The sequence below is a fragment of the Lithobates pipiens genome, unplaced genomic scaffold, assembly GCF_037356315.1.
Source record: "Lithobates pipiens isolate NorthernLeopardFrog02 unplaced genomic scaffold, aLitPip1_a1.2 Scaffold_13, whole genome shotgun sequence".
Classification (NCBI taxonomy): Eukaryota; Metazoa; Chordata; class Amphibia; order Anura; family Ranidae; genus Lithobates; species Lithobates pipiens.
In genome coordinates, this window is record NW_027507718.1 from 478,642,145 (window position 1) to 478,714,233 (window position 72,089).

Below are 72,089 nucleotides of genomic sequence, written 5' to 3' on the forward strand. Positions count from 1 at the left end.
TGTTTCGAAAAAGGTAAAGGAATTTGGGGAGATAGACCATCTTAACTAAGTTTACCCTACCTACTGGTGATAGAGGGAGGGTCTTCCAGGCTGTACATTTCTGTGAAAAGTTTTTAAGTAAAGGTTGAAAGTTCAACTCATAGTATGAGGACAATGGAGTCCCAACACTTACTCCTAGGTATTTCAATTCAGATGTCCAGTTTAGGGGGGTGTCTGTTGGTGGGTGGTGACCTAACGCCTTTAGTGAGAAAAGGAGTGACTTCCCCCAATTAACCTTGATGCCTGAAAATGAGCCAAATTCATCTATTATGTGAAGCGCTGGCAGGAGGAAGGAGAGGTCTTGAAGGAAGAGGAGGGTATCATTTGCGTATAAGGTTACTTTATCTGTCATTACACTGACTTGGATTCCTTTTTCTGAAGGGGTGGATCTAATACGAGCCTCCGTGGGTTCCATGGCTAGCGCAAATAGTCCCGGGGATAGTGGGCAACCCTGTCTGGTGCCCCAGGACAGGGGAAATGGCAAGGATAGTGAATTATTTGTATGTTGGGGCTGTGGTATAGCATCTGGACCCATCTGATAAAGCGAGGGCCAATCCCAAATTTGCGAAGGACCGCCCAGAGGTAGCACCACTCAACAGAGTCAAAGGCCTTCTAGGCTTCTAGGCATCTAGAGAGGCGACGACCTCCGGGCCGTCCCTGCTTGCCCTAGAAAGATGTGTGAGGAGGTATCAGATGTTTATGTCAGTCCCCCTGCCCGGCATAAATCCGGAATGGTCTGCGTGGACCAATGCCGTAATCACAGTGTTCAGTCGACCGGCCAACACCTTAGCCAATAGCTTGGCATTCACATTAAAGCGGGAGTCCGCCGGGACTCCGCGTTTTTTTTTTTTTTTTAAAAGCCAGCAGCTACAAATACTGCAGCTGCTGACTTTTAAAATAGTGACACTTACCTGTCCAGCGCGCCCGCGATGTCGGCACCCGAAGCCAATCTGTAGATCGTTTCTCGGGTGCTGCCGCCGCCATCTTGGTATGGGAATCAGGAAATGGAGCCTTTCGGCTTCATTTCCCGGTTCCCTACTGCGCATGCGCGAGCCGCGCTGCGCAATAAGGACGGTCCCCGCTGCCTCTGGGATCTGTGTGTTTTCCCAGCAGGCAGCGGGGCACTTGCGGAAAGGGGCGTAATATACGCCTCTTTCCGCAGAGAGCTATCCCGGAAGTGGGTGCAGATACCTGTACTGTACAGGTATCTGCACCCCCCTCCCCCCTGAAAGGTGCCAATTGTGGCGCCGGAGGGGGGGAGGGTTCCGATGAGCGGAAGGTCCACTTTAGGGTGGACCTCCGCTTTAAGGAGGGAGATTGGGCGGTACGAAGAACATTGTTCAGGGGGTTTTCCCGGTTTAAGGATGACCACTATAACTGCCTCAGCCATTGTTGGGGGCAATGAGTCCCCTTCCATGGCTTCTTGTAGCATTAATTTGAACGGTGGCAGTATTTCATCTGCATAAGTTTTAAAGAATTCGGCAGGTATTCCATCCGGGCCTGGCGTTTTGCTATTTTGCAAAGAGGCTACTGCCCTCTGCAACTCCTTCAATTGGATAAGGCCATCTAAAGCTTCTCTAAATGTGGATGTTGGGCAAGGGAGATCCACCCTGTCGAGGTATGTCATCAGTTCTTTGTCTGTGCATTGCATTTGAGAACCATATAGGCCCCGATAGAACGCTGCAAATCTGTCATTAATGGAAGAGGGATCTGTTAGAGTTGTCCCATCCAAATCGCATATGGTCACCGGGGAGGAGCTTTCTCTCACCAGCCATGCCAGCATACTATCAGTCTTTTCCCCATGTTCAAAGATTCTTTGGAACTGATGTAGGAATTTAGTTTTGGTGGCTGATGTTCGTAACAGGAGAACATCCCTTAACACTGCCTGAAATTTAGAATATGCTCTTGGGGTCCCTGACTGAGTATTCCTCCTCAAGTTCCGCCATTCTTTCCTCAGCCTTTTGAGTCTCCTCCCTCAGATCCTTATGGATCTTGCGGATATGAGACTGCAAGCTACACCTGGTGAAGGCCTTGAATGTGTCCCAAGATGTGATCAGAGACACTGATTGATCCAGTTCCCGCCAATACTGCATCGCCTCAGACCTATATGGTTCATATATTCTGGAATCAGACAGCCAGAACCTGGACAGTTTCCACAGACTCTCCCCTGGTGTACAGGACACGCTCAGCTTCAAGGCAAGCGGGACGTGATCGGATATGCCGCGGGGGAGAATGGTGATATCCTTGACCTTGGGCAAGACAGACCCCCCGCGTAGGCAAGCTCTATACGTGAGAGGGTTTTGTGTGAGGCTGAGTGGCATGTGTAGGCCCTCCGAGAGGGGTTACGCCAACTCCAGACATCAGTGAGATTAGAGGCTTCTGCCCAAGCGAGCTGCAAGAGACTAGATGTAACAGCTAGAGACCAGATGTAACATCAACTGCTGAACTGCGGATGCCCTTTTGCACACATTCCCCCATAACAGGCGAGTTTGCCTAGGTTCTAAGTTGGGATCCTGAGCCTCCCCAAGGTTGGGGCTGGGTTGGCGGGGTGGGGGGTGGGGAGGTGGGTTGAGAATGTTTTGATATGTTTGATTCTTTTACTGTTTTTTCACAGCGATATAAACATGTATGTCACTAGATATTTGGGATGCCACGTCCTGACTCATACAGTGGTCAGAACCTTGCATCTAAATTTGAGTGGAGGTTCACAGTTTGAAAATGTACCATTAGATGAAAACTGTACTATTGTTTCATGGAACACCAGGGGTTTGAACTCCTCTGTGAAGAGGTCGTTGGTGTTCCAGTTTCTCAAAACCTATCATCCCAAAATATGTATACTGCAGGAAATTGCAGTGAGGCCTGTGGAGGCTGCAGCATTTGTAACTATCTGCAGTAATAGGGGTGATACCGATAGTATGAACATGGGCATTCCATTGCCACCAGTAAGGGACTCCTCCCACATAGACAGCCCCCTACTGCCGCAGTATATAAGCTAAGGATTTGGTCGGGGGTTCTGTGTCTGAGAGAGGAAGGCCAGGGGGCTGTTTCTTAGTACTCCCCTGTGCATGGATAAAGTCTTGAAGGGCTGACCAGATGTGGGTCAGTTTGCCAAGGGGGAGGCTGGCCAACAGCAGAGGGATGGTTGGATGAGTAGAAGTTTAAAAGCTTAGGATATATCAGTTTCAGAGAGCCAGGCACCTGTGCCTACTTTGAAAATGGCCTGAATCGCCATGTCTACTGAAGCATATTTTGGGGAGAGTTCCTCTGGAGGAATTTAGGGAATTCAACACGTGATGTGGGAAGAATGAGGTGCAGACAGGTCATACACCTAGCGAATGTTATTTGAAAATTTTCCCTGACAAACCTAATAGGGCTAACGTTCCAGATGTTAAAAAGGCGGTTGAGCGAAGGCATCGATGACGAAGCCTCAGTCAAGTTCAACCTGTAATAGCTGATCTACAGCCTGTGTGTCGGTGGCCGCTGGGCGGAGGTTCCTGTATTCATGAGTCGTGTGGGGCAGTGTGATGAGGCCGGTATGGAATCCTGCTTAAAAATATTTGGACAAGGAAGGTGGCTAGTGAGGAAGGGGTGTGAGGCGAGGTAAAGCCCCAGCCATGGAATGTCTACTCGGGCTAGTCAATAAAATTTTCTTTTCTGCCAGGTCGCGGGCCAAAATGAGGAGGGGAGCAAGGTTGAGGTCCTTGCTATCCAAAATGTCTTTCCTGATGCTGGATTGGACCAGGTGGTCTGGGAAAATAGTGGAACTCTTCCCTGTCGTACCTGCAGGGGGGGTGTCAGAACCTGGAGCCCAGTCAGGTCAGGGATGGCACCCTGGTGTGAGGCTGAAAGATGACCGAAGACATGGATCATGGAGACACCTGCTGGGTGCCGGACCCAGCGTGGGGGTCCCCCCCAAAGTCCATAGCAGACCCTTATCCGAGCATGCAGCCTAGCCGGTCAGGAAAGGGGGTGGGGACGAGCGAGCCCCCCTTCCTAAGCAATGCCGCATGCCCTCAACATGGGGGGGGGGGTGCTTTGTTGATGAGGACAAGGGCCTCTTCCCAACAACCCTGGGCGTTGGCTGTCGAGGTCTGCGGGTGGGGGCCTTATCAGAATCCGGGAGCCCCCTTTAATAAGGGGGCCCCCAGATTCTGACCCCCCCCACCCTATGTGAGGGGGGTGGGGGGAATGTTGGGGCTGGTTGGGGCTGGGTTGGCGGGGTGGGGGGTGGGGAGGTGGGTTGAGAATGTTTTGTTATGTTTGGTTCTTTTACTGTTTTTTCACAGCGATATAAACATGTATGTCACTAGATATTTGGGATGCCACGTCTCGACTCATACAGTGGTCCGAACCTTGCATCTAAATTTGAGTGGAGGTTCACAGTTTGAAAATGTACCATTAGATGACAACTGTACTATTGTTTCATGGAACACCAGGGGTTTGAACTCCTCTGTGAAGAGGTTGTTGGTGTTCCGGTTTCTCAAAACCTATCATCCCAAAATATGTATACTGCAGGAAATTGCAGTGAGGCCTGTGGAGGCTGCAGCATTTGTAACTATCTTGCCCAAGGTCAGGGATATCACCATTCTCCCCCACGGCATATCCGATCACGTCCCGCTTGCCTTGAAGCTGAGCGTGTCCTGTACACCAGGTTGTCGGGGTCTGCGGGCGGGGGCCTTATCAGAATCCGGGTGCCCCCTTTAATAAGGGGGCCCCCAGATTCCGACCCCCCACCCTATGTGAATGAGTATGGGGTACATGAGAAGAAAAAGTCCGCCGGAGCAGACACACGGGTGGATTGTCCGCCGGATAATCCGATCGCATGTACGCGGCATGAAACACACCAATTCAGATCTGCCACTAAACTCCAAGAACCCTTTCCTTTGTAACCCTTAGCAACCACAGCTGCTCCAACAGTTCCATTACTCATGACAACCGCTCACATATTTTCCTCGGCTTCTGCTACCTTTCCTCTATGCTCCTCAATACTCTTTCCCCACCAGAAGCACAATCTGGTCAGCACTATGTAACCATTTGCAGGACTCCTGCATCTAAACCAAAACATTAAGTCTTTTCCCACCCACACAGATCTTTCACTGTCCACACCTGCCCCAACCATTACCCACCCTGATGGTTCTATGCCAGCTGCCCAGCTTAATGTTCTGGCCTGATGCCCAACCTACATCTGATGGTCTGGTGTCTACTGCCCAGCCTACCTCTGATGAATCACTACCTTCTGCCCAGCCTGCTTCTGATGATCTATTGCCTATTGCCCAGCGAGCCTCTGATATTCTGGTCCCCAAAGTCCAGCCTGCCCCTGATGGCCTGATGCCCAATGCCCATGATGATGATGATGATTGGCTGCCCAGCCTGCCTCTAATGATTAGCTGCTGGATGTCATGCCTGCCTCTGTTGATCCACTGATCCACTGCCCAGGCGGCTACCGATGATCCGCTGCTTGCTGCGAAGCCTGCCTCTGATGCTATGCCACCTTTTGCCCAGTTGGACTGGCCTTAAATTCTTCCAGTAGTCACCTAATTCAGGTCCCTTTGGTAGTGTATTATTCCTGTAGCATCAAAGCCTGGTGGTCCAAACATTTTCTCTGTAACTGGTAGCTGCCTTTGCCATAACAGCTCTGATAGTAACGATCTTCTGGGAAGTGGCAGATTACCATTTGTGCCTTGCCTCGACCCAGATGAAATTGCTGCAACTTTAGGTGCACTAGGGCCCCCAGGTCAAGTAACCTGTGCCTTGGAATTACCCAGATGGTAGCTGATATACAGAACAAGTCCTAGAAACCAGACAAGTTACTTGGATATAACAAGACCTTCTGGTGTCAGGGTTCCGGTGCTGTCAAATTACCTCAGTGATAAGTCTTTGGGTAACCCAATCTCCTCCACGGTGTTTATAATGGTAATCACTGCCAATGGAGGGAGTACAGTCTTAGCTGTATGGAGAAACCCCCTTTGGGGAAGCCAAGCCATATAAGGAGGAATTGAGAGGAGGACCAATACCTGGTGTATGAGATTGATTCTTTTCATGCTTAGTTGGCCCATTTGTGGGTCTCGTATTAAGGTGAGCGTGTATTTCACCAGGTGATGGTACACCGTGTATGATGTGGTGGAGCACACTAATGCCTCGTACACACGATCAAAAAATCCGGTGGAAAAGTCCGGCGGACTCAAGTCCGCCGGACAATCCCCCCATGTGTAGGCTCCAGCTGCCTTTTTTTACCCAAGCGTCTGGCGGACTTAGAAAGGAGTTTTGCACTCCAATCTGTCCGCCGGACTCGCATTTCAGTGGACAATCCGGGTGTGTGTGTGCCAGTCCGCCGTACTTTTGAAATGAACGGACTTTTCCCACCCGGAGAAAAGTCCGCTCATTTTGAGCGCGTCTCCAGGTAGCTGGGGCCAGCGAAGGAGACGTCGCTGGCCCCGTCAACTGGTATGGACTTAAAGGGGAACCCCTACGCCGAAAAATCAGCGTGGGGGTCCCCCCCAGGTCCACATCAGACCCTTATCCGAGCACGCTACCCAGCCGACGAGGCAACATCTGAAGAGAAGAAGAGAGGAACAGAAGACTGCGACAGACAGCCTATAAAAGAGCTAGAAGAAGGCGCGGTGGCCCAGCAAGAAGAACGGAAGAGGGGGACAAGACCCCCGAAGAGGGGCACAAGACCCCCGAAGTCGGAAGAAGAGGGCGGCGGCAGCGAAGAAGAAAGCTGGGCTCCTCCGCTAGTAAAAAGGCACCCCCTTCCCCAAGGCACCCCCTCATGTTGAGGGCACGCAGTCTGGTACGGCTCAGGGGGGGGTGCTCGCTCGTCCCCACCCCCTTTCCTGGCCGGCCGGGTAGCTTGCTCGGATAAGGATCTGATGTGGACCTGGGGGGGGGGACCTCCACGCCGATTTTTCGGCTATGGGGTTCCACTTTAAGTCCATACCAGGTGACGGGGCCAGCGACGCCTCCTTCGCTGGCCCCGGCTACCTGGAGACGCGCTTAAAGTGAACGGATTTTCCTCCGCGTGTGTGGGCGAGTCCGTTCATTTCAAAAGTACGGCGGATAGTCCGGTGGACTTAGTACGCCGTATTAGTCCGCTGCCGTGTGTGGGCAAGTAGCTCGTTCGGAAAGTCCACCGGACAGTCCGGCGGGAAGTCCGCCAGACTAAGTCCGCCGGATAGTTCGCTACTTGTGTACGCAGCATAAGAAGCAATATGCACTGTTTTCTTTTATGAAGATGCACTAATAGAGCACTTGGTGTGTGATCGGTTGGGACTCTTTTTAACTTACATATTTATTTATTATTGTTTTAATTGAATATCATCAATATTTTTACTGTTTACACTAATTTGACGGTACTTTAATATGGTAGGCTTAATATGATATATATATTACTTGAATTTTTATCATTTGGGCAGCGCTATCACACACTGTTTACATTTTTAACATACAGTATGTGACTGTGATATAAATAAGCACAATGGTTAAGTGAGGCAACTGATATTAAGTAGTCCCCCTCTAAATCATTGGCCACTGAATGGAACAGCAGGTCTCTGGCACACCATATCTCTGGAACAGCGGGTCTATGGAACAGCAGAGCACAGTCCTTGGTGGGTCCAAATTACAGGCTTTTTTCCAGTAGGAGTTCACTTCAGCACTTGGCCTCTTTTAAAATGGCTTCTGCTCCCCCTGTACCTATGACACTTTCCAGCACTGTTCACACTGCAGAAGGAGAATAATAAACTGCAACAAGTGGAAACATTCTGCAGGTAAGTTAAAGGAGCCACAGGCCAGGCTAAGCTGAGATACTGCAAATTCTGATTGCTAGATCTTTGAGCAATCTACCCCTTTGCTGATTTTTTATTGAAAGCTTTATCTGTCTTTTATTTTATTTTGTTGTTCATTTGAGGTCAGCAGCCACTCTTAAAGGGGTTGTAAAGCTTCACGTTTTTTCACCTTAATGCATCCTATGCATTAAGGTTAAAAAACACCTTGCAGTCACCGCCCCCCCCCCCCCCCCCGAGCCCCCGTTATACTTACCTGAGACCCGAATATCCTTGGGCGCGATCCCACGTTGCTTTCACCGAGCTCTAGTTGGCTCTTCATTGGATGATTGATAGCAGTGCAACCATTGGCGCTGGAGGGTTTGGGCCGAGTCATACACTTTGACGGCTATGGCCACCAAGTGTATCACATTTGAGTGTGCCCACAAGATAATCCCCTTGGCATAGAGCTTCCCAGAGGGGGTTATCTCATGCGGGGAGGAGCCCGAGAGCTGCCTTGAGAGCCCAGAAGAGGATGTTCGGGGCCACTCTGTGCAAAACGAACTGCACAGTGGAGGTAAGTATGACATGGTTGTTTAAAAAAAAAACAAAAAAAAACAAACCCATACAACCCCTTTAATCTGCAAGGCTTTACTTTAAAAAAGGGCTTTTTTTCAAGGATGGTATTTTGGGGTTTTCATTTCTTTTGCGTTTTTTTTTATTTTGATAGGGCCTTTTGGGGAGCTCACAGTGCAGCATTTACATATTAATAACATATAACCCTCTGTTCTTGGCGCTGCCTTTTGTTTGCATCATGCCTCTGTATCGTTTAAAATAAAAAAAAGTTGTGCCAAAAAAAGTGCAAGAACAGTATGCGCCTAATCCACCTCACATTATATAATTTACTGCAGCCCCCTATCCCCATAGAACATAAAAAGTTATAAGTATATACCAGTTACGCCTATTATCCCTGAATAAAACTGTTCTGCTGCTGGCCAATTTCACTCAATACTGCTGTAGAATGCATCCTATTTATATCCTAATTCTATTAGTAAAACCGCAGTCTGTGATCTTTGGGGTTGGTTTAACAAAAACAAATTTTGCTGTTCTCTTTGCATGGGATGTTGCACTTTGCAAGGGAATTTTCCTTAGAGCTTAGTGAAAGGCAAAAATACAGTTTTTCTATTTTTCTTGCATGTTATTGGATATTCTTTGCAAAGGGAAATTTCACCACAATCACTAAATTGTGGGGAAAATGTCCTTACTAAGTAAATAGCCTTTTATAAATCAATCTCTTTGTCTCTATTAAATTTGGGCTTAGCCTTGCTCGTTACAATTGTCCTGCTGCTTGTAGGCAGGGGCAGTCCAATTTTTCCATTGCAGGTGGCGCTCACCCGCAGCAGCATTGAAGAGGGAACATGGTTCCTCTATGGCAGGGATCTTCAAACTACGACCCTTCAGCTGTTGTGGAACTACACATCCCATGAGGCATTGTAAAACTCTGACATTCACAGACATGACATGGCATGACAAGGCATAGTGGGAGTTGTAGTTCCTGAACAACTGGAGGGCCATAGTTTGAAGACCCCTGCTCTATGGTTTCCTGGGCCACTAGGGGAGCAATCCAGTTGGCTGTTGGGCACCCATGTCACTCTGGTGGCCATCTTAGGTGTGGCAAATTCTATTTAAGACCCTGGCTCTGGCATGTATTCATGCACGTGGGTAGTGTAGGGTCAGGATACCCCACTGTCAGAGACAGTATTAGCGTATAGGAAAGGTTCCAGACAAGGATAGAAAGCATAGGGATTCATCTTTTTCCTAAAAACCTTCCTTGCTTGGGCTCAGACCGGCCAGGCCACATTTCACCCCTTGAGATAGATGCTGTGAGCTCAGCTGAGACCTGCTCCACTACACACTGCTTTCATCCCTGAGCATTTCCCAGTTGGGCCTCCTTCCATCGGCTTGTTGTGAACTGTTCTAGTTTGACTTCAATACACGTTTTTCAAATGTATCTGGACTGAGTGTGTGTTACTGCCACTACACCACACTGCACCGCCCACATGCTGGCCAAATTTACACTAATGTATCATGTGCAGGCACTTATTTTTTTTAAGTAAAACATGCAGCTGTACTTTTCTTTTCTCAAATTTATTTCACTAATTTCTTGTTAAAAATGTCCTGCTGTTGGCCAGATTTACATTGCTGTATCATTTGCAGTCTCTTAAAGCACAGCTCCAAGAATTTGAATAATGTACCTTTCCATTGCCCCACAACCATACTTCTAGGCTTTAATGTATAGGGTTATGTATATGGGGGCCAGCGTGAGGCAAAATCCCCCCCCCCCCCGCAATGGACTGTGTGATTCACCTCTAAGTTGGGGTTTGCCAAATCTGTAACCATTGGCATATTGAACACAGGTAGATTCAGCCATCACTAAATCCCACCTGTTGGTCTTCAGTATGGCATCAGAAACAGATTATGCAGTCTATCCCCTCATAAAACAATGTATACAATTTATAAAAAAATCAAAGCACGGATATTGCATAAAAGCTCTTCGCACCTGACCCAGATTAGGGAAACTGTTTGATATGGCATCACAGACTAATCTTGCTTGGAGTGAAGAATCTGTTATTAGACCTCACTATTTTTTACCTGCTGCCTATAACATTTAGGATTTCAGAAAACATGCTATGCGTCAGGCATGCTACATATACGTATATTTAAAAAAAAAAACTCTAATTCTTTTTATAATAAATGCATTGTGTCGCCTGTGTAATGAACTTGCCTTGCCACTAAAAATGTGCTTTCTCGTCTATCTAATTTCTATTAACTGGAAAAATAGAATTCCTTTGTGGTGTGAGCTATGTCACATCACCTGGCCCTGATCCTATTGATTTAATTACTCTTCTCTGAATAAATGTTGTCCAAACTAAAACAGATACTTAAAATGTAAATCAATTCAGTGATGCAGAAAAATACCTCACTGATCGCAACTAACTCTCTGAGTAATAAATTGGAAGTTTCTTAAAATTAATCACAGCTGTGGTAAAACAAAGAGAAATGTTTAAATAAAGCTGATATTGGGAATTTTGATTACAGATGTTGAAAAAATTGATGTAAAACAAAATAATTGTATTTAGTTAAAGCTGTGGTTGTAAGCTTACTTTATTTAGTGTCTAGTGCAGCCCCTGACCTCACCAAAGGGCCACACATAATATTCTGTAAATGGAATGCTACAGAAAACTGTCAAAGACTACAGACATGAAACAGGTGATGGTCAGAGACTGCAGATATGATACCAAACATGCTATAGCAGTTACTAGAGAGTGAGGATATGCTTCAGGAGAATACAGAAATACCTTTAGTGAGTTGCCATTGGACATAAATCCCAGGTCACTTTAAGAGTAGAAGAGGTGGGATCTAGCCCTGATTTAACCCAGAGAGAGCTCATGGCCTTGTATGTCCTGACGAAGTTCCAGTGGGCGGAACAAAACATGTAGACGTAGGGACAGGCCCCCACCTCCCTGTGTTGCTGCACACGTGTTTGACTTCCATCCTATCTGGACATGCCTGGATTGCCCAAAGCCGACCAATACCTAGTGGAATTAGCTACCACTGCTTACTGCTACCTTTACCACTTTGTTATACAGCCTGGAACCGGCATCAGAGGCTGCATACCGCCCAGGAGAGCAGCTGAGACACCGACCATAGCTGTGATTGGCTAGTCAGATGGATCAAGGACCGTGAGTACTATAGATGCTACAGACCCTAGGTGTTTCTGTCAATGGCCATATCGGCTGAGTGTAGGGGATAGGTTACCCATAATTTGGAACCATCCCAGTAGTGCAGGCCAGACCCCATACACATTAGAGAGTCTATATCACATTATACATTATAGCTGGGTTGGATGGACAGCTCCTGCTGTTTACATCAAAGTTTTCATCCTGGTCCCTACAGCTTTGACTGCAATAGCTAGTTACACTAGCAGCAGACTTCCACCTTTTAACACGGAAACAGCAACAGACCCTCACATGGTCACAAAGTAGCCTATGGGCACATCAGATCATCTCAGGATATAAACATCTAGTTATGTTCTTTCATATCAGTACATTATCTTCAGCTCATTTTGCCACATATGGTGTTATATGTTAAGGACACTTTTTTGTTTTGTATTGTTTTTCACACTGTGGATTATATGGAACTAGATTCATCATTCATGGACTTGATGCTTACCAGAATACTCCCGAGTTATAGGTGCTCCTAGTATATTAGGCTGTCCCGGGATTCTAGCTTAGTCTTTGTAGAGCTTCAGCACCTTATTCGCCCATCATGGTTCTTAGGAGGGGTGCTGGCTCTTCACGGTACAGGCAGGTCTTTCTTCTTTTTTGATTTTTGTGCAGGTAGATAGGCAGGGAGTAGGGGGCCTTGGAGGAGGGATACACCAGCTCTCACTGGAGGTTATCTCCATTCAGTATCAGGCAGGGTGAACTATAGGGAGGGAACTAGAAGGTTAGGGTTGAATTGCTTGGTGGGGAGAATATGGGAGGGTGGGGGATCTCTGGGTTATGATGCTGGTTTTTCTCTGCATTATATATGCTATTAAACTTTTTGTAGAGGTAACTCATTGGGGTGTGTTGATCATTTCTTTTTTTTGTTTTTTTCTTTTTCTTGAGATTTGTATTTTTGATTAGACCCTCCTTACATCACTACACTATATATATAGGTACCTCTCTCTCTCTTTTGTTTGATTGTGCAGGATTCCCAGGACCAGCCTCCTTTTTGCAATATATGCTTCAGGAGGCAGTCAAATACTGGAGAAACATTACATGAGACTACAAAAAAATAGATCACTGTTTCAGCCCCTTAAAAATGTAATACTTCCACATTTGTGCTTCACAGATCCCCATTAATGCCCCGTACACACGGTCGGATTTTCCAATAGAAAATGTTCGACGGGAGCTTTTTGTCGGAAATTCTGACCATGTGTAGGCTCCATTCAACATTTTCCATCGGAATTTCCGTCACACAAAATTTGAGATCTGGATCTCAAATTTTCCAACAACAAAATCCGTTGGTCGTAAATTCCGATCATGTGTACACAATTCCGATGCACAAAGTTCCACGAAGAGTCGCACTGGCTTTTGAACTTCATTTTTCTCGGCTCGTCATGCATGTTGTACGTCACCATGTTCTTGACGTTCGGAATTTCCTACAAGATTTGTGTGACTGTGTGTATGCAAGACAAGTTTGAGCCAACATCTGTCGGAAAAATTTTACATTTCTTTAAACAAGATTCATTATAAAAACATAAAAAGTTAAAAGAATTGGGCAGAACGGAAAGAGGTAGGATGGTGTCAATTAAATATACCAAACCAATAAATTACTTGAATCCAGCATATTTTCCTTCACTGGTTTGAATAAGATCTTGGTAAGGAAAACAGAAACCCTGAGGGGCACATAATAAGGACTAAAGGACCACATGTGGCTCCTGGGGTCAAAATTTTGGGCACCAGAGAAATATTTATATCCATTTTTTACATTTTGTAGGTAGGTAATGGTTAATAATGGTTAATACCCCCAACAGCTTATGTTCTATGTTCTAATGGGGGATTTACCTAGTAGACAGAACAGGAAGTAAGAGAAATTCTTTAAAAGTGAGGTATATAGTTCGAACAAATACTCTCTATTGGAGGATTTCCACTCTTTCTAGCAAGCCTGAATCTCTGCAGCATGGAGACTGATAGTAATACAAATCTGGTAAGGTTGCTAGCCATTCCCAACTATATTCAAATACTTTACTGTAAAGCAGTTTACAGCAGGCTTCTATAGATTTAAGGAACAAAAAATATTTGCAAAGATGAAAATCAATACAAAGATAGTAGCTATGATGAGGAAAATCTCTTCTTCTGCAGGATAGTCATCTATGGAAAATATTGTAGGCATGGCAAATGCACAGCACACATTTTAGGATTACAAGGGGCTAAGAGGGAGCATACAATGGTTAGATGGTTAGTTTTAGCTTCCTGCAGAATCGTCATGTTACCACAGAGCACCATTTTTTTTAGCCTTTTTATTTGAGTATAAATCTATGTTTGTCCCAAGCATGTTTAAATTCACTTACTGTGAATTGACTCACTACCTCTGCTGGAAGTCTATTCCAAGCATCAACCACTTACTCGGTAAGATAATACTTTCTAAGGTTAGTTTTGAACTTCCTTTCTGCTAGATTGAGGTCATGCCCCCATGTTCTTGGTCTTAGTTTCTTAGATATTGAAGATACTGCCCGCCTGAACCTTATTTACATCCTTAACCACTTCAGCCCTGGAAGATTAGGCTGCTCAATGACCAGAGCACATTTTACAATTTGGCACTGCGCTGCTTTACCTGGTAATTGTGCGGTCATACAATGTTTTACCCAAACTAAATTTGCGTCTTTTTTTCCCCACAAATAGAGCTTTCTTTTGATGGTATTTGATTGCCTCTGCGATTTCCATTTTGTTGCGATATAAACGGAAAGTTCAGAGAATTTAAGAAAAAATTATATTTTCTTCTTTTTATTAAAAGAACACTAAATTATATATTGCTCAAACATGCCATGGGCATATGTGGAATTACACCCCAAAATACATTTTGCTGCTTTTCTTGAGTACTGGGACACCACATGTGTGAGACTTTTTTGGAGCCTAGCCATGTATAGGACCCCGAAAACCAATCACCGCCTTCAACATTTCTAAGGGCGTAAATTTTTGATTTCACTCCTCACTACCTATCACAGTTTTAAAGGCCATAAAATGCCAAAATAGCACAAAACCCCCCAAATGACCCCATTTTGGAAAGTAGACACCCCAAACTATTTGTTGAGAGGTATGTTGAGTCCATGGAATATTTTATGTCTTTCCACAAGTTGCGGGAAAATTACAAACTTTTGTTTTTTTTTTGCACAAAGTTGTCACTAAATGATATATAGCTCAAACATGCCATGGTTATATGTGGAATTACACCCCAAAATACATTCTGCTGCTTATCCTGAGTACGGGGATACCACATGTGTGAGCCTTTTTTTAGCATAGCTGTGTACAGGACCCCGAAAACCAATCACCGCATTCAGGCTTTCTAAGGGAGTAAAATGGTTACTTTTTCACTTTAATAAAAACTGTAAACTGAAACTTGCAGATTAGGGTCTCTCAAAATGTGATGGCCATCACATCTTTTGAGACCCTGTGTTAGTGTGCCCTAGGACTGTGTAGTGCTGTACCCTATGCTAATACTCAACTAGTGTGTGGTAGCGTTTGAAACAGTCACCGATGAAGAGACCAGGTTGGTCAGGACAGGAGGGACAATAAAAGTGGGTTTCATGCTTACATCCGCATTTTCTGCAGACATGACATCTTCTTTGGGGTGTTCTTTGGATAGGGGTACCAGGGAGGACATACGGAAAATGCCTTTCATACAGCCGGCTCACTGCATTTGCATTGGGAAGGTGGGCCATAGCACCGTCTGGAAACAGAAGGGCTGTGACAATCTCTTCTTGGAATCTGAGAAAGGATTCAGTCCGTCCTGAAGCTTTGTATAGCACAAAAGCATTCAGCGGAGCCAATTAAAATAGGTATACAGACACTTATTTGTACCAGAATCTGGCCTTACTGCAATTAGGTATGGCGCCAACAACTCATGAGGTACATCTATCCCATATTAAGGTTGTATTCGTGGACACAGAGGGGTTTCTCTGCAACACCAGTCACCATAGAAATTTGGACTGTCGCATCTGCGTGAAGGGAGGACAGAACTAAAACATTCCGTGAATCCCTATACTTTACTGCTAACAAATTATTACACTTCAAGCAAGCTCCCCCCCCCCCCCCCCCCCCGTCTAAGTTGGGATTCTACAAGCCGTTGGGGGAAGCCCCAGTGATTAGATCGCACTGTGTCACATGCACCAATTCCATAATCAAAAAAGTGACTAAAAAGTGTCATGCTCGTGTATTATTTGTCCACGTACAAGTGGTACCCCTTTCCGAATAAGGGTGACACCAAGTCCCACACAAACTTATTAGCGCTCCCTATGTAGTCTGGGCAGTTCTCTGGCTCTACGTGACTATCTTTTCCCTCGTAAAACATAAAACTATATGTATAGTCTGTTGCCCTGTTATAGAGCTTATACATCTTGACCCCATATCTGGCACGCTTGCTGGGAAGATACTTTTCGATAGACAAGAGGCCACCCCGAGGACGTCAGAGTACATTATCAGTGAAGTGCAAGAACCGCAAGATCTGCTCGTATCGTGCCCTGGTCATGGAGCGAGAGAACATGGGCATATGGTGAATTGGGTCAGTGGACCAATATGACTGCAACTCACTCTTTTTAGTTATGCCTATGAAGGGGGATAGGCCCAGGAAGGTCTTAAATTTGGAGACCATAATAGGTCTCCAAATCTCTGGCAAGGGTCAGCTGGGGATTAGCGATAATGAATTGACCAGCATACAAATTGCTTTGGTCCACAATTGATCTATAGAGATCTTCAGGGAAAAACAGCGAATACAAATTAAGTGACGTAAAATCATCTGCTTCCACCTGAATTCCAGGTTGGCCAGTGAATGGGGGAAGTACGGGCGCTGTAAAAGTGGTGGTTAGGATTGGCGAATGCAGCAGGAAGGGCACTATGGGCGCAACAAGCCTGTGTTTGTCTTCTTGGTAGCAGCGGGACACTACTCGTGCTAGCCACCTCACCAGCTTGAACTGCACTTATGGGACTCGCCACGGCAAGTGTTACTGCAGTGCTGGATGTACGACCAGGATTTACTAGACCGCTGGTGCTTGCCAGTTCACCAGAAGGATGAGCGGCACTAGTACTGGCTCTCTGCTCCATATGAGAGCCCTGCGGTTTTTGCACCTGCAGCAGAAGAACAGAGCCAGATGCCCCAGACCTTGGCAGGGACCACAACTCCATCGTCAGAGCTATTTGTCAGGGTGCCTCTACTGTCTATTGGTTCGTATTCTGAGCCTGAATCTGACAGATGAGTGACTTCCTGTCATGCTCAAAAACGTGTAGGCCTCTTCACTACTGTACCTTCGATTGGTCATTTTGGTCTCTAAATTTACTGGTACTGTAGTGAGATTCACAGGAAAAAGAGCTCCTGACTGTCAGCATTCGCAGGGATCAGGCCTGACTATGCGAACACTGCAGTTATGTGTTTTGTGTTTTGTAAGTGACAGTGATCAATTGATACTGCACTTGGGTGGGCTGAGCTGGGTGGAGGGGCTAAATGCAGGTACTAGCAGGTATCTGGGCTGATCCCGCTAACACTGCGTTTTGGACTCCTAAATTGCTGGGAACGCTAGTATAGATCTGATCAGATATCGATTCATTCAGACACTATACCACTAAGGGAGAAGTATGGTGCGTACATGGGTGTTATCGCTGCTGGCACTAATCTGATGCTGTCTGGGGCGACGGAGACCCTATCTGACACTAAAACCTAACTGATATCAACCTAACTGACTCCCCTGTGACCGATGTCTTTTTTCGGGGATGTTCCCTGGGTGTTTCCGGCAGGCAGAGTGTTCCTTATGTCCATCTCCACTGTGTCCAGTCAGCATTGGACTCCTTTGGTTCCCTCTCTTTGGGACCATCATATTCACCAGGTAACCTGTTTTCACCCCACATTATCACTTTGATTCTCCAATATCCACTGTGCACCAATTTTTATCACTTTTTTCTCCTTTTTCTTTTCCTTGCAGTTTCACATCCGTATGATTTTCACTCCCCCCTTTTTTTTCACACCACTTCTTTCTATTCACTTCTCATATTTTTCATTCCCCCTTCTTCCCTCCCCCCCCTTTTCTACCCCTCCTCTCCTTCCCCCCTTTTTCCTCCCTTCCTCCCCCCTCCTTTCCTGGCTCCCTTCTCTTTTCTCTCCTTTTGTTTTCCACTTTTATTCTTTTTTAAGTCCCCATCCTTCATATCTTTGTACATATTTATGTAATTTTCCCGCTCAGGCTTTCCTCAATCTCTCCCCCTTCCCTTCCCTTCCTTTCCCCTCCTGGCCCCTTTTCCTCCCCTCCCCCCTCTTTTTTCTTCTTATCCTCACTTCCTTTTCTTTTTCTTTAGAATGTCCCTGCGAGTCGCCCACCCTGGGTATCGTCCATATCGGTGCTGGGTGTTTGTCCACCTCAGCTCCCGGTTGGAGCTATTTTTTTTTTCAGTCCCACTTCCGCAGCAGCTACACAGCGAACTCCAGTAAGTTAGTTTTGGTTGGGGTGATTACTTGCTTCTCTCCCTAATCTTACTTCCTTAGCCATATATATATATTTTTTCTTTACATTCAATCAATTTTTCTATCTTTACAATTTATAACTTTTTCTAAACAGATTCCATACGTGCTTGCTCCTGATGAGTGGCGGTTGAGCCACGAAACGCGTAGAGCTACCGGTTTCCATGTATTTACCAAATCATATTAAGACCTTTATGTCTTTATGTCATTATAGAATCCTTATTCCCCTTTCAGGTTTAGTGAGGTCATAGGTCCTGCGGATATTACCTCTTAAGTACTGTCATATACCATGTCCTTTTGAGGCGAATGAGGAAATGTTTTATTGTTTACACCATATGAATTTATTATTTTTATTTATATTTATATTGTTTTGCTTATTTTATACTATTAATACATCAAATTGGAGTGTATTTAGTGAATTTATTATCATATGTATTATTATATGTATGTTACTTTGTATTACTATTCTATATTTATTTATTTATACTATTACTATGCATTTTTATATGATTATTGATGTATCAATAAAACTCCTTTACATTCGCCCTTTTACTGTTTTGCTTCCATGTGCTGCATTTAAAGTCCCATCTCCCCTGTAATTTATTTCCCCTCCCCTTTTGTTTAGTTTGATATCACCTGCCGGGTGATTAGAGGGATAAACCTTCATTTAGGTAAAATACGATGGGTGCCCTGACGCTATAAAAAATAAACTAGCTAACCAGCGTCACCCATGACACTAATACAGTGCTCACAGGTGACAGGGGGTGGTCAAGGGGTTAAACTATATTAGGTGGGGTTAGGGGGGGGGGGGGTCCCTAGACCTATCTGTGCCTACACTAAGTATCTTAATGCTGATTTTTGTCACTAATGACACCAGTACAGTGATCAAAAAAAATATGAATACTGCACTGGTTGGCACAGTGAGAGGGGGTGAAGAGATTAACTGGGGGGGGGGGGGGGGTGATCAGGGGGTGGCAAGTGTACCTATATGAACTGGTGTCAGTGTAGTGTTGGTGCACTTACTCTGAGATGTCTTCTCTCCTCTCTCTCTCCTCTCTCTGGAACGAAAAAACAGAGAGAGCTGTGTTTACACTTACACATGCAGGGGAGGGATCTTATTTGCCAGGAGCTATCAACAGGCCCAGGCCAGATACTATTGGCCTGGGCTTGGGGATTGATCGGTTCTGGGTTGAATCCGATCGTCACGGTCGCCAAAGGGCTAGGATGGAGGTTCACCTTCCAGCAGGACAATGACCCCAAACACACTGCTAAATTAATACTTGAATGGTTTAAGGGTCAAAGCCCAGACCTCAATCCAATAGAAAATCTGTGGTCAGACTTAAAGATTGCTGTTCACAAGCGCAAACCACCCAACTTTAAGGTTATACAAGGAGGAATGGGTAAAAATCTTAGTGGTAAGATGTGGCAAATTTATAGAGATTTACCCAAAGCAACTTGGAGCTGTGATAACCGCAAAAGGTGGCTCTACAAAGTATTGACTTTAGGGGGGTGAATAGTTATGCACATTGACTTTTGCCAAGTTTAACAAGACTTGTGGCCACTCATTAAAATTAGAAGAAAAGAGGTTTAACCTTAAACTACCTAGAGGGTTCTTTGCTGTAGTGGTCATCAACCCTGTCCTCTGGGCCCACTAACAGGCCATATTTGCAAGATAACTTTAATACATCACAGGTGATATAATTTGCTGCTCAATGATTGCAGTATTCTAGTCTGCATCTCCCCAAGGTAATACATAAAACCTGGCCTGTTAGTGGGCCCTGAGGACAGGGTTGATGACCACTGCTTTACTGTAAGAGCGGCAAGGATGTGGAATTCGCTTCCACGGGTGGTGGTCTCAGTGGGGGGCATCGATCGTTTCAAGAAACTATTAGATAAGCACCTGAACAACCACAACATACAGTGATATACAATGTAATACTGACATATAATCACACACATAGATTGGACTTGATGGACTTGTGTCTTTTTTTCAACCTCACCTACTATGTAACTATGTAAGTATGTAACAACTGCTCTACTGATTACAGAGGAGACAAAAATAACTACATTTGCCTAACATCCTAGCAACCTAATTAGGAAAGTGCCACACAGATCTAACTAAAGATCTATATATAGGTGAATCAGGCCTTCTACTGCTAATTCCTCTAGCGATAATTAAAGATCTGTATAGAGGAATCATGACCTTCTTCCTCCTGTTGGTCTTCCCTCTAGCAATAATTAAACATCTATATAGGGAAATCAGGACCTCCTTCCTTCTATATAGGGAAATCAGGACCTCCTTCCTCCTGCTGATGATCCCTCTAGTCATAGCTAAAGAACTATAGAGGAGGAATCAGGTCCTCCTTCTTCCTGCTGGTAACCCCTCTAGTGATAATTAAAGATCTATAAAGAAGAATCAGAACCTCCTTCCTTCTGCTAGTGATCCCTCTAGTAATAACAAATGATCTGTATAGCGGATCAGGACCTCCTTCCTTCCGTTGGTGATCCCTGTAGTGATGCACATCAGAATTGCTTTTGCTTTCGCCATTTTACAGTCAAGTGAAGTAAGAACCTTTAAATGTTTTACCTCTATAGTTTTGTACCCCAAATATTGTACTCTATTAAAGGATTCCTTTCCCTGAGCAATTATTTTGTATATATATGCTTATCCCTTCAGGATAGTTAAGGGATACATAGAGCTGTATTGGAAGTGAGCCTGCACAAGTGCCCCCATAGCAAGCTGTTTGCTATGGTGGGCACTCGGCGAGGGAGTAGCCAGGAGAGCCAGTGAGGAAGAGGAAAATAAGGGCTGTTCTGGGCAAAACCATTGCACAGAGCAAGTAAATATACAGTATGTTATAAAAAAAACGAAAAAAAAAAAATAACTGACACAAATGACCACGCTTCATTCTTCTGGGACACCTTAGCAGAACTCTTATAATGCATTAGTTGTCCTTACTAATACTGTACATATACTCATTCTGGGGCTGTGTGTTGTCATGTAAGATGTACAGACTGATAAATCTGCAGCATGGGGCATCACAGCAACTATGAGCAGAGGAGTCTAGAGGGGTGGCCAGTATTTAGAGTTAGCCCGCCTTTTCATTTTTCGTGAAAAGGTTAACTTAGTCTTTAAAGTGATTGTAAAGTCAAATTATTTGTATCAAAATAACAAACATGTTATACTTACCTGCCCTGTGCAGTGGTTTTGCCCAGAGCAGCCCAGATCCTCCTCTTCTCGGGGTCCCTGGCTGGAGCTCTTGGCCCCTCCCTCTTGTTGACTGTCCTCAGTACCAGCTCCAGGGCACACCGACAAAACTCAGACTTAGTCTAGGGGTGTCTTTTTGAAGAATTATTGCAGTACTTGAATACAGGTAGGTAGAGGGATGAGGGTGCAGGATGCTCCAAAACACACACAGGTATCAGAGGACAGATTCCCAAGCAAAGTTCTTCAGTAGCATCTTCAAGTAATGCTGGGAGTAGAAGGGACAAACTCTCAAGGTACTTTCACACCCGAAGCTCTAGGTGAAAGATTATACTCATAATGTCCAGAGTCAGCTCCCAACCAGCTCCCCTGCAACACTCTTTAGTGAAAGGGTTCCTTCTCCAGTCCAGTTTCTATAGGTAGTTCCTTCTAGCAAGTTTGCTTAAGTTCAGATTTCTTCAGACCCTCAACCACAGCACCTCCTGAAGCCTAACAACAATAATTCTTCTGCATCACACATATGCTGCCTCCCAAGAGGGAAGACCCCAGGAGAGAGACAGCACTGATCTATCCTTCCAAGAGGCCACACCTTAAGTGCCTCCCTTCCAGGGATTTGAAAGGGTCCAATAAATATTCAGAGCCCAAGGATTGATTCTCCTATTTATGAAATATTCTTCCAGAGGTAGGCAGGAGCAAGAAATCCCCAGGCTTATAGATAGACCCGACCAGACCTGGAAAATAAATTGCAGCTACATATATAAATAAAATTATAAATGCTAATAAGTCTCCCATTATTTATCCAAAAGTTTATTCTTTCATAGAGGAGAAAATAGTTCCATTGTGTAGGCAGGTACAAGCACAATATTCCCAACGCTGAAACTGGCTGTAAGTGTTAATGGGTGCCGCAGTGACCCCCTGGCTGGAAACCAAAGACATTTAAAGTAAGTCACCAGCCCACCAAAAATCTCCAGAATACAAAGATTATTCAGCGATCACATCATGGTTACAAAGGCTACATTTCTGAGCCTAGCAGGACATACACTATGCATGCCTGATGAGGGGTCCTGCGAGGCTCCAAATATCACTATTGTGTAGACAGGTCCCCACACACATCCCTTGGTATTGGCCCACAGCTCTAATATTGTGACAAAGCATTATTAGTACTGCCCCCATGAATGGCTTGACACCCTTAAATGAGTCTGTAGCGGCATTAGAACTGGCCACGTCAACAAAGTACAGCATAACACTAATTTCCAGTTTTGTGATTGATATTTCTTTCATGATGTTAGATTGTGTCCTTGAGCTGCCTATAGGACCATCTTGGAACACCTGAGAACTACAAAGTATAGAAAGAAAATACATGTAGATCCAAAACATCTGGGGTGCCAAGGTTCCCCATCACTGCCCTAGACTGTTATTGAAGCTGGAGTGAAAAGACTGATGCTTGCGGTGGTGGGCAGCATTGTACATTTGGGGAAAAAAATGATATTACCATCAGTCCCTTTGGGGGTAGTGCTGCATATATTATGGTATTATCCAGTAACATGAAGGGAAAAATATGTAGATACTGCAAATATGGTGTTGGTAAAACATGAGCAGGGAGGTGTATTGTGAAAACTTTTATTTATGACAATATGTTTTATTTAAACATTGAACAATATATATTGTTTCTTTTATTGGTATATGTGTTCTAAGGCAATCCTTGAGTATCTCAAAAGTCCTGTACAATTACCTCAAAAAGGTATATACTAATCAATAAGGATGTTGGTACTGACATTAAAATACTTTGAATTAAAGTGGTCCATGTATATCTCAATTATTTCATTTGATTGATAGAAGTGCACATATCCTTCACCACCATCCTACACATGACAAAAGAGTTTTTGATCCCCACCACGATAATAAGCAACCAGGAATAAAGGTATCAGTACCGCAAATAGTGGTCTGTGGACAATGTGAACAATCACTCCATATGCTGCACTGTACTTTGCATGCTATGGACCACCGCATTCAGTTTGGTGCTCTGTATGTTCCATAATCTGAACCATCAAGCCCCAGTACTTGTTCTTTATGTTAAATACTCTGGACCATCAGACTCTTATTTGCTGATGTTTATGTTAGATGCTCTCTATGCCATTATGCATCATATGCTGTGTTATACATTACATACTCAGGACTCTCACATGCAATATGCTATATTGTATTTTACATACCGTGGACCACCATATGCTGTACTGTATGTTACATGATGTGCATTATAACACTTCATACATTGCACTGTGTGTGTTGCATATTGAAAACATTATATACTGCAGGCTATATACTCTGCTTTGGTATGTTTCATAGCACTCCATTCTGTACACTACACTATACATATTTTACTGTATAGTGCACGTATTGAAAAAATTTCAAATTTTTTTGCATCTACTATTTAAATGATGCTTAGGAAAAAAAAGATCTAATATTGTGTCATGTGCCTGTGACAGCTCCTCTGTAAGGTTAGGCTGCAGTCCATGTAATGTTAATAGATATATCAAGGTAACACCGCAAGGGGGGGGGACCATTTGGTTAGATTGCAGCCTGCCGATTATGAAATGGGTTTATTCTAAGTTAATCACGGAGTCCAATTTTTGCTATGCACCCTCTTGGCCCATTATTAACCTCCTGGCTAAAACAATACATGAAAAAAAATAAATCTAGAACAAACAGAGGAGATGTGATCCTGTTCCTTCATTCAGCAGGCAGCCTTTAAGTAAGCTATTACTCTCAACAAACCCCCATCACTTACATTTGTAATAGAAAGACAATTCCGAAGCACGATTGTATTTTCTACTTCAGATAGCTTTGCCATCTTGGGGTCAAGAGTTATCCTGCCTAGTCTTTTGTGTTCTAAATTTAATTGTTCCACTCCTTTTTTTTCTGTTTAAGAGATCGGTAAAAACTGTTAATTTGATCAATACTTAATTTTTTCACCCTCGGCTCTTTTCTTCTGCTCGGCTCCGATAAGCAGTCAAAAGGGCAGTGGGACAAGTAAATTGTCAGAATTTTTTTCGTTCTCTTCAGGCCATTCCACCACTTAGAGTGATGTAATTTATACCACAGTAGTGGCTCTGCAATTACCCTGTCTATTGCTGTCGACAGTATCTCACTATCTTTTAAATGGATCCTGCTTCAGTCGTCCAGCAGAGCAAACACTACAAATGATGCCATTTCTCATGCTGCAAGTCCTTAAGAGATAAGTTCCTTAAAGAGGGGGCCATTTATCAGCTGATACAAGCAGGATACTTACAAGTGCGCTTCTTTGTTTAGGTTCTTTGGCAGCCTTTTCACATTTCCAAAAGCTATTGATCTGCTTGGAACAGGAAGGAAGAGGGTGCAAAATACATAGGTAAGGCCATTGTGAACGCAGTCACGTAGGCAAACTCTTTGCAAGGTGTATACTGTAGTTGCGGTTGTCTCAGAGGGAGATAAAAACATAACACAAGGGGAAGCGTAATTTAATTCTTATTTGAAGTGAGCCCAGTGTCTGTTTTTTGTAACTTCCTTCAGGAAACATGGAGTCATCATACATGATGAAAATGAAAAAAAAGCAGTTGATGTTCTTTGAGTAGGACAAGTAAGAATGTAATGTAGAAGGAATAGACCAAATGGTCCTTCTGCACCAATCAATGGCTTGAAAGGAATACTGTTTATGGCAGATCTATGATCAAAAATTTTCAGAACTTGTGTCAGCTACTCAAACAATCACCAAGCACTGTGAAAGGCACTTATTTACATAGTCCCAATAATTAAAGTGACCCTGTTGCTATACCAGAATTTCAGAAAAAAAAGACACACTTGAGTTTACACATTTACCTTTTCTGTTGTCTGTACTTCTGAGTGCCTTTCCCATCCTGAGAAATTGGCCCTCAAAAGTCTGCTTGATTTCCGGGTTCCTCTGGAGCTCTCATGGTTTCCTCCCACATCACTACCTGACAAGTGTAGACCAGCAGGAGGAACTAGTAAGAGACTTGAGGGACCATAAAAGTCACCACTCCATAGTGCACAAGAGAATTATAAATACTTCCCTGGTGGAGGCGAATTATAAGGTACTGTCACAATGGTATCTAGTTCTGATGAGATTAGCCAAAATTTACCTGGATGCATCACCTTTCTGCTTCAGGGTGTGTGGTCAGGAGGGTACCATTCTCCACATCTGGTGGACGTGCCTGAAAGTCAAACTATTTTGGATAAGAATTTTCAATTCTGTTTATTTGGTGACTAGACTGAATATACGCAAAAACGTCAAGATGGCCTTATTTTCTGATGTATCTCAGGATCCTCACCTTTTTTATCTTCCTGGCAGAAAAGACCACCATAGCGTGAGCACAGAAAACTAGACATGTGCATTCGTTTTCATCCGAATTTCAGTCATTTTCGTTTTTGTTTTGACAAACGATAATGAAAGCGCACAATCTGGAAAACGAAAGATCCGACATAAATAAATGCTTTATTTTCATTTTCGTTGTTACAAAAGTTCGATATAGAATAGGAGATTTGACGTGACTCTGACAATAACAATCTGTGTCTATTGAACCTGTGGTCGAATGTGCCTAACCTTACCTCTATTAGTCCAAGATTATATAGAGAAAAGATTCAACAGAGAGAAAATATTCGACATAGAGAGAAAAGATTCGACAGAGAGAAAAGATTCTGGAATTGGGTGGGGGAAGTAAAATAAAAATAATGATGATGATGAATGTTATTGACTGATTATAACCAAAGAGGAGGAGCAGTAAAATAGCTAGAACTAAGTACACACGTACAGCCAACTTACTTTCACTTACGATTGCTAGCAGAGAGAGACGCATACACACTGAATCATTTCAGAAGAGAGTCCATCTTAGCTGGTCCGTTTGAACTGTCACTTGTCAGAGAAGCCGAATTATTATTAAGCATACGCACAGCGGCAGAACAATAGTTAGGCAAGCTACAGTTCAACTTAGCTTTTTCCTAATAATCTGCTGCTATTGTGTTAGTGTGAGAACCTTATAGGGATACTAGTGTTGCTGCTAGTGTTGTTGTGATAGCCTGAGAGGCTGCCTGTGTTGTGGGGGGGATTTATTATTATAGAATTTTGTTGCTCAGTGATCGCTATCACCAGTCCACCAGTTTCTGTTTGAACGAGTATATAATATATATACAGAGACACTTGTAGATGGCCCAGCAATGTCCTCCAATGCCTCCATGTCGCTCTCACAATGGGTTGCCGCCATATTCGTTATTATCAGTCACTCATTATCTGACACCTGACACTGTGAGACTTAGCCCTTGTACACACGGTCGGAGATTCCGACAACCAAATCCGTCGGAGTAATTCCGACAGATTAATTCTGGAAGAGGTCCGGAAGTGATGTTGCATACACACGGTCGGACTAAGTTGTCAGAAAATCCGATTGTACATAACGTGATGATGTTATTTCATTACGGAAATGGACGACGTTCAGGCTAGTAGCCAATAGCTTTGGCCTAGGAATTTTATCTGAGCATGCGTGGCACTTTGTCCGTTGGAGTAGGCTACACATGATCTGAGTATGTCCGATGCAGACCACACACACAGTTGGAATATCCGACAAAACGGTCCGATAGGAAACATTCCGATGGAATCTCCGACCGTGTGTACAAGGGCTTAGACCATTCATTCAATATGAAGGACGGAGATTCAACAAAGCAACGAAAAACACACATGTTTATAATAATATTCGACTGAGCATTGAAACTGTACAACGCTGCAATCGTACATTTCAGAAGTAAAATGCTCTGCCTATAGGCTATATAGAGTTTAGCAGCTCCGTCAAATCTTCTTTATACATTCGACAGACACCATAAGCCTTCAAAGACAAATTCGACCTTAATTCATGATTTTCGGACAAATGCAATTTTTGAACGAAAAACAAAATAAATAAAAACAAATTTAGGGAGTAACTAAATAAATGTCTTTTTCGGACGAAAACGAAATTCCGAAACAAAATATTTCACTGTGCACATGTCTACAGAAAACCCCCTGTGATAAATTTAGCATTAGTGAAAAATAACATTTCCTGAATCATGATAAATGAAAAATTGACTAGTATACTTCACGAGCAAGAACATTGTTTGGAACCCCTGGATTAGATATCTTCAGTCACCATGAGGGGTGGGACAGAGGGAGGGTCTCTTATTTCTTCCACTGACTGCTGGGAAATTGAGTGTTCCGCCTATCACAGACAGGGAAGCGCGGCTTTTGAATAGTTGAATGGCCGCCGTCTGTCTGCCTGACACGCTGATCGGGTAGACAGACGGCGGTGACTCGAGTATAAGCCGAGGGGGGCACTTTCAGCCTCAAAAAAGAGGCTGAAAATCTCGGCTTATACTCGAGTATATACCGTATATAGTATACATAAAATAACTGGATACATGAGTTGAAAAAATATTCTTATGACAATAAAGAAAGCACAAGCCTATACATGATCAATGTAGGTACGCGTTTTGGAGCTGTGAAAAGTCTCCTTCTTCAGGGGTGTAGATATAATATAGATACAAGGAATCTATTAAATAACAGATGGCAAAATGTTAGGACATAAAGGCGATCAAACAGGCATATAATAAAGCATAACAAGTCGATTGCAAGAAAGATAATACTCACAGAGCTTGTGACAACAATTAGATGTATCCCATAGTTCTTTTTTTTTTTTTTTTTTGCACCGGTCCTGGAGGTACTGCAATACCAGGTCGATGCGTGGAGTGGACAGAGCAAGCTCTTCTTCCATCTCCCTGTTCTAAAAATCCATTTAATATATGGTCCCCAGATAGGGGACGTATCAGATATTAAACTGATAAGAACAGATACTACACTTGATCTTAGCCAAAAGGCCGAGAAGCGATCCATAGTTCTTATTTTTTTAAAACAAAGGCAGTGGATGATCTCAAATAAATAGCTTATTTTGCCAGTATTCAGGGCTTCTCAAGGGGGGGGAAGAGAAAAGTGGGGAACGTAGTACAACTCAGCTGTACCATTAATCTTCTATGGTTGTTTAGACCGGGAGGGATCCCAAATAATCTCCCTGGAAAACCCCTGTAAAGGAGAATAAGGGGAAAGATAGTAATTGGGCAGAATCGCAGGGAAACACTGGGGCTGAATATAAAGTGCTGGGTGGAGATTTGGGTGGAGAGGCATGGGAAATGTGCCTGCAATCCAGCCCCCTTAGCTCAGTTTCACCTTCATGCAAACTGTCAAAGATGCTTCTGTTACAGAGAGCTTACCGAATGCCAGTGCAGCGATTTAGATGGGGCAGAAATGAGTTTCCCAACTGCCCTAATTGTAGAAGACAGGAGGGTGACCTAATTCACTTGCCATGAAGATGCCCAAAACTCTTTCAGTATTGAAAAGAGGCTACTGTTACCATATCTGCTGTGTTTTCACTTACAGTTCTAGTGGATCCTAAAGTTTTGGGAGCAGTTGATGAAGAATGTTTCCCATCACGGATTCACATAACCATAATCCAATTATTGTGTATAGCCGTAAACAAATTTCTCGATTTTGGTTGTCTCCTTACGTCCCTACGGCAAAACTTTGGATTGATCAGGTTAACTCTATTCTGATACTGGGAAAACAAATGTATTAACATATGAATGCACATTGTAACTTTTATTCTCTATGGCAAGCTTGGCTTGAAACCCCAGGACTGACCCCTCCCCAATTGGTTCTAGAGCGATTGTTACAAATGTGATGAATAGATATCTCATTTATGTACTTATTTCTTGTTTTTCAAGATGATAAGAAGCAAACAGCATACATTTTTTTATCATTTTATACTGTGCCTTAAATTAGGATTGCTAACTCTATATAAATATGGTATAAAAGGTGGATGGGCTGTGACCCTAATGCCCGTACTTTCAAGGTCTCTGGTTTTCTTTCTGCTTTCTTTTTTTGCTTTTTATTGTTCCATTATATATCTTATTAGTCAATGTTTCATGTCAGTGCTACCTTGAGGAACCAAAATACTTTACTGTACTTTGATATTTCGCTCATCTTTCTGCATTTGCATTTGTATTTCTATTATACAATTTGAGAAGTCTTCATAGAATGTCTTTCTTTCTTTCTTTCTTTATTGTATAATGCTATTTCACTTTAAGTTTTTTAGTAATTTTTTAAGATTTTTTTTTCTGATTAAAAGAAACCTAAAAAATAACGAGGAACCTTTTTATTTTCATGTTGGATAACCATTGTAAGGTTTATTTTTTGCCATCTTTGCCCCATTGGGGAGATTTCCTTTCACTTCCTGCCACATAGTCAGAACAGGAAGTCAGAGGAAATCTCTTAAAAGTGAGGGAATCCCTGGTTGTCATCAGAGTCACCAGAACGGGTATCCCCATTGGAAGATTTCCCACTATTGCCGGTCTGGGGACAATCCAAAATTTGGACTTTTGCTTTATGGTAAACATAATAAATAGAGAGGAAGCAATAAAAACCTGACAGGTGGTCGAATCCCTCTCCACTACATCCAAAACTTAAAAAAAAAGGTTTTATACTTTAATATGACAAAATAAACTGAAGACATTTATCTTTGATGATCTTAGTAGCTACATCTTACCTTGAATTTTCTGAGGTGCCTACATCACATACCATACAGATGTCGGCTATATACCAATATTTTTCTAGTTTTGTTTTACTAGTAAATACCCCAGATTCCAGAGTTTATTTACCTGCAGACATATGTTATATATATATATATATATATACGTGTCACTCCTTGAGGGGAAGCACATTTTTTGGGGGTTTTTTCGGTATACAAAATGTAGTTTTAACCACTTTCTTACTGGGCACTTAAACCCCCCCCTCCTGACTAGACCAATTTTCAGCTTTCAGAGCTGTCGCAATTTGAATGACAATTGCGTGGTCATACAACACTGTACCCAAATGAAATTTTTATCACTTTTTTCACACAAATGGAGATTTCTTTTGGTGGTATTGAATCACAGCTGGGGTTTTTATTTTTTGCTAAACAAACAAAAATAGGCAAAAATGTAAAAAAACAAAACAAAAAAAAACATGTTTAATAGTTTGTTATAAAAAATTTTAAATGGATAATTTTTCTCCTTCATTGTTATTCACTGATGAAGCTGCACTGATGGCCACTGATGGGCTGCACTGATGGGCACAGATAAGGCGACACTGATAGGCACAGATAAAATTACACTGATGGGCACTGATAAGATGGCACTGATAGGCACAGATAAGATGACACTGATGGGCACTGATAAGAAGGCACTGGGTGCCACTGGTGGGCGGCACTGGTGGGTGGCACTGTTAGATGCCACTCATGGGCACTTGTAGGTGGCACTGATGGGCACTGGTAGGTGGCACTGATGGGCACTGGTGAGTGCCACTGTGGACACTGGCAGGTGATAGTGATAGGCAGCACTGGTGATGACACACTGTGGGCACTGATAGGTGGCACTGATGGGTGGCACTGTGGGCACTGATAGGTGGCACTGTGGGCACTGATGGGTGGCACTGGTAGGAAGTGGTAGGTGGCACTGGTGGGCACTGGTATGTGAGGCTAGTGGGCACAAAAGCCTCTCCACAATCAGGACCGATGTCCCTCTCGCAGCCGCCGGCGATCTGATTTTTTTTTTACTCATGCTATCAGTGTGAGGAGAAAAAATAGCTGATTAACTGCTCTGTTTAGGTCACATGATCAGCTGTCATTGGCTGACAGTTGATCATGTGGTAAGGGTTTGGGATCAACCCCTTACTCAGATCTGTGATCAGGCATAGACAGGCCGCTCATGCACGGGAGGACGTCCATGGATGCCCTCCTGGCAAACTAACTCCGGCCATAGCGTGGACGGCAAGTAGTTAAAAGGAAAGTATACTGGTGTTGTTATGTACCTGGTCAGAGGCCGAAGTGCTGAGAGGGCTCCCCTTGTGGCAAAGTGCAGTACACCCCTGAAAATGGTACAGGAGGTGCAGTGCCCAAAGAAGCACAGGTTGCCAGAAGGGTACTAAAGAGTTGGACCAGTAATCACCTGATGAATACTGGGACAGGCCAGATACACAGTAAGGCAGATGTCTCTCAGGAACTTCAGAGGTACTTGGCAACAGTGCACACAGGAAATGGTAGTGGAAGCCAGGCCAGGGGTCATACACAGTGGATCAGTCAGTAGCGGAGGCAGGAACAGGAACAAGCCAAGATCATACACAGGAAGGCAGGTAAGTAGTAGGTAAGTAGTAGCAATGTCTGTAATGCAACCAGGGTCATACACGACTGATCATACAGCAGCACAGTCAGTAAAACAAGCTAGGGGTCAAAGCCAGGATTGGAGATCAGACAGGTCAAGGGCAAGCCGAGTCAATAACAGGAAATCCAAGGAAACATGCACAAAGGCTCAGGAACACAGGAAGGCTGATGACAATCCAGCAATCTGGTGAACACAGCAGCAGTCTTTTATAGGCCAGTGAGGGACCGCATTTGTCATGTAGTGTGTGCACCATTGCACACGAACATTCACCAACTTGCGCCGTCATGCACTTGCGTGCACCAATATGTTATTCTTGCGCCAGAGAGGCATGGGAATGCGCTGGATGGACCTATTTCTTGTATTGGCAACATTGCCAGTTCTCCTTCGGCCATTTCCCTGGCAGGTGTTGTATATCATTTCTTTCATTATTTGTTATGGTCAGAACTAAATAGTAAAAGGGGAGATTTACTAAAACTGGAGCGTGCAAAATCTGGTGCAGCTCTGCATAGAATCAGCTTCCGGGTTTTATTTTCAGCTTGATTGAACAAGTTAGAAGCTGATTGGCTACCATGCACAGCTGCACCAGATTCTGAGTACTCCAGTTTTAGTAAATCTCCCCCAAAGTGTTTAAAAAGTTGAGATAATGAAATATTGCTTATTTAAGTGAAAGTTTATTTTTTATATCGAAAAATTAATGTTACATGCAGCACTGCATGCCCAACCAATAAGTATTCATACTCCTTGAAAGTTTCCAAATTTTATCATGTTACAGCCAAAAACATATATGCATTTTATTGGGATTTTATGTGATAGACCAACACAAAGTGGCACATAATTGTGAAGTGGAAGGAAAATGATAAATGATTTTCACTTTTTTTTTTTACAAATAAATATGTGAAAAGTGTGGCGTGCATTTGTATTCAGCCACCCCCCCCCGGGACAATACTTTGTAGAACCACCTTTCTCTGCAATTACAGCTGCAAGTCTTTTTGGGTATGTATCTACCAGCTTTGCACATCTTTTTGCCCATTCTGCTTTGCAAAATACCTCAAGCTCTGTCAGATTGAATGGACAGCTTCTGTGAACAGCAATTTTCAAGTCTTGCCACAGATTCTCAATTGGATTTAAGTCTGGACTTTGACTGGGACATTTTTAACACATGAATATGCTTTGAACTAAACAGGTTTTCTTCTAAGATTGCCCTGTATTTGACTACATCCATCTTCCCATCAAATCTGACCAGCATCCCTGTCCCTGCTGAAGAAATAAACAGGCAGGCAGGTCTTCTTAAATGTGTTTATTTATATACGCTATGTACAGTGCAGTAATGGTGTAAGTACCAGATGAGGGGGAGGGTGGGGTCCACTTTTATATTTTTCTTTCTACTTTTAAAGGCCTTTGGTTTGGTTTTTAATGAAAGTCACTTACATAGCTCAATGACCCACAGAACAAAGAAAAAGTGGGACCTTTATTTGGTGCTTAAACTCTCAGGGATAGATACACATGTATATATAACTTTTATTAAAACTTTTTTACTAAAATCTTTAGTATTTCATATAATAGTTAAAAAAAGGCTACCATTCAACAGATGGTATCTCACTTAAGGTTAGAAAGTAATAGAACACCTTTCATCTCCTACCAACACAACAGTGTATATTGATACCAACGTTGATATGGATTAAAATTATGGATCTTCAATGTTCATAGCATAATATTCTGATAACTCTGCAAAGGACGAGATCACATCTCTAAGTGTTTCACACTGTAGCTTCCTCAGGAGGCACCAAGGTAATTAAAGGTTACCAAGTCCAAACAAGTGGGGTCAGTGCAGTTCAGATTCAGCACCCACAGGGAAGAGAGAGGACACCAGCAAACCATGGTCAGCTGTTTATATGTACAATAATCTGTAAACCAGTGTGGATGGACACCTTCTGTGAATGAACAATGAGGGAGCAGCAGCAAACTGGTGATGTTCTTCCACTGAGCTCTCTGCTCTCCTCTCTTACCAGCATGTTCACTGTAAGCATACTGTATGTTCAATGCAGTAGAGCTTGAATGGGTGCTGACCTTCTCTCTCAATCTGTCAATGTCCAAAATCAGAAGTATACACTTGATGCCTTTAAAAATATATTTAATGAATTTATACAACGTTGTAACTGCATTAGATATGTGTTTAAATTGTAACTCTGTCCACAAACTATTATTTTACCTTATGATAGTGTTGGGAAGAGAGAGAACCTCTGTCTGGATTCCATTGCTGTTCATAGCCCCTTCAGTCATGTTTCTTTGCACTTCCTGTCCTTAGGGACTCAACAAGAAACAATGTTTCCAAAATGTGGGGAAATTTCACCTTTGACAGTTGTCAGCCAAGCAAGTGTCCTCCTTGGAAGATATCCACTTTCTCTTATTCAGGTGTAAACTACAACAGTTTGCATTCTCTCTCACTCTCTCTCATTGATAATGGTCACCAAGACTAATAGAAAGTGTAAATCAGTTTGAGGGTCTTTAAGGGAATGCAATTACTCTGCTTAATGAGTTCCCTTTGCTGCATGTTCTTTCTGTGATTGGTAGGTTTTCTCAAGTTAAAAGAGAGAGCATGTCAGTGCATGTGGTGTGGTGCGTAGGTGGGCTAGAGGTGGTTGGAGCATTGAGAGTTCAGCTGTTTGATTTCTAAGAGAAGATGCCCCCCATTTCAGGACAGTAGGGCATATTGGTTGTGCTCCCCGGCAGTTTTATCCCAGGTGAATAATTTACGCGTTTTGTAACAAATTACTTAGGCATTAGACCATGTCATAGAAAAAAGAATAAGCTATTGCGCTTACTGGAACCCAGCTGTCACACATAAAAGGGCCAGGAGAGTGGTAGGGAACACAAGGTAAAATTAATGCAGCTCCTCTCAAATTAGATCTTGAGATCCTAATGCACAAATAAAAAAAACACAAGAGAGCGCCTCCATCTAGGTGTAGCAATTTAATCAAAAAGGCATAAAAAACAATTAAAACGCACTCACTAGATAAAAGTAAATCAAGGCTTGTCATAGACCCATATAAACCTTCATAGGATCACTGTGAGGCTGCAGAGCTCAGCAGGCACTTTTCTGGTTGAAGCAGAGTTCTTGAAGGAAGTGCAGCTGTCAGCCCTTGTACACACGGTCTGAGAATCTATCGGAATGAGTCTTATCGGACCGCGTCGTCAGATAATCCGACTGTGTGTGGTATGCATCGGACTGATTCCGTCCGAATCTCCGTCCAATCCAAATTTCCAACATGTTGGAAATATTTCCCGACCAACTGGGCCGGACGGACCTAATCCGATCATGTGTAGAGCATTTTCATCGGACCAAGTGCCACGCATGCTCAGATCAAATTCCTACATCAAAGCTATTGGCTACTAGCCTGAATGTAGTCCCATCGTAACGAAATTACGTCATCACGTTCCGAAAGATCGGATTTTTCGCTAACTTGGCCCGACCGTGTGTAAGCAACATTTTCGGACACAATACGTCGGACTAAATCCGACGGGCAAAATCCGACGGATTTGGTTGGCAAAATCTCCGACCGTGTGTACGTGGGCTCAGGCTTCAGGCTGGAACATAAGCATCAGCAGCTTCCAGAAGTGGCAAGATGCTGCAGCCCCAAAACAGCACCTCTCATGGCTGGGGGAAGACAAGAAGTGGAGGGGATGTGGCTCACCTGCACCATTCTATAATGGGACCCTGGTAAAGGATAGCAAACCACATTTTTTTCTATCATTGGTCAGGGAACAAGTCCAACAAAAAGGTACGTGCACCACAGTGACAGTACTTAAAAGAAGGAATAGATAATGCCATGTTTCTTTGGAACGTTGAACCATTCTGTTTAACAACTAAGGAATTGTATGTACCAGTGATTTACTTCAGTAAAAGAAGTTCTGGTTAAGTAACAATGTCTGGTCTAATTTTCTTGATAAAGAGAAAGAGTGTGCTTCCACATATACACTATATTACAAAAAGTATTGGGACACCTGCCTTTACACGCACATGAACTTTAATAGCATGCCAGTCTTAGTACGTAGGGTTCAGTATTGAGTTGGCCTACCCTTTGCAGCTTTAACAGCTTTACCTTTACCTGGGAAGGCTTTCCACAAGGTTTAGGAGTGTGTCTATGGGAATGTTTGACCATTCTTCCAGAAGTGCATTTGTGAGGTCAGGCACTGATGTGGAAGGCCTGTCTCACAGTCTCTGCTCTAATTCATCCCAAAAGTGATCTATTGGGTTGAAGTCAGGACTCTGTGCAGGCCAGTCAAGTTCTTCCACTCCAAGCTTGCTCATTCATGTCTCGATCTCGACCTTGCTTTGTGCACTGGTGCACAGTCATGTTGGAACAGGAAGGGGTCATCCCCAAACTGTTCCCACAAAATTGGGAGCATGAAATTGTCCAAAATGTCTTGGTATGCTGAGGCCTTACGAGTTCCCTTCACGGCGAAACAAAGGGCCAAGCCCAACCCCTGAAAAACAACCCCACACCATAATCCCCCTCCATCAAATAATTTGAACCAGTGCACAAAGCAAGGTCCATAAAGACGCCGATCAGGGAGTTTGGGGTGGAGGAACTTCCCAGGCTTACAAATTAACCCTCTAGGTGAAGAACAGTAAAAAGTAGAAATGGGATAGAAGAGCAGTCAGTTTGGAAGAGGGAACAGTAACGGCCGGAAATGGAAGTCCCATAGGTAGGGTGGTCTGGCACAAGATGCACCTTTCTGAGTGATTGGGCCCCTATTATAGGGTGCGCTGCAGAACAGAACCCTCCCAGGGATCTGGTCTGGAACCACGGTGTGTGAGGCCTCATGGTGTAGGTATGTTTTATTTGTGCTATATTTAGGCCCTTTGTTCATTTATTGATTTAATCATTACATGGTAAATTTTGTTTCCTTTCTATTTTATAATTAAGACACACATCACATTTGGATGTGTGGTGGCATGTTTATGATTCATTTATCTTGTGTGCTCTCCCTCTTACATATAGAGCACCCATTGAGTGGATATGCATGATATCAACTGATACCAGAAGAGGGTGGGTGTGTTAAAACAACAGGTACATTATGAAATGTGTGTGTTCTTCAGAAAATCAACATATTTTGTAACAAATTAGTTTTGTCGAAACCCATGTCACACCCAGACGTAATGTTTATAACCAGAAAAACATCACATTGGGTTCCTTAATGAGTTAATCTCCAGATTTAGTCAGATCAGCAAGGTATCTGTAAGCTGGAGAAATGGAATCGAAGAACAGTCAGTTGGAGAGAGAGAACAGTGGTGGCTGATGATGCAAGTCCCATAGGTAGGGTGGTCTGGCACGAAATGCACCATTCTGAGTGATTTGGCCACTATCATAGGGTCCGCTACAAAACAGAACCCTCCCAGGAACCTGGTCTAGAACCACGGTGTGTGAGGTCTCATGGTGTAGGTGTGGTGACTCTTTTGTGCTACATTTAGGTCACTTTGTTAATAGATTGATTTAATCTTTACATGCTAATTTTTGTTTCCTCTCTATTTTCTGATGACAACAGACATCACATTTTTATGTGCGGTGATGTTTTTATGAATAATTTACCTTGTGTGCTCTCCAGCTTACATGTAGAGTACCCATTGAGTGGATATGCATAGTATCAACTGATACCAGAAGAGGGGGAGTGTGTTAAAACAACAGGTAGATTTATATAATGTGTGTGTTCTTCAGAAAATCACCATGTTTTGTAAAGAAAATTGTTTTGTCCAAACCCATGTCACACCCAGCTGTTCTGTGTATAACCAAAAAAAATCATATCATTAGGCTCCTTGACAAGTTAATTTCTGGATTTAATCAGATCAGCAAGATACCATAGTCCCACATAAACAGGGTCTTGAAAGGTATGTCCCTCACACAAAAGAAAATTTGAACCATCGCAGCAGTCTGTAATGCGAAAGCAGTCATTACCTGCTCATTCAACATGGTATCAGTTTGTAAAAGTATTTTATAACATGAATGTAGGCTCTAACACTCTTTCATACTTGCCATTGTTTTCTAACCTAACATTCTCTTGTTTTTCTATTCTAAAATTACTTTTGTAATTCGACATCTTTCTCTTGTAATAGAGTAGGGTTGAGCGGACACCTGGATGTTCGGGTTTGACGGTTCGGCTGAACTTCGCAAAAAAGTTCGAGTTCGGGACCCTGACCCTGAACCCAAACCCCATTGAAGTCAATGGGGACCCAAACTTTTGAGGACTAAAATGGTTCTAAAAAAGTAATGGAAAGGGCTAGAGGGCTGCAAATGGCAGAAAAATTTTGTTAAGAGCATGGCAAGTGCTCTGGAAAAAAATGTGGATAGGGAAATAACTTAAAATAACATAAAATACATAAAAATAAAAAATAATATGCTGGAGGCCCCCTTCTCAGAATAAGAGGTACAAGTCATTAAGAACCTCAAATCAGGTTCTGCTCCAGGCCCGATGGTCTCCCTAACCCCTATTACAAGACATTTACCACCACCCTGACTTCACATTTGACACATTTTTTTTAACGCAAAGACACAGGGAACCCCACTTGATCCTCACCTAAACACAGCCTACATTGCAGTAATACAGAAACCGGATAAAAACCCAGAAGAAGTCAGCAATTATAGACCCATCTCCCTCATCAATAGGGACTTAAAAATCTTTACCAAACTCCTTGCAAATCATCCAACGTCCTTCATTAACTGATATGTTCATAAGGATCAAGTGGGGTTCATCCCAGGCAGACAGGGCCCTGGTCAGATCAGAAGAGCCATAGACATAGTCTCCATCCTCCAGACAAACTGGCCAGGAGGTACAAAACAATCAGGCATGCTTTTATCACTGGACCTTCAAAAGGCCTTCTATTCAGTCTCCTGGCCATACATCTTTACAATCCTTGAACATTGGGGCTTTGGCGACAAGTTTATGGGCCTGATCTGAGCTCTTTATTCATATCCAAAAGCCTATATTAGGCTTCAAGGCCACTACTTCAAACCAATACATATAGCCAAAGGCACCAGACTGTCCTTTATCTCCGCTAATCTTTTCAATAGCAATTGAGACACTCGCCATCTCCATTCGCCGGGATCCCAACATAAAAGGAGTTCAATGTGGCTCTCAGGTTCACAAATGTGGCCTGTTTGCAGACGACAAACATTGATGCCTAGTCACGGATTCCTATCTTAGGGAAAAAGACACATGGTCATTTCCGTCTCTCTTCTTACATCCACTCCTAGGGGTCTGTGGTTAAGTTCCTCCTCTCGGGCACAGCTAGCTCCCATTGGGGGTGTCCAAGGAGGAGGTACACCTCCGACCATTAACAGGAATACCAACCCTTCACTTTAACACTACATTTTACATTTTATATCTCTGACGTGTTACACTTGATTCATCTTGTTGCGCTGCCTGTAACCTTTCTATGTTTTGACTGAATCGATATTCTGAATGTCACTTTCAAATGTATCATTCTTGTGATACAAAATAAAATACTTTGAAATATAAAAAATAAAAAATAATAATCTTGACCTAGGAGGACGAGGTCCATATGGAGTAGGAGGTTGAGATGGCTGTGGATGTGACGGTGTAGGTGGAAGTGGCGGTGGAGGAGGACGAGGTAGCCAACACTGGTTTTTGTTTTTAATTACATTTTTTTTTAAATTAGGGTACACCCCAAAAGAGTGAGAAAGATCAAAAATACAACAATGGCTGGGTAAGGCCGGTATACATGCCTATTCTGCCCAAGGTACAGACAAGTCCTTTAGGATCCATGCTTGGTTCATTTTAATGAATGTGAGCTTGTCCACATTGGCTCTGGACAGGCGGCTGCACTTGTCTGTGATAACGCCCCCTGCCGTGCTAAATACACATTCAGATGATATACTGGCTGCAGGGCAGACCAGCACCTCCAAGGCGTAAAGGGAAAGCTCAGGCCATGTGCCCAATTTGGAGACCCAGAAGTTGAAGGGGGCAGACCCATCATTCAGTACGTGTAGGAATGTGCACACATACTGCTCCACCATGTTGGTGAAATGCTGCCTCCTGCTAACACGTTCCATATCAGCTGGTGGTGCTGGTTCTTGTGGCGTGCTGGCAAAGATTTTCCACATTTCGGCCATGCTAACCCTGCCTTCTGAGGTGTTGGCGGTGCCCCGTCTGCGTTGGAAACCTCTTCCTTTCCACTGCCTTCAACTTGTGCTTCCACTGTGTCCCCGCTGTCAGGTGGGAATTCCACCAGCAGCGCGTCTACCAGTGTGCGCTTGTAATCGCGCATCTTATGGTCAGGCTCCAGTGAGGTAATTAAGGACGGTACATTGTCCTTGTAACAGGGATCCAGCAGCGTGGCCACACAGTAGTCAGCACCATTTAGAATGTGGGCAACTCGATGGTCGTTGCGGAGACACTGCAGCATGTAATCGCTCATGTGTGCCAGGCTGCCCAGAGGCAACGAAAAGCTGTCCTCTGTGGGAGGTGTATCGTCTGTGTCCTCTGTATCCCCCCAGCCACACACCAGTGATGGCCATGAGCTGGTCTGGGTGTCACCCTCCTGTCAACATGGTTCCTCCTCCTCCATCTCCTCCTCCTCCTCCTCCACCTCGTCATCCTCCAGAACTGTGCCCTTGCTGAACAATTGTGTACCTGGCGTTTGTTGGTGCAGGAACCCACCCTCTGAGCCACTTGTGAATGACTGCCCTGAAAGCCTTTGAAATGATCCCTCTTCTTCCTCCTCCTCCTGTGCCACATTCTCCTCCATCATCGCCCGAAGTGTATTTTCAAGGAGGCATAGAACTGGGATAGTAACACTGAGAACAGCGTCATCGGCACCGGCCATGTTGGTGGAGTACTCAAAACAGCGCAACAAGGCACACAGGTTTCGCATGGAGGCCCAGTTATTGGTGGTGAAGTGGTGCTGTTCCGTAGAGCGACTCACGCGTGCGTGCTGCAGCTGAAACTCCACTATCACCTGCTGCTGCTCGCACAGTCTGGCCAGCATGTGCAAGGTGGAGTTCCACCTTGTGGGCACGTAACATATGAGGCGGTGAGCGGGAAGGCCCAAGTTACGCTGCAGCGCTGACAGGCGAGCAGCAGCAGGGTGAGAACGCCGAAAGTGCGCACAGACGGCCCGCACTTTCTGCAGCAGCTCTGGCATATGGGGGTCATTTTTAAGGAACCTCGGGACCACCAAGTTCAGCACATGCGCCAGGCAAGGGATGTGCCTCAAACCGGATAGGCCCAGAGCTGCTACGAGATTTTGCCCATTATCGCAATCCATCTGGCTAGGCTTGAGTTTTACTGCCACCAACCACTCATCGGTCTGTTGTTCCATGTCCCTCCACAACTCCTGCACGGTGTGGGGTTTTTTCCCCCAAATAGGAAAGTTTTAAAACTGCCTGCTGTCGTTTACCCCTGGCTGTGCTGAAGTTGGTGGGGAAGGTGTTAGGCTGACCAGATGAGGAGGCAGTAGAGGATGAGGAAGCGGAGTAGGTGGAGTTAGCAACAGGAGGCAAACTGAAGCACCCTGCAATCCTCGGTGGTGGAAGGACATGCGCCAAACTGCTATCCGCCTCAGGCCCAGCCGCCACTGCATTTACCCAGTGTGCTGTTAGGGAGATATAACGAGCCTGACCATGCTTACTGGTCCACGTATCCGTAGTTAGGTGGACCTTGCCACAGATGGAGTTGCACAGTGCACACCTGATTTTGTCCCCCACTTGGTTGTGTAGGGAAGGGATGGCTCGCCTGGAAAAGTAGTGGCGGCTGGGCACGACATACTGACGGACACCCAATGCCATCAGGCTTTTAAAACTCTGCATCTCCACCAGACGGAATGACAGCATTTCAAAGGCCAGGAATTTTGAAATGCTGGCATTCAGGGCCAGGGATTGTGGGTGGGTAGGGGGGTACTTCCTCTTCCGCTCCAGTGTTTGGTAGATAGAGAGCTGAACGCTTCCATGGGACATTGTGGAGATGGTTGGTGACCCAGTTGGTAGTGTTGTTGGCAGATCCTCTGTTTGCGGGTTGGCAGGTGCCACTGTCACTACAGAGGTGGAAGAAGAGGCCGAGAATGCAGCAGAAGAGGAAGCAGGAGGAGCCAGAGACCTTTCTTGGTTTTTGAGGTGTCTACTCCACTGCAGCTCGTGCTTTGCACTTAGATGCTTGGTCATGCAGGTTGTGCTCAGGTTGAGAACGTTATGCCTCGCTTCAGAGTCTGATTGCACAGCGTGCAAACCACTCATGTCTTGTCATCAGCACATTGTCTGAAGAACTGCCACGCTAGGGAACTCCTTGGACCTGGCTTTGGTGTGCTCGGTCCCTTGCTGCATTGGGCAGTAGCAGGCGTACTGTCTAGGGGACGGACGCTTCGATTTTGCACCCTGCTCCCTATTCTGCTGTGCTGGTGGCTCTGTGTGACCCAGCCTCTTCCTCCGAACTACACAGGTCACCTGCATGACGTTGATTTTATGTGAGGTCGAGGACCTCATCGTCCTCCACATCATCTTCCACCCAGTCTTTACCCTCCTTGTCAGTCTGCACAATTGCGAAAGCAGCAGCAGTTGGCACCTGTGTTTCGTCATCATCCGAGATGTGCTGCGATGGTCCTCCCATGTACTCATCTTCAAACATAAGTGGTTGGGCATCTCAATCTCTTCCACTTCTGGGGCAGGGCTAGGTGGATGGCCCTAGGAAACCCTGCTAACAGAGTCATCAAAAAGCAGAAGACACTGCTGCATGATTTGGGGCTCAGACTGCTTGGTTGATTTGCAAGGGGGTGAGGTGAAAGACTGATGGCCATCGGCTGCAGGTTTCAACTCTGATCTTTCAGCAGTAGATTGGGTGGGAGACAATGTGAAGGAACTGGAGGCACTGTCAGCAACCCAATCTACTATCGCCTGTACTTGTCCTGGCCTCAACATTCGTAGAGCCGCATTAGGCCCGACCAAATACCGCTGCAGGCTCTGTCGCCTACTCGCACCTGAGGAAGGGGTTTCACTTGTGCGTGTAGCTGGCACAGATCGACCACATCCTCTCCCTGCAACAGGAGCTCCACCAGCAGCACCACGACTGGGGCCACGTCCCTTATTTGACACTCTCCTCATATTTTTCAAATTTAGGATCTTGCCCTAAATGGGTGTTTTTTGAATAGCAGAATAGAAGAACAGTATCTAAAGAGTGTATCTCACACGTACAGATATGAAGAAAATTCTATTAAAATTTTTTTATTTTTGCCCTAAATTATTTTTTGGGGAATAGCAGAATAGAAGAACAGTACCTAAAGTGTGTATCTCACATGTGCAGATATGCAGGAAACACTGCAAAATATTTGTTTTTGCCCTAAATGGGTGTTTTTAGAATAGCAGAATAGAGCAACAGTATCTAAACAATGTATATCATATGTACAGATATGCAGAAAATGCTATTCAAAAAAATGTTGCCCTAAATTATTATTTTTTGAATAGCACAATAGAAGAACAGTATCTAAAGTGTGTATCTCACACGTACAGATATGCAGAAAACACTGTAAAATATTTTTTTTGCCCTAAGTGGGTGTTTTCAGAATAGTAGAATAGAGCAACAGTATCTAAAGGGTATATCTCATAGTAACATATGCAGTGTTAGTGCACTGAGCTTGCATAAAATGCCCACCGACTGCAAACTAGAGCACAGTGTTCTAGTTACCGGCCCATCTCCTTACTGAATGCTGATGTAAAATTGTTTGCAAAGATCCTAGCTAACCGAATGAAGTCGGTAATGAATGATCTGGTGCATATGGACCAAGTGGGATTCGTCCCTGGCAGGGAGAGTAGGGATAATGGCATCAGAACCCTCTTGGTTATACACAAACTGAAAGAGAGTGGCTCCCCAGGGCTACTACTGTCTATAGACGACCAGAAAGCATTTGACAGAGTAGACTGGGGATTCATGCAAAGCTCTCTGCAGGCATTTGGGGTTGGCCCGAAGATGATAAGTTGGATATATGCCCTATATAAACATCCTACAGCAAGGGTTAAACTAAATGGGTCTCTATCGTGGCCCTTTGAAATGTTTAACGGGACTCGGCAGGGTTGCCCCTTGTCCCCTTTTCTATTTATTTTAACAATGGAACCTTTGTTGGCTAGGATAAGATCGAAACCCGATAATATAGGATTACAGATCAACAATGATTCACATAAAATAGCGACATATGCCATAGACATTTTGTTTTATGTCTCTAGACATATGACAACCCTTTCCAACTTATTGGTTACCTTAAAAATGTATGGCGAAGTTTCAAATTTTAAGATGAATCCTTCAAAATCAGAAATCTTAAATATAAATTTTGCCCCAAAGTAAGTATGCACACTTAAACAGGTTTTCCCATTTATCTCGAGGGACAATGAGATCAAGTATCTGGGGGTTAAAATAACATCTACATACAATACGATGTACCAACAAAATGTTATTCCATTAATGAACGACATTAAAACCGAGTTAAATATTATTGCCTCCAGATAAAGATCCTGGATTTACAGGGTAAATTGTCTGAAGATGATAATACTACCTAAAATATTATACAAAATACAAATGATTCCAATCCCGATCCCTGAATTATATTTCAAAAAATTTAATTTGTTATTTCGCAGGTTTATTTGGAAACATAAAAAGCCATGAGTAAGTCTAGGAATTCTCTCCAGAGACAAGACGCAAGGGGGCTCGATATTAAAACGTATTACTATTCAATCTTATTGGCACGCGTGATGGAATGGGTAAAAGATAATAAAGAAAAAAGTTGGGTTAAGTTAGAAAATGGGATTAGCAAAGTCCCTTTGGGTAAAGTGATTTGGATTCCGCCACATTTCAGAGAATTAGATGGACATACACACACGATCACTCGGATAGCTATCGCAACGTGGGATAGGGTTCACAAAAAACAAAAATGGGGTAACAATTCCCCACTTATACCATTATGTGACACTGATTATTTTGCACTGAGGAAAGAAAGTTTTCAGGGCGGGTGGTTTAAGAACAAGGACGCACAATTAAAAGATATTACAAGTAAAGGTAAAAAATTTAAGTTTCAGGAATTTAGATATAAATTGGTGGAGGTACGCACAGTGGAATCCCTCCCCTATCCGATCAGGTCAGCATACAGCCTGCATCCATTTGAGCGGCTGTGTGTGGCAACTGATGGAAGGAGAGGGATTTCAAAGATTTATAAAACATTAATGGCATTTTAAATATCAGAGCCCCCTCCATATATTAAAAAATGGGACGAAGAGATTGGGACAGGTAGTACTGAGGCAGAAGTGCATAACATATTAAGAATGCCGCATGCGATTTCACCAGACTAGTTTATTGGAAATGAACTAAAAATGTATGGCTCAGTGGTATTTAACCCCAGATAGATTACACCATTTTCAAAGAGAGGTCTCTAATTTATGTTGGCGAGGATGTTCAGAAATAGGATCTATGATCCATATTTGGTGGACATGCCCTAAAATTAAAGAATACTGGAAAGAGGTAATATTAACAATTGAGGAAATTACGGGCTTAAAAATACCAGAAGAGCCCAGGCGGGCTTGCTTCATGGAGCTATGTTGTCCTTTCAATAATATAGGAAAACACCGATACCTTGCCTATTAAATGCAGAAAAGTGTTTAATTCCTCGGATGTGGAAAAATTCAAAGAGTCCCTCTCTGAAAAGCTGGTTCTGTAAAATTAATAAAATTTACAACCTCGAGTATTTAAAGTTTATTAGAGAAATAGGTGAAATGGGGTTTGTAAAGAGATGGAAAGACTGGGAAAAATAAAAGCAATCAGCGAGATACGCCGAAAAAATGGCTGCGGTAGCATAACATGACTTTGGGCCGAAAGGGTAGGACTTTAGATATTTTGAGAAACCTAGGGTGGGTTGTGGATGGGGGGAATGGAAATGGGTTGGATGGGATAATACTTTGTAAACATATGTATATTGTGATAGGATCTGTTTGTAGCCCAATGGGCAATAGCGGAGGAAAAAAAGAAACACATTTAAGTGACATTTATTTGCTACTATGATGTTGAAACAGGTTGAGACTAAGATGAACGGAAGAGTTGATTAAAGTCTCTCTTAAGCCTTGTACACGCGGTCGGAGAATCCGTCGGAATGTGTCCTATCGGACCGTGTCATCGGATAATCCGACTGTGTGTGGTATGCATCAGACTGATTCCGTCCGAATCTCCGTCCGACCCAATTTTCCAACATGTTGGAAATATTTCCCGACCAACTGGGCCGGACGGACCTAATCCGATCATGTGTAGAGCATTTTCATCGGACCAAGTGCCACGCATGCTCAGATCAAATTCCTACATCAAAGTTATTGGCTACTAGCCTGAATGTAGTACCATCGTAACGAAATTACGTCATCACGTTCTGAAAGATCGGATTTTTCGCCAACTTGGCCCGACCGTGTGTATGCAACAGTTTCGGACACAATCCGTCGGACTAAATCCGACGGACTAAATCCGACGGGCAAAATCCGACGGATTTGGTTGGCAGAATCTCCGACCGTGTGTACAGGGGCTAAAGGGTTCACTGATGTGGCAAAATAAATAAATAAATAAAATTCTGTCTGACGCCAACCTAACTGACAGATGGATAAAAGTTATATTTTCTCTGGCACAGGGCTCAGGGCAGGGTAAAAAGATTGTACACTGCACCCACACAACAAAATCAAGGTAGATCGCTGAGTAATTAGATTTCTGAAGCAGGACTCCTATCTAATTCTCTCCCACAAAACAGCAGCAGCAACCTTTCCCTATACTATCTATCTTTTCTCTGGCACTGGGCTCAATGCAGGGTAAAAAGATTGTGCACTGCACCCACACAAGAAAATCAAGGTAGATAACTAAGTAATTACATTTCTGAATCAGGAATCCTATATAATTCTCTCCCTCAAAGCAGCAGCAGCAACCTTTCCCTACACTATCTAAAGCAGAGTGCTGTGCTATGTGCCTCTAGCTTATATAGAGGCTGGGTCACATGCTGCACTGGCCAATCACAGCCATGCCATTAGTAGGCATGGCTGTGATGGCTTCTAAGGGCACACGAGTTACACAAATGTTAATTGGCTGCTCTGCAGCTGTTTAAAAAGCGCCATTACATTACGAAAAAACCGAACTCGAACCCGAACATACAGTAAATTGTTTGGGTTCAGGTCCGGGACCCAAAAACCCAAAAGTCCGGTACGAATCCGAACTTTACAGTTCGGGTTTGCTCAACCCTATAATAGAGGCAGTTCCTTTTGAGTGTGGTGGTTGGTTTGTGTAGAGTTGCATATACAACAGTGAGATACAGTGAGCTGTGAGTAACAAATATGGGTAGGATTCTGGTTCACAAAAACAGGTATCCTCTGTTGGGCAACATAATGTAATAGTCTGCAATTTCCCACTGTAAGGAAAGATGGTAAATTGATAAATTTAGTGATTGCAATGTTTTTAAACTATACAATTCTGACAAATCTGATGACCAGAATGTTCATACCTTTTCTTTTTGACCATGGTATTTTATTGGGTTTTAACTTACATTACTATTTAACTAGATGACTATTTTGTAAATTGTTATAGTTCTATATTCAGAAACTGCTCTTATACCATAATGTAATGTGCCTTTTAATGAATAATTATCAACCCCTAGGAAAAGTATAAAGGGTAATGCCCTGTACACACGACCGGTTTTCCGCTGAAACTGTCTTGTGTACACATAATCACACCAAAGTCCGATTGTCAAGAACGCTGTGACGTACAACACATACGATGGGACTAGAAAAAGGAAGTTCAATAGCCAGTAAGCCAATAGCTTTTGTCTCGTACTTGCTTCAGAGCATGCGTTGTTTTTGGTCCATCGGAATAGCATACAGACGAGCGGTTTTCCTGATAGGAATTAGTTCCGTTGGAAATATTTAGAACATGGTCTATTTCTAGGTCCGTCAGAATTTTCGAAAACAAAAGTCAGATAAGGCATACACACGATCAGAATATATGATGAAAAGCTTCCGTCACACTTTTTCTGTCAGACATTCTGCTCGTCTGTATGCAGCATTAAAGTATATGTACACTGTAGCAAAGAACTTCTCTTTGTTTGGTCCATTTGTTGTGTTAAGGTGTATGTTTCACAGACATTTCATATTCCTTATTTGTGTCTTTTGTAACATGTACTTGTAGCACGGCCCCCTTGGGCACTGCTGAGAATTACCTGCTCATCTGCATGGCCATGACCAAGGGAACCTTCCAACCCAACTGACACTCTGGGTTCAGACATCCTGTTAATACTATAAAGCAAGAATCAAGCAGCTCATTAGTATAAGGTTCTAAAATGTTTTACTTGAACTAAATAGGAAAAGTTATTCCACAAAGAAAGGAATAAATCCACTGAACTGTGATAACAGTGCCAATTCAGCAAATAGACTTCTCCCGAAGACACAACAATGTTTAACTAATTAAGGACCGCCCACTGACGTTATACGTTGGCTGTTTTAAGAGGGATATCATTGTTATGGCAGCAGCTAGCTACCATAACACCGGTATCCTCTTCTTAGGCGGGTGGTCTGCTTTCAGATAAAAGTGGTATCTGCAACAGATTCACCGCAAGATCACTTTTATTGGTTGGCGGAAGAGGGCCCCTCCCTCCGCTCTTCGGTGCCCTCTGCTGCTTACCGGAGATGATCGTGTCCTTCTTCCTGTTAGGTATGGAGATGAGTGAGGGGAAGGTGGCCCCCACCCATCTCCATACCATTGCAGGGCGGAAGCGACGTCAAAACGTCACTTCCGCCCATAGCTCTTAAAGCAACATTTTTTTTCTAAATTTTTTGACTTTAAAAAAAAAAATGACATTTCATTTTTTTTATTTTTTTATGGTCTTTTCGACCCCAGATCTCATATTTAAGAGGGATGTTTACATTCCTTATAATGGGAATACAAGTGACACCATTTTTTTAAAAGAACAGTGTAAACATTTAAAATAAAAGTTAAATGAAATAAGTAAAAAAGAATTTTAAATGCTCCCCCGTTCCGCCGAGCTTGCGTACAGAAGGGAATGCATACAGTGCCCGCATATGAAAATAGTGTTTAAACCACAGGTGAGGTATCACCGGGATCATTAGAGCGAGAGCAATAATTCTATCCCTAGACCTCCTCTGTAACTCGCAACCCGGAAAAAGTTTTAAAACATTGCATAAGGAGATTTTTAAGGGTAAAAGTTTGTTGCCATTCCACAAATAGGCAAAACTTTGAAGTATGACATGTTTGGTATCAATTTACTCGACGTAACATCATATTTCACAATATAAAAAAAAAATTCAGCTAACTTTACTGTTGTCTTATTTTTTTATTAAAAAAAAGTTATTTTTTTCCCCAAAAAGTATTGCCATGACCCCCATTTTATTCTCTAGGGTGTTAGAAAAAAATATATATAATGTTTGGAGGTTATAAGTAATTTTAAAGCAAAAAAAAAAACGATTTTAACTTGTAAACAACAGGTTTGAAAAATAGGCCTGGTCTACTCTTAAAGTGGTTAAATGATGAATAATGCTATATACACAACACTATATTCAGATCCGAAATCACCTCCTAGTGGATGTTTCAGTTAACTACACATGTGGCCACACTGAGATAGCTGTAATCTAGACAGTAGGGATGGGCCGAACCAGGGGGTTCGCATCCAGAACATGGGAACAGACCTAAAGTTTGCCCGTAAAGTGGCACATGTTTCGCTGCAGTCCCTGCACAAAATGACATTTCTAAAAGAATAAAAGTAATTTAAAACTGCTTGAGGCTGTAATGTAATGATGGGTCCCGGCAATATGGATGAAAATTACTGAGACAAACAGAAAGGGAAACAAGGATTGGTGTTAAATCAGTGGAGGAGACACCTTTTTCCCATATTAACCCCTACAGGAGAGAATTTCCCTTCTTAGGTGTAGATTTCCTCTTATTTCCTGTTGTCTCCCTCCGTTTGTAAGTAGAAGTTGTTTGTAAGTCGGATTTTTGAAAATAGGAAACTATACGGCCTGCCCTATACACTCTGGAAAATTTGGCCTTAGGTGTTGGTAGTGCCAGAACACTGTAAGCCCTCACAGTTACTCTTGGTGGGTGCTGGAACGGGCCCTGCTGTGAAATATTATATCAAGTATTGTAATTACATGCCCCTGTTAAACAGGGGAAAAAAGATTGGGCCTTAGGTGGTGGTGGTGGCACAACACTGTAAAGCCTCACAGATACTTTTGTTGAGCGCATGGACAGGCCCTGCTGTGAAATATTATATCAAAAATTGTAATTACACTCCCCTGTTAAACGGGCAGAAAAATTGGGCCTTAGGCAGTGCAACCCTGTAAACCCTCACAGATACTCTTGTTGAGCGAAGGAACAAACCCTGCTGCAAAATATTACCGCAAAATTCGTATTTACATGCCCCTGTTAAACAGCGGCAGAAAAATTGGGCCTTAGCCACTGGTGGTGGTGCCCAGAACCAAAAATGTTCTTAAAAGCTATCAACATGAGCATTGAGGAGTAATAGGACTCAGCATAACAGGATAGGCACTCAGTATCAGCATAGGCAGTCTTGAAGGGATCTCACATTCATAAAAAAAATAATCAGTTATATAAGCATCAGGTGCTTGGTAGCTGGTGATCCAAGACTGATTAATTTTTATGAATGTGAACCGCCAAACCGAGTCAGTGGACAGGCTCACTCTGTGATCAGTTACAAAGCCTCCAGCAGCACTGAAAGTGCATTCCAAAAGAACACTGGATGCAGGACAGGCCAGTAGCTCAATTGCATACTGTGCAAGCTCTGGCCAGTGATCCATCCTCAAGACCCAGTAACCCAGTGGATTTTTGATTGGAAAGGTCTCCAAGTCTGATCTTGCAATGGTTGCTGGAACCAATCAGACCTTGGGGCTGTGGACTAAAAAATTGTCTGAACGCATCGGTCAGACGGCCACCTTCTCCACACCCCCTTCTGTGACTGACCGAAGCCTCAGCAGCACGTTGTCCAGGAGGGCCAGGAAATTGTAACCTCCCAGGCTCTGGAAACACATTGCACAAACCTTTCTGCAAGACCCCCAAACATGTTTCATTTTCTGCTCCCTCTGCGATGGCTGGATACGTTCCGCCACTTTACCCTTGTAACGTGGATCAAGAGGTGTTGCCAGCCAGTACTGACCCCTTAGCTTGATCCCACGAATCCGAGGGTCCTTTCACAGGCTTTGCAGGATCAGGGAGGCCATGCAGAGTAGGTTTGCTGAGGCATTCAGTCCGGAGACCTCTGGGTCACTAAGGACGACCAGATCTGCAGCCACCTCCTGCCAGCCACGTACAAGTTTATTGGTTTCTGGGGACTGGAAATGATCCCTTGAAGACTGCTGCTGATGCTGAGTGCTAGGATCCACCTCCACACTGACACAATCCTCATCCTCCTCCTCCTCTTCCTGTGAGATCGGCGGACCCACAGGAATACTGTCTGGATAAAGGGGGCCTTGTGAGATAAGGAAGTCCTCCTCTTCCTCCCTCTGTTCTGCCTCAAGTGCCCTGTCCATTATTTCATGCAGCGTGTGCTCCAACAGGTAGACAAGAGGGACAGTATCAGTGATACATGCACTGCCACTGCTCACCATTTTCTTGGCCTCCTCAAATGGTGACAGGACAGTGCATGCATCCTTGATCATGAGCCATTCCCATGGCGAAAAAAAAGCCAAGCTCCCCTGACCCTGTTCTGTTGCCATACTCGCACAGGTAGTCATTGATGGACCTCTGCTGCATGTGCAGCCATTGCAGCATTGCCAACGTTGAGTTCCACCTGGTGGGCATGTTACAGATGAGGCAGTTCTTGGGCAGGTTGCATTCCTTTTGGAGGTCAGCCAGCCGAGCACTGGCATTATATGACAGAAATGCCCACAGACTTTCCTGGCCTGCCTCAAGAGATCCTGTAAGCCTGGGTACCTGCATAAGAACCCCTGCACCACCAAATTAAGGATGTGAGCCAAACAGGGAACATGGATTAAATGTCCCTGTCGGAGGGCGGAGAGGAGGTTGGTGCCATTGTCGAAAACAACCATTCCTGGCTGAAGCTGGTATGGCATCAACCACCTCTGAGCCTGCCCTTGCAGAGCTGCCAGAATCTCTGCCCCAGTGTGGCTCCTGTCCCCTAAGCAGACCAACGCATGCACTGCATGGCATCTTTTTGCCTGAGTGCTTGCGTAGCCCCTTGAACGCCTGCGGAGCACCACTGGTTCAGAGGACAGATCTGCACAGGAAGCGGACATAGAGGAAGAAGAAGAGGAGGGGGTGGAGGAGAGAGGTGTGGCAGAATCACCACTACCAGTATTTTGGAGGCGTGGTGGCGGAACACGCTTCAACAATACTGCACCCTGTCCTGCATCCTTTCCAGCTGCCAGCAGGGTTACCCAGTGCACCATGAAAGAAAGGTAATATCCCTGCCCATGCCTGCTGGACCATGAATCAGCGGTAATATGCACCTTACCACTGACCGCCCTGTCCAACGAGGCCAAGACATTGCCTTCCACATGTCGGTAGAGAGCCGGAATGGCCTTCCAAGAAAAGAATTGGCGTTTGGGAACCTGCCACTGAGGTACAGCACATTCCACAAATTCTCGAAAGGGGGCAGAGCCTACCAGCTGAAAAGGCAGCAGATGGAGTGCTAGAAATTTAGCCAAACTAGCATTCAGGCGCTGAGCATGTGGATGGCTGAGACCGAATTTCTTTCACCGATTTAGCAATTGGGGTAGGGAAATTTACCTGCTACAATCGGATGTTAGTGCTAGCAGATTGCCCAGAAGTGCTTGGGACACCTAATTCTACAGCTTGTAGACAGTGCAAGTCTCTGAGAAGACTGAAGTTATAGTGGAGTTGGACATCCCAGCTGATGAGGAGCAAGGAGAGGTCCGCCTTGTTCTTTGGTGTGGGTCTTTTAAGTACTGTTGCCAATGGACTGCATGGGAGCTTGACATATTTCTGGTCAAGCATGTGATGTCCAAGCGGCTGCTGTTTTGGCCACGCTTGATATGCTTCAGGCATATGTTGCAAACAGCAAAGGTGCGATCTGCTGCATACGTCTCAAAAAAGGCCCACACCAAAGAACTTTTGGAAAAACGCGAGTCAGCAGCGCCCAGCACATGCGGAGCTCTGCGGTGTGATGCAGTCGGTTGCCTGCCCTGAAGCTGGCTCCTGGAGGGTATCCTGCCTCGTTGGAGATGTGCCTCCTCCTCCTCTCTTCTATCTGGCACCCATGTAGAGTCAGTGACCTCATCATCCTCTCCGTCCTTGTCACTGGAGCAAACCTGGCAATATGCTGCAGCTGGGGGAATATGACTGCCAGTTTCTTGTCCTTCTTGGGCACCCCCTCTCTGGGCTCACGTTACTGCCTTCATCTTCAACCTGGTACCATCATCAGAGCCTTCAAAATGCTGCACATCCTCCTGCAGCATGTACCCTACACTGTGGTCGAACAGTTTGGGGGACTCCTCAGGGCATGATGGTAGGGCTAGGGAAGGAGTGACTGATGACTAGGGATGAGCTTGGTGTTCGAGTCGAACGCAGGTTCATCTTGAACACGGGCTGTTCGCCCGTTCAGCAAAACCAGAACTCTGTGGGCCGTTCGCGCCAAATTCGTGTGGCGCTCACGGCCTACAATGCACTGCGCCATCGCAGGGCATTGCTGGCTCATGATTGGCCAAGATTGCACTGTGACCCTGCATGCTTGGCCAATCACAGCGCCGGCAGCTAGGAGAGCCATTATTGGCAACAGGCAGCTACCTATATTGCTGTTCTCTAATAGAGCCATCTGCAGGAGTTAGTGGGTGTTGTGTGCCTCCAGCACAGCACAGTATACACCTGTATCTACCCTTTATTGCTGGTGTTCTCTAATACAGCCATCTGCAGTAGTTAGTGGGTGTTTTGTGCCTCCAGCCCAGTATACACCTGTATCTACCCTTTATTAATGGTGTTCTATCATACAGGCATCTGCAGGAGTTAGTGGGTGTTGTGTGCCTCCAGCACAATATACACTACCCAATTGCTGGTTTTCCCATCTCCCTGCAGGCCATTACCATGTCTGGAAGGCCAACAAGGAGAGGCACGAATATAAGAGAATAAAAGAGGGCAAGCAGGCTCTGTGTCTAGAGACAACAGTGCTGGTCGTGGACGCAGTGCATCATCATCATCAGCACGTGGCCATATGGCACGCTTGTCCTTATTTTGCGGCAGCTGGACGCGTTGAGCCACATCATGCCGAAGACTTGGTAGAGTGGATGACCAAGCCCTCTTCATCCTCCTCATCCTCTCTCACCCAGGCTCAGGGTACTAGCAAAGCAGCTGCCAACGCATCCTCTTCCCTCGTCTCAATGTCAACATCAGTCACTCCTTCCTTAGACCCACCATGTCCTCTTGAGGAGTCCCCCGAACTGTTTCAGCACAGTGTTGGGTACGTGCTCCAGGAGGATGCCCAGTGTTTTGTAGGCTCTGATGATGATATTCAGCTAGAGGAAGGCAGTAGCATGAGCGCAGAGAGAAGGGATGCTCAAGAAGGACAGTAATCTGGCAGTCATGTTCCACAAGCTGCAGCATACTGCCAGTTTTGCTCCAGTGATGAAGAGGGAGAAGATGATGAGGTCACTGACTCCACGTGGGTGCCTGGTAGGAGAGAGGAGGAGGGGGAGGAGGCACATCTCCAACAAGGCAGGATGCCCTCCGCGGGCCAGCTTAGGGGCAGCACACTGACTGAATCACACCGCAGAGCTCCGCCTGTGCGGGGCGCTGCCTCTGCGCGTTATTCTAAAAGTTCTTTGGTGTGGGGCTTTTTTGAGATGAGTGCATCAGATTGCGCCGCTGCTATTTGCAACATATTTCTCAAGCGTATCTCGCATGGCCAAAACATCAGCCTCTTGGGCGCCACATGCTTGACCAGGCATATGTTGACCTGCTATGCAGCTCGTTGGCAAGCTTACCTCAAAGACCCACACCAAAGAACAAAGCGGACCTCTCCTTGCTCCTCATCAGCTGGCATCTCCAACCCCACTAGACCTTCAGTCCTCTCTGAAACCTGCACTGAGAGGAATGAAGGTGTAGAATTAGGCGTGTCACAGCCAAGTGCTTGCATGCACTCTGCTAGCAGTACACCCACGTCCGATTGTAGCACGCAAATTTCCCTGCCCCAGCTGCTGGACCGTAGAAAGAAAGAAGTTCACTCCCAGCCATCCACATGCCCAGCAGTTGAATGCTAGCTTGGCTAAATTGCTAGCACTTCAACTGCTGCCTTTTCAGTTGGTAGAATCAGCCGCCTTCCGTGAGTTTGTGCAATGTGCGGTTCCTCAGTGGCAGGTCCCCAAACGCCACTTTTTCTCACGGAAGGCGATTCCGGCTCTCTACCGGCATGTGGAAGGCAATGTCCTTGCCTCGCTGGACAGGGCGGTCAGCGATAAGGTGGTCCAGCAGGCATGGACAGGGACGTTACCTGTCTTTCACGGCCCATTGGGTCACTCTTCTGGCATCTGGGAAGGATGCAGGACAAGGTACAGTAGTGTTGGAGGTTGTTCTGCCACCACGCCTCCAAAATGCTACTATTGGTTGTGACACACCTCTCTCCTCCACCCCCTCCTCTTCTTCCTCCATGGCCACTTCCAGTGCTCTGTCCTCGGAAACCAGCGGTGCTCCGTAGGCATTCAATTGGATGTGCAAGTATGCAGGCAAAACGATGCCATGCCGTGCTTGCACTGGTTTGCACTGGTTTGTTTGGGGGACAGGAGCCACACTGGGGCAGATATTTTGGCAGCTCTGCAGGGGCAGGCCAAGAGGTGGTTGATGCCATGTCAGCTTAAGCCAGGATTGGTGGTTGCGACAATGGCACCAACCTCCTCTCCACCTCCGACAGGGACAACTGACCCATGTGCCCTGTGTGGCTCACATCTTTAACCTGGTGGTGCAGCGGTTCTTGGGCAGGTACGCAGGCTTTCAGGATGTCCTGAAACAGGCCAGGAAAGTCTCTGTGCATTTCCGCCAATCATTTAATGCCAGTGCTCGGCTGGCTGAGCTCCAAAAGGAGTTGAACCTGCCCAAGAACCGCCTTATATGTGACATGCCCACCAGGCGGAACTCAATGTTGGCCATGCTGCAGCGGCTGCACACGCAGCAGAGGGCCATCAATGAGTACTTGTGCGACTACTGCACCAGGACAGGGTCAGGGGAGCTCGTTTTTTTCTCACCACGCCAGTGGGGCATGATCAGGGATGCATGCACTGTCCTGTCACCATTTGAGGAGGCCACAAGGATGGTGAGCAGTGACCGTGCATGCATCAGTGACACTGTACCTCTTGTCCACCTGTTGGAGCATACGCTGTGTAGAATAATGGACAGGGCACTTGAGGCAGAACAGAGGCAGGAAAAGGAGGACTTCCTTGCCTCTCAAGGCCCCCTTTATCCAGACAGTGTTCCTGCTGTCCCACCCATCACACAGGAAGAGGACAAGAAGGAGGAGGAGAAGGAGGAGGATTGTGTCAGCATGGAGGTGGAGGCTGGCACACAGCATCAGCAGCAGCAGTCTTGTAGGCATGATTTACAGTTCCAAGAACCCGTGGACTTGTACGTGGCTGGGAGGAGGTGGCTGCGGATCATGTTGTCCTTAGTGACCCAGAGGGCTCCGGACCGAATGCCTCAGCTAACCTACGCTGCATGGCCTTCCTGATCCTGCAAAGCCTGCGGAAGGATCCTTGTATTCTTCGGATCAAGGAGAGGGACCATTACTGGCTGGCCACTCTCCTTGATCCATGGTACAAGGGTAAGGTTGCCGACCTTATCTTGCCGTCGCAGAGGGAGCAGAGGATGAGACATCTCCAGGAGGCCTTGCATAAAGATCTGTGCAAGGCGTTCCCAGAGACTGGGAGGTTACAAACTCCTGGACCTAGACAACGTGTTGCTGAGGCTTCGATCAGAAGGAGCGGTGGAGAAGGTGGCCATCTGACCGATGAGGTCAGACAATTTTTTAGTCCCCAGCCCCAAGGTATGATCGGTTCCAGCAACCATCGCCAGCGTCTGATTTACATGGTGCAGGAATACCTAGGGGCAAGGTCAGACTTGGACACCTTTTCCACCGAAAATACTCTGGCTTACTGGGTCTTGAGGATGGATCACTGGCCAGAGCTTGCACAGTACGCAATTGAGCTACTGGCCTGTCCTGCATCCAGCATTCTTTCAGAACGCACCTTCAGTGCTGCTGGTGGCTTTGTAACCGATCACAGGGTGAGCCTGTCCACCGACTTGGTTGATCGACTGACCTTCATAAAGATGAATCAGTCTTGGATCACCACCAGCTACCAAGCACCTGAAGCTGATGTAACCGAATAATTTTTTTTGAAATATCACATCCCTTCAAGACTGCCTATGCTGATACTGAGTGACTGTCTTGTTATTTTGACTGTCTATCCTCTTCCTCCTCCGCTGATATCTTGGAAGAACATTTTTGGTTCTGGGTGATGCCACCAGCCCAATTTTTCAGCCCCTGTTTAACAGGGGCGTGTAATTACAATTTTTGATGCAATGCTTTGCAGCAGGGCTCATTCCTGCACTACAAATAGAGTATATGGGAGAGGTTGCAGTGCCGTGGCACCAGTACCAGTGCCAGCAGCCCAATTTTTCAGCCCCTGTTTAACAGGGGCGTGTAATTACAATTTTTGATGCAATGCTTTGCAGCAGGGCTCATTCCTGCACTACAAATAGAGTATATGGGAGAGGTGGCAGTGTTGTGGCACCAGCACCAGTGCCTAAGGCCCAATTTTTCAGCCCCTGTTTAACAGGGGCCTGTAATTACAATTTTTGATGCAATGCTTTGCAGCAGGGCTCATTGCTGCACTACAAATAGAGTATATGGGAGAGGTGGCAGTGTTGTGGCACCAGCACCAGTGCCTAAGGCCCAATTTTTCAGCCCCTGTTTAACAGGGGCCTGTAATTACAATTTTTGATGCAATGCTTTGCAGCAGGGCTCATTGCTGCACTACAAATAGAGTATATGGGAGAGGTTGCAGTGTCGTGGCACCAGCACCAGTGCCTAAGGCCCAATTTTTCAGCCCCTGTTTAACAGGGGCATGAAATTACAATTTTTGATGTAATGCTTTGCAGCAGGGCTCATTCCTGCACTCCAACTAGAGTATATGGTAGAGATTGCAGTGTATAGGCACAATTTTTCAGTCCCTGTTTAACAGTGGCATGTAATACAATTTTTGATGCAATGCTTTGCAGCAGGGCTCATTGCTGCACTACAAATAGAGTATCTGGGAGAGGTTGCAGTGTTGTGGCACCAGCAAGCAGTGCCTAAGGCCCAATTTTTCAGCCCCTGTTTAACAGGGGCATGTAATTACAATTCTTGATATAATATTTCACAGCAGGCCCGTTCCTGTGCCCACCCAGAGTAACTGTGGGGACTTATAGTGTTGTGGCACCAGCACCACCACCACAACCACCAAAGGCCCAATTGTTCTACCACTGTTCAACAATGGCATGTAAATACAATTCTTGATATAATCGTTCACAGCAGGGCGCTCCAGTGCCCACCAAGAGACACTTTGAGGGCTTACAGTGTTGTGGCAACACCAACACCTTGTTCCGCCATTTCTGCAGAGCATGTAGGGCATTCCCCTACTTTCAAACATCCGACTTACAAACGTCTCCTACTTGCAAACGGAAGGAGACAACAGGAAGTGAGATGAAAAAAATACGGACGGCAAAACAAATTATACAGGGGTGATAACCCTTCCCTATGTTTTCCAAAAAGCTTAAAAATAGATTTTTTGACTGGAGCTACACTTTAAAAATGTACCAGTTCAAAATTACAAACAGATTCTACTTAACACAACAAACCTAGTATATAGGGTTCCCCTAAATATCTGTACAAGACCCAAAGGGGCTGGTAAAGGGCAGGGGGGCTACCTATGCCATTTTTCTCAATGATTTTCATCCATATTGCCGGAACCAGATATTACATTAAAACCTCAAGCAGTTTAAAATTACTTTTTTTCCGTTAAATGTCATTGTGTGCAGGGACTGTTCTAAACACGGGAAACACGTGGCACTTCACAGGCATACTATAGACACACCCCAGGCATGATATTTAAAGGAATATTTCCCTTTTTTTTACACTTTAATCGTCACTAAAATCAGTGCTCCTGAAAAAACTGCAGTTTTTAAAAACATTTCAGTTATTGACCCATGTCCCCTGGGGCAGGAGCCAGGTCCCCAAACCCTTTTTAGGACAATATCTTGCATATTAGCCATTAAAATTAGCACTTTTTATTTTGAACATTCGAGTCCCATAGACTTCAATGGGGTTCTAAATTTCGCACACATTTTTGGTCCGTTTGAAAGCTCTGGTGCGAACCGAACCGGGGGGTGTTCGGCTCACCCCTACTGATGACATTGAGCCGATGGAAGAGACCGCTTTGGCAGCTGCATTGGCAGACAAAGTACCCTGAGCCTGGGTGACAAAGGATGAGGAGGATGAGGACGGCTTGGTCTACCAACTCTTCTGCATGTTGTAGCTCAACACAGCCAGCTGCCAAAAAAAAGGAAAAACGTGACCCACGATCACATGCTGAGGATGCACTGTGTCCACGACCAGCACTGTTGGCTGTAGACACAGAGCCTGCTTGCCCTCTTTTAGTGGCCTTTGAGCGTCTTCCTCTCCTTGATGGCCTTGCAGACATACTGTACAATTAGATTAGCAAAACAACGCCTGAAGTTTACTAAAAACAGTACACCAGGAATGGCCTACAGTCAGGTATAGGCTTGGCTAGACTATATATATATATATATATATATATATATATATATATATATATATATATATATATATATATATATACACAGTGCCTTCCGAAAGTATTCGGCCCCTTTGAACTTTTCAACCTTTTGCCACATTTCAGGCTTCAAACATAAAGATATAAAATTTTTATTTGTTGTAAAGAATCACCAACAAGTGGGACACAATTGTGAAGTGGAATGAAATCTATTGGCTTTTTGAAACTTTTTTAACTAATAAAAAAATGAAAAGTGGGGCATGCAAAATTATTCAGCCCCCTTGCGTTAATACTTTGTAGAGCCACCTTTTGCTGCGATTACAGCTGCAAGTCGCTTGGGGTATGTCTCTATCAGTTTTGCACATCAAGAGACTGAAATTCTTGCCCATTCTTCCTTGCAAAACAGCTTGAGCTCAGTGAGGTTGGATGGAGAGCATTTGTGAACAGCAGTTTTCAGCTCTTTCCACAGATTCTCGATTGGATTCAGGTCTGGACTTTGACTTGGCCGTTTATTTGTGAACCATTCCTTTGTAGATTTTGCTGTATGTTTGGGATCATTGTCTTGTTGGAAGATAAATCTCCGTCCCAGTTTCAGGTCTTTTGCAGACTCCAACAGGTTTTCATCCAGAATGGTCCTGTATTTGGCTGCATTCATCTTCCCCTCAATTTTAACCATCTTCCCTGTCCCTGCTGAAGAAAAGCAGGCCCAAACCATGATGCTGCCACCACCATGTTTGACAGTGGGGATGGTGTGCTGTGGGTCATGAGCTGTGTTGCTTTTACACCAAACATATCGTTTTGCATTGTGGGCAAAAGGTTCGATTTTGGTTTCATCTGACCAGAGCACCTTCTACCACATGTTTGGTGTGTCTCCCAGGTGGCTTGTGGCAAACTTTAGACTAAACTTTTTATGGATATCTTTGAGAAATGGCTTTCTTCTTGCCACTCTTCCATAAAGGCCAGATTTTTGCAGTGTACGACTGATTGTTGTCCTATGGACAGACTCTCCCACCTCAGCTGTAGTTCTCGGCAGTTCATCCAGAGTGATCATGGGCCTCTTGGCTGCATCTCTGATCAGTCTTCTCCTTGTCTGAGCTGAAAGTTTAGAGGGATGGCCAGGTCTTGGTAGATACTCCTTCCATTTTTAAAATGATCGCTTGCACAGTGCTCCTTGGGATGTTTAAAGCTTTGGAAATCTTTTTGTATCCAAATCCGGCTTTAAACTTCTCCACAACAGTATTACGGACCTGCCTGGTGTGTTCCTTGGTCTTCATGATGCTCTCTGCGCTTTCAACAGAACCCTGAGACTATCACAGAGCAGGTGCATTTATACAGAGACTTGATTACACACAGGTGGATTCTATTTATCACCATCAGTCATTTAGGACAACATTGGATCATTCAGAGATCCTCGCTGAACTTCTGGAGTGAGTTTGCTGCACTGAAAGTAAAGGGGCCGAATAATTTTGCACGCACCACTTTTCAGTTTTTTATTTGCTAAAAAAGTTTAAAATATCCAATAGATTTTGTTCCACTTCACAATTGTGTCCCACTTGTTGGTGATTCTTCACAAAAAATTAAAATTTTATATCTTTGTTTGAAGCCTGAAATATATATATAAACAAATTGACATTCTTTTTTTTCCCACAAATAGTGCTTTCTTTTGGTGGTATTTGATCGCCTCTGTGGTTTTTATTTTTTGTGCTATAAACAAAAAAAGAGCGACAATTTTGAAAAAAATACGATATTTTGTACTTTTTGCTATAATAAATACATTTAAATGATGGTTTCATTTATTAAGGTAAAAAAGCTGTCCAAACCTGCCTGGCTTTATGTGAAAAAGTCATTGCCCTCTAAACCTAATAACTGGTTGTGCCACCCTTGGCAGCAACAACTGCAATCAAGCATTTTCGATAACTGGCAATGAGTCTTTCACATTGTTGTGGAGCAATTTTGGCCCACTCTTCTTTGCAGAATTGTTTTAATTCAGCCACATTGGAGGGTTTTTCAGCATGAACGGCCTGTGTAAGGTCATGATACAGCATCTCAATTGAATTTAAGTCTTGAAGGGGCTTTGACTAGGCCCCTACAAAACCTACATTTTGCTTTGTTTGAACCATTTGGAGGTTGGCTTGATGTTGTGTTTCGGATCATTTTCCTGCTGCATAACCCAAGTGTACTTGAGCTTAAGGTCACAAACTGATGGCCAGACATTTTTCTTTAGGATTTTCTGGTAGAGTTTAGAATTCATGGTTCCATCAATTTTGATAAGTCGTCCAGGTCCTGAAGCTTCAAAGCAGCCCCAGACCATCACGTTACCACCACCATGTCTGACTGTAGGTATGATGTTCTGGGTTATGAAATTCTGTATTAGTTTTATGCCAGATTTAACGGGGCGCACACCTTCCAAAAAGTTAAACTTTTGTCTCATCAGTCCACAGAATATTTGCCTAACAGTATTGGGGATAATCAAGATGTTTTTTGGTAAATGCGAGATGAGCCTTTGTGTTATTTTTGGTCAGCAGTGGCTTTGTCCTTGGAACTCTCCTTTGAAAGCCACTTTTGGACAGTCTCTTTTGTATTGTTGAATCAAGAACACGGATCTTACCTGAGGCAAGTGAGGCCTGCAGTTCTTTAGAGGTTGTTCTGGGTTCTTTTATGACCTGGATAAGTTGTTTTCATGCTCTTGGAGTCATGTTTATAGGCCGGCCACTCCTGGGAAGGTTTACCATTGTTTCAAGTTATCTCCATTTGTGGATAATGGCTCTCCCCATGGTTCACTGAAGTTCCAAAGCCTTGTAGGCTTTGAAACCCTTCCTAGACCGATACAGCATGAGAGGGTAAAATTACTTTTTCACATAGGACCAGGCAGGTTTGAACAGCTTTTTTCCCTTAATAAATTAAATAATAATTTAAAAACTGCATCTTGGATTTACTTCGGTTATCTTTGTGTAATATTAAAATTAGTTTGATGATCTGAATCAATTAAGTGTGAGAAATATGCAAAAAAAAAAGAATTAGGAAGGGGCAAATATTTTTTCACAGCACTGTATATACCGAATTTATAGGAGTATAACATGTGCCGGCGTATAACACACACCCAAAGTTTAGGAGGGAATTTTAAGGAAAAAAATTATCAGTGTCCATCTTCAGCCTTGTCCATCATTGCAGCCTTGTCCAGTGCCTTGGCAGTCTTGCCCAGTCTCTTTGCAGCATTGCCAGTCTCTTTGCAGCATTGCCAGTCTCTTTGCAGGATTGCCCTGATTTAAATTTGTCACCAATCTCCGCTGATTGTGAGCGGAGAGGAGCGAGCGGAGCCGAGATACACAAATCCGAGTGTACTTTGGCTAGACTCGGCTCTGCTCACAGTCCCACCCATCTCCACTGATTGCATGAGAAGAGGAGAGGACCAAGCGCTGCTGACATACAGAAAGCTGAGTGTACTTCGGCTAAACTTAGCTCTGCTCACAGTCAGGGGCGGGACTGTGAGAGGAGCCGAGTCTAGGCGAAGCTCCTCTCACAGGTTTAGTCAGATTTGTGAACAATATTTCAGAGAAATAGGCCTTTTGTGTACATAGAAAAAGTCGTAGATATTTGCGTTCAGCTCATGATAAATAGGGGCAAACACAAAAGTGTTGCATTTATAATTTGGCTCAATATATATATATATATATATATACAGTTGTCCTCATAAGTTTATATACCATGGCACATGTTTTTAGTAACACAAAAACGGTTCTTTCACTCATGGTTAGTGTTTGGCTGAAGCCATTTATTATCAATTAACTGTGTTAACTCTTTTTAAATTATAATGACAACAGAAACTAGCCAAATGACCCTAATCAAAAGTTTACATACCCCATTTCTTAATACCGTGTATTGCCCTCTTTAACATCAATGACAGCTTGAAGTCTTTTATGGGATTTGTGGATGAAGCTCTTTATCTTCTCAGATGGTAAAGCGCTGCCCATTGCTCTTGGCAAAAAGCCTCCAGTTCCTGTAAATTCTTGGGCTATCTTGCCTGAACTGCACGTCTGAGATCTCCCCAGAGTGGCTCAATGACATTGAGGTCAGGAGACTGAGATGGCCACTCCAGAACCTTCACTTTATTCTGCTTTAGCCAATGACAGGTTGACTTGGCCTTGTGTTTTGGATCATTGTCATGTTGGAGTGTCCAAGTACGTCCCATGCGTCACTTCCTGGCTGATGAATGCAAATGTTCCTCCAGTATTTTTTGATAACATACTGCATTCACCTTGCCATCAATTTTGACCAAATTTCCTGTGCCTTTGTAGCTCACACATCCCTAAAAATTCAGTGATCCACCTCCATTTTTCACAGTAGGAATGGTGTGCCTTCATCATAGGCCTTGTTGACTCCTCTCCAAATGTAACGTTTATGGTTGTGGCCAAAAAGCTCAATTTTGGTCTCCTCACACAAAATTACTTTGTGCCAGAAGGTTTGAGGCTTGTCTTTGTGCTGTTTGGCATATTCTAAGCGAGATACTTTGTGGCATTTGCGTAGTAACTGCTTTCTTCTTGCGACTCGACCATCCATCTTTCTTCAAGTGCCTCCTTATTGTACATCTTGAAACAGCCACACCACATGTTTTCAGAGTCCTGTATTTCATCTGAAGTTATTTGTGGGTTTTTCTTAGCATCCCGAACAATTTTCCTGGCAGTTGTGGCTGAAATTTAAGTTGGTCTACCTGACTGTGGTTTGGTTTCAACAGCAACCCTGATGTTCCACTTCTTGATTAGAGTTTAAACACTGCTGATTGGCATTCTCAGTTCCTTGGATATCTTTTTATATCTCTTTCCTGTTTTATACAGTTCAACTACCTCTTCCTGAAGATCCTTTGACAATTATTTAGCTTTCTCCATGACTCAGAATCCAGAAACATCAGTGCAGCACTGGATGAAATATGCAAAGGTCTGTCAGGAGTCCAGAAACTCACTGACCTTTTATAAACACACACACACACACACACTATTACAAGTAAACAGATCACAGGTGAGGACGGTTACCTTTAACAAACATTCAAACCCCTTTGTGTCAATTTATATGCATGTTATTAGGCCAAAATCACCAGGGTATGTAAACTTTTGATCGGGGTAATTTGGGTAAACTCTGTTATCATTATGATTTAAAAAGAGTAAACACAGTTGATTGATAATGACTGACTTCAGCCAAACACTAACCATGAGTGAAAGAAATGTTTTTCTGTTATTGTTCATATACTAAAAATGGCCAAGAAATCATAAATTCTGCCAGGGTATGTAAACTTATGAGCACAACTGTGTATGTATACATATATATATATATATATATATATATATATATATATATATATATATATATATATATATATATATATATATATATATATGCAGTGGGTAAAATAGGTATTGAAGACATCACATTTATTTTAGGTATATATACAGTGCATCCGGAAAGTATTCACATTGTTTCACTTGTTCCATATTTTGTTATGTTGCAGCCTTATTCCAAAATGGATTAAATTCATTATTCTCCTTAAAATTCTACAAACAATACCTCATAATGACAAGAAGTTTGTTTGAAATCTTTGCAAATTTATTTTTTTCCAACCCCTAATCTTTGCAAATTTAGTAAAAAAAAAAAATCCCATGTACATAAGTATTCACAGCCTTTGCCATGACACTCAAAATTGAGCTCAGCTGAATCCTGTTTCCACGGATCATCCTTGATATGTTTCTACAACTTGATTGGCATCCACATGTGGTAGATTAAGTTGATTGGACATGATTTTGAAAGGCACATACCTGTCTATATAAGGCCCCACAGTTAACAATGCATGGCAGAGCACACACCAAGCCGTGGTGTCCAAGGAATTGTCTGTAGACCTCAGATACAGGATTGTATTGAGGCACAGATCTGGGGAAGGGTACAGAAACATTTCTGCAGCAATAAAGATCCCAATGAGCACAGTGACCTCCATCATCCATAAATGTAAGAAGTTTGGAACCACCAGGACTCTCCATGGAGCAGGCTGCCCAGCCATACTGAACAATCACACCTGAACAAGGCACCTGAAGGACTCTCAGACCATGAGAAACAAAATGCTTTTGTCTGATGAAACGAAGATTGAACTCTTTGGCCTGAATGGCAAGTGTCATGTCTGGAGGAAACTAGGCACCGCTCATCACCTGGCCAATACCATCCCAAGCATGGTGGTGGCAGCATCATACTGTAGGGATGTTTTTCAGCAGCAGGAACTGGGAGACTAGTCAGGATTGAGGGAAAGATGAATGCAGCAATGTACCGAGACATCCTTGAAGAAAACCTGCTCTAGCATGCTCTGGACCTCACACTGGGGCGAAGGTTCATCTTCCAACAGGACAACGACCCTAAGCACACAACCAAGATAACAAAGGAGTGGCTATGGGACAACTCTGAGAATGTCCTTGAGTGGCCCAGCCAGAGCCAAGACTTGAACCCAATTAAATGTCTCTGGAGAGATCTGAAAATGGCTGTGCACAGACACTCCCCATCCAACCTGATGGAGCTTGAGAGGTCCTACAAAGAAGAATGGGATAAACTGCCCAAAAATTGGTGTGCCAAGCTTGTGGCATCATACTCAAAAAGATTTGAGGTTGTAATTGGTGCCAAAGGTGTGTCAACAAAGTATTGAGCAAAGACTGTGAATACTTATGTACATGGAATTTTTTTGTTTTTTTTATTTTTAATAAATTTGCAAAGATTTCAAACAAACTTTTTTCACATTGTCATTATGGGGTATTGTTTGTAGAATTTTGAGGAAAATAATGAATTTAATACATTTTGGAATAAGGCCTCATGCACACGGACGTTTTTATAGCCGCTTTTTTGAGCATTTTTTGCAGCTTAAAATGCCTGTCCATGTTAGCCTATGGCTTCATGGCCACCTAGGCATTTTTGAGCTGCAAATGGCATAAGCGTTTTTAAGCTGTAAGAAAAAACCAGGACCAGTGCGTTCTGAGGTTCCAGAGTTAGAGCTGTAAAAACGTCAGACGCAGGCAAAAGGTGTTAAACATAAATTAACGAGGCTTAACGCTGTGTAAGCCTTGTTGTGTGTTTCTGTCTCTATTCAAAATCAATGGTTCCCTATGGGAGCCCATTGATTTGAATAGAGTTGGTACCAGAAGTCGGATCAAGATGATCCGACTTGCTGTGCGACTTGTGTGCTCAGAATCTTTAAGGGGATCCCCAGATTTTTTTTGCATGAGTTTCCCCCCAAGATGATACCAGACCCTTCGGTCTGGTATGGATTTTAAGGGCAACCCCCACACTGAAAAAAATGGCGTAGGGGTCCCCCCAAAATCTATACCAGACCCTTATCCGAGCATGCCGCCCGGATGGTCAGGAAAGTGGGTGGGGACAAGCGAGCGCCCCCCTCCTAAACAGTACCAGGCCGCATGCCCTCAACATGGGGGGGTGAGTGCTTTGGGGAAGGGGGGGCCCCCACCCCAAAGCACCTTGTCCCCATATTGACAAGGTCAAGGGCCTCTTCCCAACAACCCTGGCCGTTGGTTGTCGGGGTCTGCGGGCTGGGGGCCCCCAGATCCTGGCCCCCCACCCTATGTGAATGAGTATGGGGTACATCGTACCCCTAAGCATTCACCTGGGAGAAAAGTGTCAATAAAAAAAAAACACACTACACAGGTTTTTAAAGTAATTTATTAGGCAGCTCCGGGGGTCTTCTTCCGACTTCACCGGCCTCTTCTCCCGCTCTCCGGAGTCTTCTCCCTCTCTCTGGTGCCTTCTGCCAGGCTCCGCCGCTATCTTCCTCCAGCTCTTTTGCTAGCATGGGCCCGGTTGACACAACGCTCTCACATGCTTTTTAACATTTTTTGTGGGGTTCCCCTTCAAGATTCTCAGCACACAAGTCGCCCCGCAAGTCGTATCATCTTGATCTGACTTCTGGTATGACCTCTATTCAAATCAATGGGCTCCCATAGGGAACCACTGATTTTGAATGGAGACAGAGAAATGCGGCTGAAAGCTATCACGGCTTAACGTGCATTGAATTCAATGCAAAAGGCGGAAAAAAAAAATCGCATTTTTAAGGCTGCTTTTTTTCCTAGCGTCTGTACTAGCTTTACAGCCCGTTTTTTAAAACGTCTGTGTGCATGCAGCCTAAGGCTGTAACATAACAAGGTGCTATTGACATGAAATTTTCACCACATGTCGGTAACAGGTTGGTAATATGCAATCCATACATACAAATCTGTCAGCAATTAGAAAGCAATCCTGTCCCTTTTCAGTCCAAATTAAAGTGAATCTAAGCCTGAAAAAAAATTGATGTCATAATGTAGAGTATACGATTTCCTATCATTTGAGCCCAGTCTTGCCACAAAGTTATTCCATCTCTGAGCAATCCTCTTTTATTGTTCAGTGAGATAAATCTTCACAGAGAAGAACTTTGCCAAATCCTCCCCCTTGCAGTGAGTGACAGGTGATTTACATATCTCGTGCACTAGCCTAAGAAACATGCATTATTTTTTAATTCCTTCCCAATCCTTTCTTCTGCTGCTCTGCCAGAATTGGATGTTCCCCACCTCAGCATGATTTGGCATGCTGAAGTCATGTGGTTACTTTCCTGTCTTTTCACTGGATGTTAGAGATCATAGCAGAAGTTCAGTGTAAGAAATACACAGGAGAATATGCATATTGACAAGGGGAATGTAGAAGTGGGCAGGAAGTCTACTGACATCACGACTCCACCCACCGAGCTCCAGACAACAGACTCACCAACAGAATCATAGCAGACAGAGGGGAGACATTTGACAGGTAAAGATACAAGCAGGAGGCATGTAAATCCTTATGGATAACCCCTATGGCAGTAGTTTAAAAAGACTGACATTGGGTTTACATCCACTTTAATATCAACTGGTTCAGTCTCAACTGATGGCTCATAAAAAGGTTTCTCATTACAAAGGTGTCACACAAGAACCTTAACAACCTTATTGTTGCAAAATACCACAAAGCACAGTAAGTAAGGTATACTCCTCAATGGTACTTCCATAGTACTTCCATGGTACTTCCCTGATGAAGTCCCATGTGGTGTGACACAATACGTCAGGAGGAGCCAGGTGATGTCACTTCTGTGTAACAGCCAGACCGGAAGTACCATAGAGCAGTACAGCTTACTTACTGTGCTTTCTTGTATATACCAAATGTGAATGTAAAAGTTTTTAATACATTTTAAATGAAATAATTTAATACTGTTTACACTATGAGGAGTTTCTTGCCTTATATGTGACTACACCTTAGACATATAAAGAGAGGAGGAAGGAGAACAGAGATATACAACAAACATACAGGAAATCCTAGGATCAAGAAGAAGGTTGCTGACAATTTGACAAGCTTATCTGATCTATATGAGAATATAGATTGGAATGGAAGGTGAGCAGCCATCTGCAAAATAGGGTGAAGCACATGGTGGATGGGTAATGCTGTACTGATAGCGGTTCACCTATGGGATTATTTTAAAGTGGACAAAAATATGTGTTTCATGGACCTTTTTATACTGAACACCGAAAACATGGAATTGTATGCATATAAACAGACTGTCACAGTTATGTGAAGGATGTGTGCACTATTGTTTATTGCACTATAGTTTTAACAAATTTTCAGTTCGTATATCCCAGTTTTGTTTGAAGGTTAAGAATATTGCACAGACACAGAGAACACTTCAAAATGTCTACACTTTATTACTGCCCACATATATGAATTGATACAACATAGGAATAATATGATGTTTACAGTATATACTGTGTGAATGAGGGGTTAAAAACCCCAGAACCAGCACAAAGTGGAAAGATAATTAGTGCAACTAGAATAATTAAACAGGTGAAAGTTGGTAAGGAGCAGCACATTGTAAAAAAGAAAATGTATAAGTAAAAATCAATACTAAATTGATTAAACCACGCTCCTTCCCTAATAAAGTGCAAACATGCTAAAGTGATTTCAACTGAGCACCAACATGATAATATAATAAAGTGCAAACATGCTAAAGTGATTTCAACTGAGCACCAACATGATATATGTGTATAAAAAGTCCAAACACCAAATAAGTTCAGTAGTGCAAATAGTGAATATTCAAACAATGTATCAAAGTCTTCAGACAATGTATCAACTTCTTCAGATAGTGTACACAATCTTCAAATCCCTGCTGGACAGTAGGTAATTTTGACTGAAATATTTTCCACCACCATCACCTGTCACACATCCTACTCACCAGACTTCCATGACCCCTATTACAGGTAGTCATAAAGCGCATATGGATATATCCAGCAGGAGTTGTGCATGATCCCAATGTTGCTCCCAACATTTCCCAGGAACAAAACAATTTGAAGGGATTTGTCCAATGGTTAGTGGGAAACATTTAAAAGGAAAGCGCTTTCATAGTGAAGTATGTTACAGTTTTATTCCAAAAAACAGGTAAAAACAAGATAAAAACAGCAAATTCTTAGAAATCCATGTGCGTGGAAATGCTGTGGTGTGTTCCAGCTGTTCTTCAAAAACAGCGGAGATGATGTACCACAATCAAGCACCCTATCGGTTTCATTGGTACACACCATCTTCAGGGGTCATGTGATCATGAACGTCAGGTTTGCTTATATACTGTATATGAATTGATATCTGTAAACCACTTATTAACTAGAAAATGCAAATCCTGGTGAAAATGCGTGGGAATGCTGAATAGCATCAAAACAGCCCCACCATATTGCATTCATCAAAACTGCCCATCATATTCCTCTATTATAAATCAGTACATGGTGTATCTGTGCTCTCCCCCACCGTCCAACACTGTATATAAGAAGTGTTGGTAACCATGGAAACAAACCAGACAACAAAAGCCCGGCTGCCATAAATCTAATGAAATTTTCTGAAATTATCACTAAACTTAAACAGCTTTTTCACAAAAACTGTAAAAGATATCAAACTGAAAAGATATAGCCAGATAGCTGAATATTTTGTGAAAATTTTAAAGTTTTTTTGTAGGTGAAACTATGAAGGAGCTGAAACTTTTGGCAGCGGAAGAAGATTTTACGGATTTTAAGCATGCTCTCATTGACTTCAATGTTAAAAAAAAGTGTTAAAAAGCTTAATATTTTGAAAAGTATAAATAGTAGAAAAAAAGTTGAGAGAAGAAGAGCACACATCAGCTGAAAGAGCGAAACATTTTAAAAGTTGAATGGCTTTAATAGCTGAAAGTATGCAGAAGTTACGCAGAGCCAAAAAACGTATGGAATAATAAAATTATAAAGATGATGATGATTAATAAATAAAAAAACTAATAACAATAGTGGGACTGCTGAAGCAGTCCCACTAATAATAGGAATAATTGATCAATTAGGATCGTACACTAATCATCTGTTCACTATTTAGATATTTTATTCATAAATCACATAACAAATAAGAAAACCGCTACATTTCAAAACACACATTTTTCCAGTTGCACATGTGGGGACATTAATACAAACATCATAACCAGCTACTTATTTAAAGTGGTAGCACTTAGGACTGCCTATATTCATACTACCTAGTGTAGACAGTATGGAATAGTCAAGGAAAGACTGTCAGCTAAATGCAAAGGATATATATATATATATATATATATATATATATATATACAGTAACTTTCTTTACATTAATGTCTGTTGGATAATGTAAGCTGTCTGGGAAGAGGTTTCCATAAAGGAGAATCTTTTTAACCACTTCCTGACCGGCTCACGTACATTTACGGCCGCAGGATAGCTCCCCTGCATGAATCGCCGTACCTGTACTTCGGCTCCTTTAAGAGCCATAGCAGGTGTGTGCACATCCACTGCCCGATCGCTGGCATGAAAGCCAGAAGAGGGATTTGTGTATGTAAATGTCAGGAACCATGAAACAGACGGAGACAGAAAATGCAGTAAACACACACCTTTTAATAAAATGGTAAGAATGGTACAACTGGTAAATGTAGTCAAAACATAGCCAGGGTTCGGTAGCCAAATCAGGTAGTCAGAACAGGCCAGGAAATCGGGGAGCCAGAGATCAGTGTAGTCAGAGGCAGAAGACAGGATCAGGAACCAGAAAGGACGTCAGCCAGGTAACACAGCAGAGTCTCTAGATATGTTTGACCAAGGCGAAGGCAATTGATGAAATGAACCAGGCAGTTTAAATAGCCAGGAGGGGCTGGCTGTGGGCTTGACTGATGAGCAGGAGATAATCAACAGGTGAGCCACTGTGAAACGATGAGTTCTGGCAATTAACTGCCAGCTGAGCAACCTGAGCACAGAGAAGCTAGGGCTGAAAGACCAGCCCTGCAAGTAAACACACAAATCCACGGTCTGACAGGAGAGGAGATACAGATCGTCTGTTCCTACTAATTAGGAACAGTGATATGTCTCCTCCTCCAGTCAGTACACTGCCCCCATAGTGAGAAACACACATGAGGGAACACATTTAACCCCTTGATCGCCCCTAGTGTTAATCCCTTCCCTGCCAGTGACATTTATACAGTAATCAGTGCATTTTTATTGCATTGATCGCTGTATAAATGTCACTGGTCCCAAAAAAGTGTCAAAAGTGTCAGATCTGTCTGCTGTAATGTCGCAGTCCCGCTAAAAATCACAGTTCGCTGCCATTACTAGTAAAAAAATGCCATAAATCTTTCCCCTATTTTGTAGATGCTATGACTTTTGCGCAAACCAA

At 43.7% G+C, this 72,089-nt stretch overlaps 1 non-coding gene across 1 annotated transcript; it reads right to left on the reverse strand.

The window, feature by feature from the left end:
* Positions 1-27,988: 27,988 nt before the first annotated feature.
* On the reverse strand, positions 27,989-28,179 carry LOC143979937 (U2 spliceosomal RNA). Its single transcript, XR_013274147.1, has one exon. It is a non-coding gene; the product is annotated as a U2 spliceosomal RNA (small nuclear RNA).
* Positions 28,180-72,089: the final 43,910 nt, after the last annotated feature.